The following is a 72,089-nucleotide window of genomic DNA, read 5'->3' as shown; positions in this document are numbered from 1 at the left end:
TCCATAATAACAGGGTCTGTACCACAGGACTGGCGTATAGCAAATGTGGTGCCAATATTCAAAAAGTGGACAAAAACTGAACTTGGAAATTATAGGCCAGTAAGCTTAACCTCCACTGTGGGTGAAATCCTGGAGGGTTTCCTAAGAGATGCTATACTAGAGTATCTGAAGAAGAATAACCTCATGATCCAATATCAACATGGGTTTACGAGGGACCGTTCCTGTCAAACTAATCAGATCAGCTTTTATGAGGAGGCAAGTTCCGGACTGGACAAAAGGAAATGCAGTGGATGTTGTGTATATGGACTTTTCAAAAGCTTTTAATTCCACACAAAAGGTTGATACAATAAATGAGAACAATGGGGATAGGGGAAAATATATGTATGTGGGTCAAGAACTGGCCCAGTGATAGGAAACAAAGGGTGGTTATTAATGGAACACACTCAGACTGGGTCTCAGTTTACAGTGGGGTACCACAGGGGTCAGTATTGGGGCTGCTTCTTTTTAACATATTTATTAATGACCTTGTAGGTGGCATACAAAGTAGTATTTCAATATTTGCAGATGACACTAAACTCTGCAGGGTAATCAATATAAAGGAGGACAATTTTATATTACATCTATGTAAACTAGAAACTTGGGCTGATAAATGGCAAATGAATAAATGATAAATGATAAATGATAAATTTAAGGTAATGCACTTGGGCAGAGGAAATAAAATGTATAATTATATGCTTAATTGTAAAACACTGGGCAAAGCTGTAACTGAAAAAGACCTGGGTGCATTGGTGGACGACAAGCTCACGCTTGGTGGCCAGTGTCAGGCAGCTGCTGCAAAGGCAAATAAAATAATTGGATGCATTAAAAGAGGCATAGATGCTCACGAGGAGAACATAATTTTACCTCTATACAAGTCACTAGTGCGACCACACTTAGAATACTGTGTACAGTTCTGGTCTCCGGTGTATAAGAAAGACATAGCTGAACTAGAGCGGGTGCAGAGAAGAGCGACCAATTATTATTGGTTATTAGAGGACTGGGGGGTCTACAATACCAAGACAGGTTATTACACTTGGGGTTATTTTGGAAAAACGAAGGCTTAGGGGTGATCTTATAACTATGTATAAATATATGAGGGAACAGTACAAAGAGCTTTCTACTGATCTTTTTTACTCTGAGGCCTGAGACGGGGACAAGGGGGCATCTTCTACGTCTGGAGGAAAGAAGGTTTAATCATAATCACAGACGCAGATTCTTTACTGTAGGAGCAGTGAGACTATGGAACTCCTTGAAGCATGATGTTGTAATGAGTGAATCACTACTAAAATTTAAGAAGGGCATAGATGCCTTTCTTGAAAAGTATAATATTACAGGTTATATATACTAGATTCCTTGATAGGGCGTTGATCCAGGGAACTAGTCTGATTGTCGTATGGAGTCAGGAAGGAATTTTTTTCCCCAATGTGGAGCTTAGTGTTTTCCACATGTGTTTTTTTTGCCTTCCTCTGGATCAACATCTATGGGTTGAACTAGATGGACTTAGTCTTCCTTCAACCTTAAAAACTATGTTAATGTGTTACTTTCCTTACCCACTGTATCTATTATCTATCTATCTATCCATATTTCTATTTATTATCTATTGACATACAGTGTCTTTCAGCATGACAATGATCCCAAGCACACTGCCAGGGCAACGAAGGAGTGGCTTTGTAAGAAGCATTTCAAGGTCCTGTATGTGGCCTAGCCAGTCTCCAGATCTAAACCCTCTAGAAAACATTTGGAGGGAGTTGAAAGTCCGTGTTGTCCAGAGACAGCCCCAAAACATCACCGCTGTAAAGGAGATCTGCATGGAGGAATGGGCCAACATACCAGCAACAGTGTTTGCCAACCTTGTGAAGAATTATAGAAAACGTTTGACCTCTGTCATTGCCAACAAAGGATATATAACAAAGTATTGAGATGAACTTTTGTATATGACCAAATATTTATTTTCCACCAAAATTTGAAAAAGATTTCTTTACAAATCGGACAATGTGATTTTCAGGATTTGTTTTCTCATTTTGTCTCTCATAGTTGAGGTCTACCTATGATGTCAATTGTAGCCTCTCTCATCTTTTTAAGTGGGAGAACTTGCAAATTGGTGGCTGACTAAATACTTTTTTCCCCACTGTATCTAATTATCTATATATCATTCTATCTATCCATATATCTATCATCTATCTATCCATATATCTATCAATCAATCTATTTTCTATTTATATATCTATCTATCCATATAGATAGATAGATAATAGACCGATAGATAGATGAATAAATAGATTTATAGATAGACAGATAATAGTTAGATATATGGATAGATAGATATATAGATAATAGATAAATAATAGATTGATATGCAGATAGATATAAATATGTGATATATAGTGATGAGCGAGCACTAAAATGCTTGGGTACTCGTTGCTCGGGTCGAGCACATTGGAATACTCGGGTGCTCGACCCGAGCAACGAGCCCAATGTAAGTATATGGGAAACTCGAGCATTTTTCAGGCTGCTCCTCCCGGCGGTCTGCAGATGGCCTAAAAATTGCCCAAATCGATGGGAACAGTGCTCAAATGACATGGGAAAAGCATGGGGAAGACCCCTGGAAGAATCTCTGACTCCCAGATCACTGCTGTCAACAACGTTGTCAGAGTATTACGCCACTTTTTCAGACTCACAATAAAACACACAAAAACGAAATCAAAATGGATTTTCCTGGGAAATATGTTAAGGAACATCCTTTCCAGGGTAATGACTTGTATATAAGGCAAAATAACTAACCAAAAACAAAAATACTCCTCCACTCCGTGGGCTATGTTCACACGTTACGTTTTTGATGCATTTTTGTACTTTTGCATTGCTTTAAACCAAGACAAATGTATTCACCATGAAATATAATTTTAGCATTTTACAACCTTATCTGGCCATGTGGTGTGTGACACATCATCAGACACATGCATACAGTGCTGAAAAGACATGGGAACAGCATGGGGAAGACCTTTGGAAGCATCTCTGACTTCCAGGTCACTGCCTAAAAGTTTTGCCCATCATAAGTGATCCTTGGCGCATGCGGAGATGCCTCCCGCCATGCACCTGTAGTTGCAGACTTGCAAAAATCACCGTCCACGTCCTTGTCCCAGTGCAGCGTTCAGTTTTGCCTACCCCATTCTTTGGAATACAAGCGCAAGTATGCAGCCAGCCACCCACCAACCCACAGGCTGCAATACTATACTGCCAAATTTTTGACAGCTACTTGCACTTGAAATGTGGCCTTTTAGGCTCATGGAGGCGGAAGCTGTCCACAATCTTATGGCGGTAGCGACCGGGTATCCATACTCTGTCCCCATGCGCCACTATTTGTCCTGGTATCGTCTCCGCCTTCCACAAGCACGGGCCCCACAACATTACTCGTGGCCTCCCCAGTGCACTTACTGGGAAGGACTGCCTTACCACAAACTCGTGGACAGGTGAATGTGACCAGGGACAGTATGAAGCCAGTCCACAGCTTTTTTTGCTGAGTTGTATTTCACCACAGCCATATTCTTTAGCTTGGTGAAAGGACTTGGGAAACCATATCAACCCAGCTGTCATTTCTCCCAGGAAGTCCTCTAAAGCTGCTTTCACTTGAAATGTGGCCTTTTAGGCTGGTGGAGGCAGAAGCTTTTCATAACCTCATGCCTGCGGTGGCCGGGTGTCCATACTCGGTCCCCAGCCACCACTGTTTCTCCCAGTGTTGTCTCCGCCTTCCACAAACACGGGTCCCAAAACATTACCCGTGCCCTCCCCAGTGCACTTACTGGGAAGGACCGCCTAAACACAAACACATGGACAAGTGAATGTGGCCAGGGACAGTACGGAGCCAGTCTACAGCTTTTTTTGCTGAGTATTTCACCACAGCCATATTCTTTAGCTTGGTGAAAGTACTGGCATAGAGGGAAACAGTATCTACTCTGGGTGTCATTTCTCCCAGGAAGTCCTCTAAAGCAGCTTTTGCAGAAGCAATGGCAGCCCATCCAACATCAACTCACACTTCTCGGTGGTGCTTTGACAAACAAACATCTTTTGCGCATTTAAATTCATGACTACAGAGTTGGGCAATGGCCTGATCTGCAATCCAGTTTGAGAAATAACATACATAAGCACGTCCGATCCACATTAAAAAAACAGCCACAGAGTATCCGGGAACCTTCCCCCACACTTTTCTTAGCCAGAGCTGCTTCTCGGCAGGGTTGTACGGACCCACCAGAAAACCAGAGACTTCTCTGGTGGGCCCTGGCTTCTCCTTCAGGAGAGTTCATAGTGTCGAAGTGAGGCCATGATGATGATAGAGGCCACCATCTGCTTAGTTTTCTGTTACTTGGAATGCAAGCGCAAGTATGCAGCCAGCCACCCACCGACAGGCTGCAATACTAAACTGCCAGATTTCTAGGCAGTTGCTTGCACTTGAAATGTGGCCTTTTAGGCTCGTGGAGGCGAAAGCTTTTCACAACCTCATGCCTCATGCCTTGTGTCCATACTCGGTCCCCAGCCGTCACTATTTCTCCTGGTGTTGTCTCCGCCTTCTACAAGCGTGTGTCGCTGAACATTACTGCTGGTACTTCTCTGTGGGAATTTGCTTGCCTCCTACCAGCCTGGAATATTTCCAGTAAACTATGGTACGACGTCATGGTATTAGCACTGCCCCCCCTGTAACAGTAGTGAAGCCATCCCCAAATTCCTTCTCAGGAATTTTATTTGGTAGACTGAGTGGCTGCCCAAATACATTATTTTCTCACAAAGGATCTGAAGATAGAGTGGAAGTAGGTGCAAGTTTCTCCAGCCTGTTAACACTGAAGTCTTGCAGCGCTGGGGTCCTGGGTTCAAATCCCAGCAAGGACAACATCTGCAAGGACTTTGTATGTTCTCCCCATGTTAGCGTGGGTTTCCTCCTCAGTAAAAAAGCAGCCATAGAGGGTCCAGGAACCTTCCCACTCACTTTTGTTAGCGAGGACTGCTTCTCGGCAGGGTTGGATGGTCCCACCAGAGAATCCTCTGGTGTGCCCTGGCTTCTACATCAGGAGAGCTCATGATAGCGCTAGCTTTGCAACTGCTATGGGGCTCTAGAGCGGGGGAGAAAGGTGAGCCCTCAGAATCAAATCCTCTGGTGGGCACAATGTTTTTCAATCTCAAACAGCTTCTCAGTGGGAGTTGTATTTCACCACAGACATATTCTTTAGCCTTTTGAAAGGACTTGCATAGACGGAAATTGTATCTACTCCGGCTGTCATTTCTCCATCACCATGTTCCACCCATTGTCACACACGACCATGCCTGGCTGTATGTTCATCGGTGAGAGCCACAGATCAAGCTGCTGTGTTACAGCTTTCAACAACTGTGCAGCGCTGGGTGGTTTGTCATTTAAGCATTAAGCATGTTATCTTCAGCACAGCCTGTTGCCGCTTGGCCAAGGCAGTGCTGCAGTGCTTTCAGCTTGTGACTGATGTGGTCATTTTGAAGATGGAAGAGGAGGTGCAGGAGCTGAACAATGTGATTACATTGAAGTTACATTGGCGACTCTGTTTTTATACTAAATAAAGATCCTACTGTTTTTTTTTTTACGTTATTTTTTAAGGCAAATGTATTCACCGGTAAATGTCATTTTAACATTTTACAACATTATCTGGCAATGTGGTGTGTGACACATCATCAGGCACATACTGTTTCATTGATGATGGAGGTACTCTGAAAGACATATACAGCAGGGCCACAGTAATGACAAATTCCCATTAGAAAAGAGAGAGTCTGTTATACAGTTATAGTGAATGCAGTGAGTACAATGGCTGACTAAATTTTGGAAAAACCCCACTAACAATTTAAAGACGCATAGAACAGGGCCACAGTAACAAGTACGACATGTTCCCATTAGAAAGGAGAGGGTCTGCTATACAGTTATAGGGTATGCAGTGAGTCTAACGACTGACCAATTTTATGAAAAACCCCACTAAGAATTTAAAGACACATAGAGCAGGGCCACAGTAACGACAAATTCCCATTAGAAAGGAGAGAGTCTCCCATAGTGTTGGCCTATCCAGTGAATGCAAGGGCTGCCAAAAATTTGGAGACACTTCATTACTTCATTTCCCCTTGGAAGAGATGTGGAGGAGGGCCTCATAAAAAAATGTTCCCATTAGAAAGGAGCCGGCCTCCTATACTTGTAATGCCCATGCACTAAGTGTATGGGCTGACAAACATTTCCCCCTGGGGGGTATACATGAACATACTGTATAATTTTATTTTTTTACGTGCATCATAAACACCCTTTAAAAAGTTACGTGGGTGTTGCATCACGAACCATGGTCACCCTGGTGATATGGTGGTGGAGGATGAGGAGAAGGAGGAGGATAAGAGCAAATAGCCAAAATCAGGAAGCGTGTACCCATGTCTGGGTGTGAAAAGGTGTATGGAAATACATCTCCCAAAAAAAGACACTGGATTTGAGTTTATGTTACGCTGCGATCATTCGGTGGTGTTGAGAAGTCTGGCCCAATCCAGCCCTTGTTCATTTTAATAAGAGTCAGCCTGTCAGCATTTTCAGTTGACAGGCGGATGCGCTTTTCAGTTATAATTCCACCAGCGGCACTAAAAACCCGCTCTGATAAAACGCTGGCGGCAGGACATGCCAGGACCTCCAAGTCATAGAGAACCAGTTCATTCCACGTATCCAGTTTGTATACCCAATAATTATAAGGCACAGAGGAATCACGGAGGACCTTGGTATGGTCGGCAAGGTACTCCCTCAGCATCTTCCCAAAGATTGCACTTCTTGTGAGAGTACCCCACGCCTCAGGGCCTGTGCGATGGGAGGGGCTAAGAAAACTCTCCCAGAACTTCCCCTGCCTGTGCTAGATTAAAGTTGTGTCTCTCTCGCCTGTACTCCTTGGTTGTCCCACGAAGTATGCCCTCTGCCGCCAGCGTTTTCAGATGGGAATTTTTTCAATAGTTCCGCAACAAGGTCCTTCTGGTACAGCCCCATTTTTGTAGACCTGTCCGCCTCAGGAATAAGAGATATAAAGTTCTCCTTGTAGCGTGGGTCTAGAAGTGTCACAAACCAGTAATGACTGTCATCCAAAATTTTGAGAACGTGAGGGTCATGGGAAAGGCAGTGTAACATAAACTCAGCCATGCATGCCAGACTTCTAACAGGCAAGACTTCCATGTCCTCATCAAGAGGATCTCTGACCATGTTCTCTTCCTCCTCCTCCTCCTCTCTGTCCTCTGGCCATCCACGCTAAACAGACGGTATGACAGCTGTGCATGAAACTAGTTCCTGTCCTTCCTCCTCCTCCTCTTCCTCATCGTCACCCAATCCATGTTGGGATGAGATGAGACTGGGCTGTGTGTAATCACCCTGTATGGTTCCTTGCTCCATCTCATCATGCTCCGCCTGCATTGCATCCTCTTTGCGTGTCTATGTCCACTCCTGAGGTCTTATGTGTGGAGTCTGAACTGAATACCGACGGCCTTGTTGAAGCTGGTACTCAACAACTGCCCTCTTCTGCTCACAAATCCTTCCCAACATCTACAGTGTAGAGTTCCAATGCGTGGGGACATCACACACCAGTCTGTGAGCCAGAAGCTGCAAACGCTGCTGAAACACGGCAAGGGCGGTGGAAGCTGTAGCTGATTTTCTAAAATGGGCACACAGGCGGCGTACTTTAAAAAGCAGATCGGGCAGCTCCGGGTAGGATTTGAAAAACCGCTGAACCATGAGGTTAAGCACATGGGCCAGGCATGGTACGTGTGTGAGCTCGCCTCGCCTCACAGCCGCCACCAGGTTCCGGCCATTGTCACACACGACCATGCCTGGCTGTAGATTCAGCGGTGTTAGCCACAGATCTGACTGCTCTTTCAGAGCTGTCCACAACTCTTCAGAATTTTGCGATTTGTCATCTAAGCATATTAGCTTCAGCACAGCCTGTTGCCGATTGGCCGAGGCAGTGCTGCAGTGCTTCCAGCTTGTGACTGATGTGGTCATTTCGGAGATGGAGGCTGAAGAGGAGGAGGAGGAGGCTGAGGAGGATGAGGTGCAGGAGCTGTAGACCGTGGGGGCAACCCTGATTGACCTAGGGCCCGCAATCCTTGGCGTCGGGAGGACGTGTTCTGTCCCAAGGTCCAACTGGGTCCCGGCTTCCACTATGTTAACCCAGTGTGCCGTCAGCGAGATGTACCGTCCCTGCCCACAAGCACTAGTCCACGTGTCCGTGGTTAGGTGGACTTTTCCGGTAACTGCGTTGTTGAGTCCACGGCTAATGTTTTGGGACACGTGCTTGTGTAATGCGGGGACGGCACACCGGGGACCGAGTAGCGAGGGACGGCCGCATCCATCAGGTTGCAGAATGCTTCCGTCTCCACAAGCCTAAAAGGCAACATTTCGAGCGCAAGCAGTCGTGAAATGTGAGAATTTAGTAGTGAGGCCTGTGGGGCATTGGCTGCATATTTGCGCTTGCATTCCAAATACTGGGGTATGGACAATGGAACGGACAAGGACATGGATGTGCTTCCTGATGCTGCTACTTGAGAGTGCGCAACGACAGGTGCAAGGCAGGAGGCATCTACGCATGCAACATGGACAGGGGATTGGCTTGCATGCACAACAACGGAAGAAGCAATGGTGCCACCTGCTGACACTGTTCCTGGATCCTGGGGTTTGGCCCACAAAGTCGGTGCTTTGCTGCCATGTGCCTGATCATGCTGGTGGTGGTCAGGCTGGTCGTTTTGCCACCCCTGCTGATGCTGGCATTGCAGGTGGTGCAAATTGCCTTTTTGGGGTTATCGGCAGAGTCTTTAAAAAACAGCCAGACTCGGGAAGACCTAACAGTTGTACTGGCAACTTCCTTCGTGTTGGTGTTACAGGGAACAGTTGCTTGCCTTCTGTCTGCGGCCACCACACTGCTTCTTCCTGCCTGTTGGGGTGCTCTGCCTCCCTCCCCCTGTGTGCTGCTGTCCTTTCTCTGAATGTCCTCCTGCCAGGTTGGGTCAGTTTCTATATCATCCACCACCTCGTCTTCCACTTCGGCACCCTGGTCCACCTCCTGACTTTCTGTCGATTGTGTCTCATCATCGTCCATCTCTTATGACACTTTTCCACCGTTGCCTTCATGTGACCATGGCTGCTCAAATATTTGGGCATCGCTACACGCGATCTCCTCTTGCCCCGCTTCAAGTGGACCGGGATAGAGGCCCGAATCTATAAATGGAAAAGTGAACAGCTCTTCTGAGTGTCCAAGTGTGGGATCAGTTGTCTCTGGGCACTCGGCATGGTGGGAGGAAGGAGAATCAGGGTGAGGAATATGCGATCCAGACTCATGGCTGCTGAGACTTGACCGTGGTGGTGGTGGTGGCTAAGTGACTGGAAGCATTATCCGCTATCCAACCAACAACCTTTTGACACTGCTTTGGGTTCAATAGTGGTGTGCTGCGGTCCCCTTGTAATTGGGACCGGAAGGTCGGGCGAGAATATGTGGGTGTTTGTTGTGGCACAATTTTGGCTTGCCCACGGCCTTGTCTTTGGCCTCTGCATGCACCATCACCATCACATTCAGTTCCCCGTCCCTTGCCATGTGCCTTTCACATTTTAAATGGAGGACAGTATCTTCCACGCTCACTACGAATGACAGAGTTTGGAGCGAACTTATATGTGATCCGTGCGACGGAGAAAACAGAGTTTTAAATACCTGGCCTGTAGGTAAGTAGTTTGAGCAGTAAACTGCTGTGAATTGCTTCATTGACTCTCTGAAGGAAATTTTTAATGCAGGCCAGAAATGGCAGTATTTTCTGACAACGTATATGTGATCCGTGTGACGGAGAAAACAGAGTTTTAAATACCTGGCCTGTAGGTAAGTCGTTTGAACAGAAAACCGGTGTCAAAAATGTCGCTGACACAGTGAAAAACCTTTGGAATGGAGGCCAAAAATCTCAGTATTTTCTGAAAACGTATATGTGATCCGTGTGACGGAGAAAACACAGTTTTAAATAGCTGGATTTCTAGCGCTCTAATATGGAAAGCACCTGGCTGTATTCTGCAGTGCCAACAATCAAATGACGCAGAAAAACGGTTTTCTCTGTATTGCTTTTTAAGCAAATAATGAGGATTAAGATCCAAAAAAAAGTTTTCCTTGCCCCTGAGACCTGGGCCTTTGTATAGAAATATCTAACAGCAGCAGAAGGCAGAATTGGAATGGAGCCTCTTGTGCTATATGCACTGCAGTCTACCCTGCCTGCCTGCCTATATACACTGCCTGCCTGATATCTCTGCAGATAGATTAGTTAGTCCTCAAAAGGACTGTTTGTTAAGATGGATATGTGTAATGTACAGTTTTTCTCCCTACACTACTTAATACACAAGCAAATCTCTCTGACGCAGCAGCTCTCCCTACACTGTCTGATTCCGGAGTGACTGTGATGAGCACAGCGGCGCCAGGTCTGATATATATTTGATGATGCTGTGCGGCCATCCAATCACTTTAGTGCCACAACCACCATGGCTGCGGCATTACAATGAGTGGCAGGCAATCCCTGCATGTTGATTGGCACTCTAAAGAGCACCAAACATGCAGGGAGGGGACCCGAGCTCCCGCTGAGCAACCCCGGAAATACTTGGCAAGAATACTCGGGCGAGCACCGAGCAGTAGCGAGCATGCTCGCTCATCACTAGTGATATTTATAATTCGTGCTTTGGGTGTGTACCTTACTGTTCATGTAATTTATTAATAAATTACTACATTTATGGAAAAAAAATGGCGTGGGGTCCCCCGTAATTTTATTAACCAGCAGAGTGAAAGCGGACAGCTGGGGCAAATGTTTTTAGCCTGAGAAGGGGGTTAATACCCATGGAGCTTTCCAGGCTACTAATATCAACCCCCAGCTGTATACATAGCCTTTATTGGCTATGAATATGGGGGACCCCCCAAAAAACCACATGGGGTCCCCTTATTTTAACAGCTAGCAAAGGCTGTGTAGACAGCTGGAGGATGATATTAATAGCCTTCGAAGGGGCCATGTCCTGTAGCAATGGCAGTGGGGTTATAGGGTTGGGGTTGATGTCAGCTTATAATGCTAACTGACATCAAGCCCAGGTTAGTAATGGAGAGGCGTCTGTACGTGTCACGCCAGGGGTGGGAAGACTTAGTACAATTCAGAGGGAAGACGGAAAGGGAGCCCATACATTAGGGAAAGGGGGAAGTGGAGACCTCCTAGTCTGGTTTAGTGTCCCCCTGTCTCAACTACTGTCCCTGTATTGCCTCTTCAGCAATTGCCACACGTGTGCCTCGCCCTGTCTTTCCCTGGCATATGGCTAAGGCTAGGGATGAGAAGAGATGAGCACTAGTCAATCTCCACTAAACTCTATAGACAACAAAGGTAGAAAAACAGAGGGAGAATGCTTAGCTTTAGACGACTCTGGACAAATGCGAACTCGGCCTCAAGCTCCAAATAGGACGAAGTACTGCTCTTGCTAAACCTTCACAAGTAGAAATGAATATAGCCGGCACCTCCCTCTCACACACACCATGTATATATACACCCAGGCCAGGTAGCCGCTAGGTCCTAGAGACAGCCTTTCATCAAAGAAGATGTCTTTAATGCCAAACGTAGAGATCTCCTGCAACCAACTGCAGGGCGAGTGTCTGTCTCCTCTGATACACCCGTGACAATAAAATGCCCCCATTACTAACCCCATAGTGTAAGTAAAATGTAAAATAAAAACACCCACACAGTGTATAAAATATTTTATTTGCAATAAAGACAGTATTCTTTTAATATTCTAAATTAAACCATACTTACCGTCACGCCCATTCCTGCTGAAGCCATCACCAGTAATAAAAATATATATTAAACCAACCTCATCCTTACCTTTCTGCAGTCCAGAAAACGAGTGTCCCGCGAAGATCCCATGAACACAGCAGCTACATTGTATGTGACTGCTCCGTTCATTTGCCGGCAATACACTGACTCAGTGTATTGCCGGCAAACCAGGTCACCACATGCACATTGAGTATTTTCCCACGCATGGAATGAGTTGAATGTTGAATGTTGAATGGAGCTTCCCAGGCTACTAATATCAACCCCCTGCTGTATATATAGCCTTTACTGGCTATTAAAATGGGGGACCCCCAAAACTCATTGCAAGTTCAACTCATTGCAAGTGTGGGAAAATACAGACTGCGCATGCGCAGATCTCATCTGCCGGGAATACACTGAGTCAGTGTATTGCCGGCAAATGAACAGAGCGGTTATATACAGTGTGGCCGCTCTGTTCATGCAATCTTCGTTGCACACTCGTTATTTGGACTGCGTCGGAAAGGTAAGGATGAGGTTGGTTTATTATTTTACTTTTATTACAGCTGATCGTGGGCTTCAGGGATTAAGTGTAAGGTTAGTAAATGGTGTTTTTTTCTTTTTTCTTTTTTGCAGGGGCGGCGAACATCGGGGACAAGGTGTAGGTGACTTTAATGTGAGTTTTTTTTTATTAATTGTAACTTTTTTTTTTTTTACATTCAGCAGAGCACAGGCGCCGGTGGATGGGAGACTACTGCTCCCATCCAGCGGTGGCTGTGCTCGCTGTTTCCAATGGCAGGAGGCGCCGGCTGATGGTGGTAGTAGTACCATCAGCCGGCGCCTATGACCTGCGTTAAGCTTTTTACCGTGGGTCACTGTCACATCTGTGGCATCATGCGGATACCTGTCAGCATGATGCCACAGCATTCTGATCGCGGTAATACAATTACCGCTGATCAGAGGCTGTATTTCCTGTGCTGTCACACAAGTGACAGCGAGTGAAGCGCCCAAACCCGAGCCCGAACAGTAGCACGCACTTCCTCTGGAAGTCTGTGTTCGGGGTCCGGGACCAAGCAGTAGATGTTTGGTACAGACGCCGAACTTTACTGTTCAGGTTCGCCCTTACACGACTCATCACTACTTTTTATATCTAATTGCTAAGGGGCTTTTCTATGCTGCATTTATAGCATTTATATATACTGATATAGATGTGGTGTGCTCGTTTAAGCAAAAACAGCAGGCATGTCCACTTCTGTTACAGCTGACGGGTTCTTACTCACCCTGACTGGAGCGGGTAAACAAGTAGAGGTTCTGCGGTTGGAGACCTACGTGAGAACACTTGGCACAGTAACGGAGGAGGAAGAAGCAGCAGATGCGGTTGATGGGGGTAAGGCCTGCTGGTCCGCCTTTTATCGCAGTGAGATTGCCAGAGAAATGAATGTTGATCACGCATGTGATGCTTCATACATGTAGTAGTCAAATTATTGCAATTTTTTCCTCTACTGAGTTTTTTTATAACCTGAGTTGGCTCATCCTTTGCAGTGTCAAAAAAGGCCCAGTCTAGGCAACCCTTGCCACTACTGCAAGCTGTAGACCTGTGACCGCTGCTGGCGACAACCACAGTTCTGGCTAAGGATGCAGTGCTTGTCATGGTTGTATCACTCCGTGTCTGTGACGTAGGGTGCAACGTAAACTCCTCATTTTCCTCCACCTCCTCAAATGAGCTACTCAGCTGTGTGCCTCTGGGTTCACACCAAATGGCATCTACAACCTCATCATCATCCTCTCGGTTCTCCCATTCCTCGCCCTGAGAGTCACTCTCCTTCTCTTCCTGCCCTGAGAGCAAAGTACAGTCCGCTTGAAACTAAGGTATTTACGTCTCATAAGGATCAACTCCTACCCCCCCAGGAGTTAACGTCTGGTGACAAGGGTCAGGATTCTGCTCGGACCCTACTTTGTCCTGCCCAGGATCCAACATAAAAAAATGTTGGGCATCGGTGCAGATGCTTTTCTCCTCTTGAGTCTGTGAATCTTTGGAGCAGACCTCTGATGCCCAGGGCACAGAATGTGTAAACAGCTCTGCAGGCTCATTCATCGGGAATTGGATGTGTCGCCCCCAGCAGTTCGCCCCCAGCAATTCGCCCCCGGGTACATTTCGCCCCCGCACATTTTGTCCCCAGCATTTGGCCCTCAGGATGTTTTGCCCCCGCACATTTCACCCCCGCACATATCGTCCCCAGTTCGCCCCGGTCTGGGGGCGAAAAGTGCGGGGGCGAAATGTGAGGGGCGAAATATACTTGGGGGCGAACTGCTGGGGGAAAATTGCTGGGGGCGAATTGCTAGAGGCGAAACTTCCTATAACCCACCCATTTGTGGTTTCCTACAGTCAGTTGGGCGGTTGCAGAGTCGTGACGCGGGCGGAAACAAGGGTAATTGGGGTGCCATCTCTAAGGACTGCATTGTGTGTGATGTTGAGGTGGAGAGGCCACTTGATGCAGCACTTGCCTTCCACTGGAACACATGATCTTTCTGGTGTTCATTTATAAGGAGTACCGCTATGCGACTGCCAAAGAAAGGGATTGGAATAGCCCATCCAGTAACAGAAGTTGTCAGTTGTCTTTGGACAGGATGTAGGAAAAGAAAATCCCGACACTCACGTGTTGATAATCAGTTGATTTATTCCACAACTCACACAAGACGTTTCAGCCTGTCCAAGGCTTTTTTCAATTGTGGTTAAATACATTCAGTCAAGATATTTATAAACAAATCCACGGAAATGACATAATTCTCATTAACATAAAAAAAGAGTAGACCAATAAAAGGAATTATATATAACAGAATTTACAACAACATACAAAAATTAAGCAATAATAAACTCAAGAACACGGGTTAATAAACATAAATCCACTATCAGGTGTGGAGATACTTCGCTTCCCCTTCCATTACATTTTAAGAAAAAAGGACATTCAATAGCCCAATTGAAATATCAGGTGTTAGAACAAATAGATACACCTAGAAGAGGAGGCAGTATCAAAAAAATCCTTTTACGTAGAGAAGCCTTTTGGATTTATACTTTGGGAACTTTATATCCGAATGGCCTGAATCGAGAATATGATGTTAGTGGTATTATGTGATTAGGATAATGAGTAATATATACATCCTATTTTTCTTTCTAGACATCTCAGATGCGATGAAATCCTGAAGTATCTGCATAGGAACAAATGGGATGCATATTATACTTGCCACATTTTGTCGGGTTAAATAAGATTGAATGCGGAGATAAGACATGATGTAGGCTGGACGACTTTACTATGTATTTCTAGGAATCACGGGTGGACAGTTAATTATACTGTCACCTTTAACAAAATAAATAAGGTCTAATTTAGGGAATAGAGGATAACAAAGGATAAATTTAAAAAGTCACTCTTATCTCAGACAACGATCTGGGGGAGGTGAGAATCACTTAGGACATAGATGTTCTCTATTCCCGTATGTCTGTGATTATTCCTTCAGCAGTAGCTTTATATGTAGTTACAATTTATAATGAGATATAAAGTGATATAGAAATAATATGATGAATTTTTTCTACTATGTGAATTGGGATTTATGGGAATATGGCAGTATACTGATCTCTTTATAAGGTATTTACTAATAGAATTATAAAGGGCAAGAGAATAAAAGATAGATTTAGTCACTTGTTGCAGGCTGTTCATGAGGAATTAGTTGTATATACAAATGTAATAAACAGTATTGTTCTAATAAAAATCTTTTTGAAAAAATCTAAAAATATCAAGGATTTTTTTCCAGAAAAATTATATAATGTTGAATATGTTTAATAAAAAGAACATTGAGAAATTTAGATGGGAATATTTTTGATACATTTATGAAATGGAATCCATGTTTTAGGATTTATATTCTCATATTTGGTTAGAGATTATTTATATATATGAATTTATTTGCCATTGATATATTTGATTCCATTGAAAATATTAAAAAATCTTAAAAACATTAAGGATTTTTTCTGGAAAAACTATGAAATGTTACATATTTTTAGCTAAAAGAATATGGAGAAATAAAGATATAATGTGGTATATGCATGCAATAAATTTTACAATCTACGATGTATATGGTCTTTGTGTAATTGGGGATTATTTAAATATATGAATTCACTTGTTCTTTTTCATTGTGCAACTTGAGTTTATTATTGCTTAATTTTTGTATGTTGTTGTAAATTCTGTTATATATAATTCCTTTTATTGGTCTACTCTTTTTTTATGTTAATGAGAATTATGTCATTTCCGTGGATTTGTTTATAAATATCTTGACTGAATGTATTTAACCACAATTGAAAAAAGCCTTGGACAGGCTGAAACGTCTTGTGTGAGTTGTGGAATAAATCAACTGATTATCAACACGTGAGTGCCGGGATTTTCTTTTCCTACAGACATTGTTTTCCACATGCACCACTCTAGCTATACGGAGTGCCGACTATTCCTTTTTGATTTTGGACAGAATGTGACTGTGTTGGTTCACTATAGCTTTCATTAACATTACCACCTACCCCACATACACCTTGAACACCAAGCCTATTCCCCCTTCCACCATGACCTTGCTTTTTCCCATTCATGTTGCTCAGCTAGTGTGGTTGGAGCACGCTATTAGCAACAAAAAATTAGTTTTTTTCCGTGAATGAGGTCTATATAAAATAGAACATATGCTCTAAAAATTTTCAAACTGAGATGTAGCCTGCTGTATCTCCTCAGTAGCAGAAGAAATTGGATTTTTTACTGTGGACGAGGCCTGTATAAAATAGAATATATGCTCCAATAATTTCAAACTGAGATGTAGCCTGCTGTAGCACCTTAGTAACAGAATAAATTAGATATTTTGCTGTGGATGAGGCCTGTATAAAGTAGAATATATGCTCCAAAAAATTTCAAGCTGAGATGTGGCCTTCTGTATCACATTAGTAACAGAAATAATTAGATTTTTTTTTACTATGAACGAACTCTGCTTATAGCTGAATTTCACCGCCAGAAAATTACAAGCTGAGATGTGACCTGCTGTATCATGTTAGTAACAGAAAAAATTAGATTTTTTTTACTGTGAATGAGCTTTGCATAATGTAGAATATATGCGGCAAAAAAAAACCGTGACCTGCTGTGTGTATCATGGTAGTAACAGAAACAATTAGAGTTTCAAAGGTGTACTCCTGCATGCAGCACAATATAAGCAGTGCACAACAGAGTTCTATGCAGAAATGTGCCCTGCTGTCTCTGTCTGGACCTCAGTAATAGCAAAAAATATTGATCTACTGGAAGGTAGATTCACAGCCACACAGGACCCTATCTATCTAAACTATCTGACTTAGAAGCAACCGCCTAGTTAATTATCTAAAATCTCTCAGCATCCAGGAGCAGCAACAGGAGCATCCTCTCTGAGCTGTTATACTAACAAAATGGCGCTAAAACAGCATGACCGCTCTTTAATTGGTGAGGGACTTGTGATTTTAGCAGCCAATGGCACAAGCCCTTGTGTCTGGACATTGTAGATAGTTCCTGTTCCCTGATTTGCTTGCCGGAATCTGCACGGCCTCCAGCCCTTGAACCTTCCACAGTCCCACCGCCCACTCTTGGAAAAACTCCACTTCTGCACCACATCACACATTATTAGTTCCCATCGAACACCAGATCACATACATAGCCAGTAGCTTTTATTTTGGCCAAAAAATTTAAGCCACCACCACGATGAGGAAGACTCTTCTTGCCGGACCCTACTCTACTCTAATCTAATAAACATTTCTTAGAAATATCCAATACTCTTTTTTTAGGTATATTTTATTTATTATTCTTTAAGGGAATGTGTCACATACATTTTTGTTAAACTAATTGTAACCAGATTGTGATTTTTTTATTTTTAGAATCTGTATTTCTGATTGCAGATTCCATCAATCATTCCCTCCCCAACCAAAATGTATAAGCTCCTGGAGAATTCTGAGTGCAGCCGCCTGATGTTGTAATTCGGCATTTGGTTTTGCAGCAGCGCTCATGATCATCCAGTAGCTTATACATTTTGGTTGGGGATTGGAAGGGGGGAGGGGAGGAAATGATTGCATCACACAATCACGTACTGAAATGGTGGATAAATTAATATATAGACTTAAAGGGAATCTGTCACCCCCTGGGAAATATCAGACTGCTACTATGGGCATACAGGATATAGAAAAGTAAATATACACATACCTGTATGGCCCATGGTAGAGGTCTCATTGCAGAGAAATGTAGTTTTATCTTTTTAGTTTTCAACAGTCTTGACGTCCAGTGGACGCCAAGCAATGCCCGCCTATCTGATTATTATTCCCCTAAATCGCCACCTATCAGCCTAGCTACAATTTTCCCGCCCTCCTCCACACGTCACAGGTCCCTGTGACGTGCGCTTTCCTTCCTCACTTCCCGGGGCATGCGCAAAGCGCAGCTCTTATAGACCATGCTTTGTTTCCTCCCGGCCGGGTTTCTATGAGCACAGTGCCGCAGAAAACCTTCTTGTTATGCGCCGGGAGTCACTGGAGCGGTAGTCACAGTGACTCCCCGGCGCCTGCGGCATATATTATTGCATATACTAATATGGGATTTAGGATGTCAGATGCATAATATTATGTTGTAGAACCAAATTATTCCTCCAGAGACTTGAATAGCATAAAATATGAGATATTTTCTCCCACCGGAATGAAATCACCCCATGAAGCCCATATACAGTACAGACCAAAAGTTTGGACACACCTTCTCATTTAAAGATTTTTCTGTATTTTCATGACTTTGAAAATTGTACATTCACACTGAAGGCATCAAAACTATGAATTAACACATGTGAAATTATATACTTAACAAAAAAGTGTGAAACAACTGAAAATATGTCTTATATTCTAGGTTCTTCAAAGTAGTCACCTTTTGCTTTGATGACTGCTTTGCACACTCTTGGCATTCTCTTGATGAGCTTCAAGAGGTAGTCACGGGAAATAGTTTTCACTTCACAGGTGTGCCCTGTCAGGTTTAATAAGTGGGATTTCTTGCCTTATAAATGGGGTTGGGACCATCAGTTGTGTTGTGCAGAAGTCTGGTGGATACACAGCTGATAGTCCTACTGAATAGATTGTTAGAATTTGTATTATGGCAAGAAAAAAGCAGCTAAGTAAAGAAAAACGAGTGGCCATGATTACTTTAAGAAATGAAGGTCAGTCAGTCCGAAAAATTGGGCAAACTTTGAATGCGTCCCCAAGTGCAGTTGCAAAAACCATTAAGCGCTACAAAGAAACTGGCTCACATGAGGACTGCCCCAGGAAAGGAAGACCAAGAGTCACCTCTGCTTCTGAGGATAAGTTTATCCGAGTCACCAGCCTCAGAAATTGCAGGTTAACAGCAGCTCAGATTAGAGACCAGGTCAATGCCACACAGAGTTCTAGCAGCAGACACATCTATACAACAACTGTTAAGAGGAGACTTTGTGCAGCAGGCCTTCATGGTAAAATAGCTGCTAGGAAGCCACTGCTAAGGACAGGCAACAAGCAGAAGAGACTTGTTTGGGCTAAATAACACAAGGAATGGACATTAGACGAGTGGAAATCTGTGCTTTGGTCTGATGAGTCCAAATTTGAGATCTTTGGTTCCAACCACCGTGTCTTTGTGCGATGCAGAAAAGGTGAACGGATGGACTCTACATGCCTGGTTCCCACCGTGAAGCATGGAGGAGGAGGTGTGATGGTGTGGGAGTGCTTTGCTGGTGATACTGTTGGAGATTTATTCAAAATTGAAGGCATACTGAACCTTCATCATTTATTTTTCAACAGGACAATGACCCCAAACACACCTCCAGGCTGTATAGGGGCTATTTGACCAAGAAGGAGAGTGATTGGGTGCTACACCAGATGACCTGGCCTCCACAGTCACCAGACCTGAACCCAATCGAGATGGTTTGGGGTGAGCTGGACTGCAGAGTGAAGGCAAAAGGGCCAACAAGTGCTAAGCATCTCTGGGAACTCCTTCAAGATTATTGGAAGACCATTTCCGGTGACTACCTCTTGAAACTCATCAAGAGAATGCCAAGAGTGTGCAAAGCAGTCATCAAAGCAAAAGGTGGCTACTTTGAAGAACCTAGAATATAAGACATATTTTCAGTTGTTTCACACTTTTCTGTTAAGTATATAATTCCACATGTGTTAATTCATAGTTTTGATGCCTTCAGTGTGAATGTACAATTTTCAAAGTCATGAAAATACAGAAAAATCTTTAAATGAGAAGGTGTGTCCAAAAGTTTGGTCTGTATTGTATATCTCTGATTTAAGGGCATAACAATTCAAATTTTGAAAATTGCTACATTTTCAAAATTTTCGCCATATTTCCGTTTCTTTCACAAATAAACGCAAGTGATATCGAAGAAATTTTACCACTATCATGAAGTACAATATGTCATGAAAAAACTTTCTCAGAATCAGCGGGATCTGTTGAAGCGTTCCAAAGTAATTAACTCATAAAATGACAGTGGTCAGAATTTTAAAAATTAGCCTGGTCATTAACGTGCAAACCACCCTCGGAGGTAAAGGGGTTAAAATGTAGTTCAACTGACTATACTTGTTCAATAGGAATAAAATTAGAAGACTACAATTTCTAGCAAACTTTCTATCATGTGCTACTTATAACATGGTTTATTTCTGATACTATAGGTAACTTAGCAAGCAATAGCATATGCATCTATATTATATGTTACTATATGTACCTTTATAGTGCATAGAGTGAGAATAGTATCATTGGAAAACGTTAAAAATGGAAGAACTTATGAATGGGTTAAGTACGGAGGGCAAACCTGGTCTTCTTTTCCCTCCCTTCACTGCTTCTTGGATAAATATTCCTCGTCTAGAGACGTGTTCAAGCTTCTCAAAGGAGCATGTTAATCGTCTAATAAACGGATTAATTAGGACCGCGTTCAACAAACATTGCAGTGTAATGTGTTTAGGATTAACACTGTGTGATTATAGAGTAATGGCTGTGAGAGCCTCAGATCAGTGTGTGATTATTGTATGCATTTATATGCATGTACAAAAATTAACAAATGTTCAAGGTCTTCAATTCATGCATGCAATTCTATATAAATATATAATCACACAGAAACAATCTTTCTTAAATATGTTCAGAACCTCATGTAAAGGTCATTAGTTCTCAATTAATTTGGGAAAAGTTATGCATTATATTAATCAAGAACTAGAATTTTAAAGAGGAAATGTTCTCAAATTCATATACTGTATGTCATAGCTATGTGAAAATTTGGGATCTTAGATCATTAATGACACAAAAGTGTGCTATATAGAATTAAGGGAAGTCTGTGAAATGGTTGATGCCTACTGAACCATTTATAGCTTTGGCAGGATATACAGTGGGTACGGAAAGTATTTAACTAAACACAGCTGGACTCCAATGAAGGAGTAGAACCATCTCAAGGAGGATCACAAAGAAATGGACCATGTGATATTTCAGTTTTCTTTTACAATAGATTTGCAAAAATGTCTACATTTCTGTTTTTTTTCAGTCAAGATGGGGTGCAGAGTGTACTTTAATGAAAGAAAAAAATGAGCTACTTAAAATTTATCAAATGGCTGCAATTAAACAAAGAGGGAAAAATTTAAAGGGGTCTAAATACTTTCTGTACCCACTTTATAATACATTTTCAAACACACGTGTGTGTCTGTAGATTGATTTATAATGTAGAGAAAATCAAGTGATTTACAGAAATCTTGCCCATGCACCATGGGTTTCTTGCGTGGCACATGTGCTGTACATTCCTTGCTTTGAGCTACAACTTCAGCAATATGATGCATGTGCGCGGCCAGTGTTAGGGCAGTGGTGGAGGAAACTGGGCACTAGACCCAAGCTCCATCCACAAAATAGGCCCCATATTTCTGCAACCCCTTCATGAAGTGAACAGAGGATGCACAGCATTACTTACAGTTTATGCTATGCATTCTCCAAAGTCTCCCAAGGTCACTCTCAGCTACCTGATAGCTTTGGGTCGGAAGCTGAGAGTCAGTGGAAGGGTCTGTGAGGAGTGACAGTTCTAAAAAGGTTAATTGTACATGCAGTCATGGCTAAAAGTGTTGGCACTCTTTAAATTGTTCCAGAAAATTAAGTATTTCTCACAGAAAATGATTGCAATTACGCATGTCTTGTTATACACATGTTTATTTCCTTTGTGTGTATTGGAACAATGTGGCACCTTGCTGTTCACAGGTACCACAGGACACAAAAGGGTGCATGGATGGATTTCTCCACAAGAGGCCCTCATTACAAACAAACACCTCCACCCTTCCACCTCATACCACCAGAGGGAGCCGTGTTAAGGATATATATATGGAGGGTGGAGCCAGGCAGTCAGTTATAGTGTTGAGCCACCCCCGTAGTGTTCGGGTTCGGTTCGGTTCGTCGAACACCGGGATGTTCGAGGAACTGTTCGTCGAACTGTTCGTCGAACACCTTAGAACACCGTCGAACACCGTTAAAACCAATGGCAGGCAAACAAAAACACATAGAAACACATAGAAAACACCTTCAAAGGTGTCCAAAAGCTGACAAACTGCTCAGAAGACGCTTTCTTTAAAAAAGCCGGCCGGCAATTCAGCAGCGGCATACACCGGTACCCGACAATTTAGACAAGAAGGAATAGAGCCTCACACATAGATTAGATAGATAGAAACATGTCAGTCACATATATATGAAGTACAGTGACAGTGTTGCTTACTGTACTTGTCATTTAGTGTAAAGGATTTATTAAAAAATATAATAGTGTTTTCATGCACTGTCTCTTTAAAAAAGCCGGCCGGCAATTCAGCATCTGTACCCGACAATTTATAACAGACAGAATAGAGCTTCACACATAGATTAGATAGATAGAAACATGTCAGTCACATATATATGAAGTACAGTGACAATGTTGCTTACTGTACTTGTCATTTAGTGTAAAGGATTTATTAAAAAAAATAATAGTGTTTTCATGCACCGTCTCTTTAAAAAAGCCGGCCGGCAATTCAGCATCTGTACCCGACAATTTATAACAGACAGAATAGAGCTTCACACATAGATTAGATAGATAGAAACATGTCAGTCACATATATATGAAGTACAGTGATAGTGTTGGTTACTGTACTTGTCATTTAGTATTAAAATAAAGGATTTATTATTAAAAAAAATTGGCGTGGGGTTCCCCTTAATTTTAGTCTCTAGCGGAGGTTAAGCAGACAGCTGGGGCAGATGTTTGAAGCCTGGGAAGGGGGTAATACCCACGGAGCTTCCCAGGCTACTAATATGAGCCCCCAGCTGAATACATAGCCTTTACTAGCTATTAAAATGGGGGACCCCCCCAAAAAAATGACGTGGGGTCCCCCCTAATTTAATAGCTAGCAAAGGCTAGGCAGACAGCTGGGGGCTGATATTAATAGCCCAGGAAGGGAGCCATTAATATTGGCCCCCTCCCAGGCTAGAAACACCAGCCGTCAGCCACCCCAGAAATGGCGCATTCATAGGATGCGCCAATTCTGGCACTTAGCCTCTCTCTTCCACGCTGCCCTGTAGCGGTGGCAGGGGGTAATAGGGCTGGGGTTGATGTCAGCTTATAATGCCAGCTGACATCAAGCCCAGGTTAGTAATGGAGAGGCGTCTATATGACACCCCCATTACTAACCCCATAGTCAAAGTTAAAAGAAAACACAAACACCCAGAATAAAGTCCTTTAATTGAAATAAAGACACAATCCTTTATTGTTCTAAATTAAACCATACTTACCATCACGCCCATTCCAGCTGAAGCCAACGATCTCCTGCAATAAAAGAAAAATAATAAAGCAACATCATCCTTACCTTTCCATGGTTCCCACGACAGCTTCAGCTCTGCTACATCGAGATGACAGGCTTGACCGCAGCAGAACGCTGCCATCCAGCCTGTCATCCCGCAGACACTGAGAAGCACAGGCATACTTGCGCTCTGCAGTGTCTGGCTGTGACGGCATAAAGATGAGACGAGTTCATGTCCAATGAACTCGGCGCACCTCATGCACGTCACTGACAGCGTGGGAAAATTCTCACGCTGAAGCGCTGAGTGCAGGAGAATTCTCCCACGCTGTCAGTGACGTGCATAAGGTGAGCTCATGTCCAATGAACTCAGCTCACCTCCTGCACGTCACTGACAGCGTGGGAGAATTCTCCTGCACTCAGCGCTTCAGCGTGAGAATTCTCCCACGCTGAAGCGCTGAGTGCAGGAGAATTTTCCCACGCTGTCAGTGACGTGCATGATGTGAGCCGAGTTCATTGGACATTAACTCGGCTCATCTGGATGCCCTCACAGAGAGACACTGTGGAGCGCAAGCAAGCCTGCGCTTCTCAGTGTCTGCGGGATGACAGGCTGGATGGCAGCGTTCTGCTGCGGTCCAGCCTGTCATCTCGATGTAGCAGAGCTGAAGCTGTCATGGGAACCATGGAAAGGTAAGGATGATGTTGCTTTATTATTTTTCTTTTATTTCAAGAGATCGTTGGCTTCAGCTGGAATGGGCATGATGGTAAGTATGGTTTAATTTAGAACAATAAAGAATTGTGTGTTTATTTCAATTAAAGGACTTTTTTCTGGGTGTTGTGTTTTTTTTAAATACTTTACTAGAAATTCATGGTGGTCATGTCTAATATTGGCGTGACCCCATGAATTTTGGGCTTAGGGCCAGCTGATAATGCCAAGCTGGCCCTAACCCCTTTATTATCCAGTGAGCCACCGCATCAGGGCCCTGGATGAGTTGGGTACAGCGCCAGAAGATGGCGCTTCTATGAACGCGCCATTTTCCGGGGTGGCTGTGGACTGCAATTTGCAGCGGGGGTGGCCCAGAAAGCTTGGGCCTCCCTGCGCTGCAGATTCCAGCCCCCAGCTGCATAGTTGTACCTGGCTGGACACAAAAACAGGGCGAAGCCCCACGTCAATTTTCTTTAAACTATTTCATGAAATAATTAAGAAAAAAAGGGCTTCCCTATATTGTTGTGTCCGGCCAGGTACAAATAGGCAGCTGGTGGTTGGGGGCAGTCCGTTCCTGCCTGCTGCACCTGACTGGACACAAATATAGTGCGAAGCCCCACGTCAATTTTTTTTTAATTATTTCATGAATTTCCTGAAATAATTAAAAAAAATTGAAGTGGGGCTTCGCACTATATTTGTGTCCAGCCAGGTACAGCAGGCAGGAACGGGCTGCCCTCAACCACCAGCTGACTATTTGTACCTGGCCGGACACAACAATATAGGGAAGGCCTTTTTTTCTTAATTATTTCATGAATTTCATGAAATAATTAAAAAAAAAATACGTGGGGCTTCGCCCTATTTTTGTGTCCAGCCAGGTACAACTAGGCAGCTGGGGGCTGGAATCTGCAGCGCAGGGAGGCCCAAGCTTTCTGGGCCCCCCCCGCTGCAAATTGCAGTCCGCAGCCACCCCGGAAAATGGCGCGTTCATAGAAGCGCCATCTTCTGGCGCTGTACCCAACTCATCCAGGGCCCTGGTGCGGTGGCTCACTGGGTAATAAAGGGGTTAGGGCCAGCTTGGTATTATCAGCTGGCCCCAAGCCCAAAATTCATGGGGTCACGCCAGTATTAGACATGACCGCCATGAATTTCTAGTAAAGTATTTAAAAAAAACACAACACCCAGAATAAAGTCCTTTAATTGAAATAAACACACAATTCTTTATTGTTCTAAATTAAACTATACTTACCGTCATGCCCATTCCAGCTGAAGCCAACGATCTCCTGAAATAAAAGAAAAATAATAAACCAACCTCATCCTTACCTTTCCATGGTTCCAACGACAGCTTCAGCTCTGCTACATCGAGATGACAGGCTGGACCGCAGCAGAACGCTGCCATCCAGCCTGTCATGCCGCAGACACTGAGAAGAGCAGGCATGCTTGCGCTCCTCAATGTCTCTCTGTGACGGCATCCAGATGAGTCGAGGTCATGTCCAATGAACTCGGCTCACCTCATGCACGTCACTGACAGCGTGGGAAAATTCTCACGCTGAAGTGCTGAGTGCAGGAGAATTCTCCCACGCTGTCAGTGACGTGCATGAGGTGAGCTCATGTCCAATGAACTCAGCTCACCTCATGCACCTCACTGACAGCGTGGGAAAATTCTCCTGCACTCAGCGCTTCAGCGTGAGAATTCTCCCACGCTGTAAGTGACGTGCATGAGGTGAGCCGAGTTCATTGGACATGACCTCGGCTCATCTTTATGCCTTCACAGAGAGACAATGTGGAGCGCAAGCAAGCCTGCTCTTCTCAGTGTCTGCGGGATGACAGGCTGGATGGCGTCGTTCTGCTGCGGTCCAGCCTGTCATCTCGATGTAGCAGAGCTGAAGCTGTCGTGGGAACCATGGAAAGGTAAGGATGAGGTTGCTTTATTATTTTATTTTTATTACAGGAGATCGTTGGCTTCAGATGGAATGGGCGTGACGGTAAGTATGGTTTAATTTAGAACAATAAAGAAATGTGTCTTTATTTCAATTAAAGGACTTTATTCTGGGTGTTTGTGTTTTTTTTAACTTTGACTATGGGGTTAGTAATGGGGGTGTCTTATAGACGCCTCTCCATTACTAACCTGGGCTTGATGTCAGCTGGCATTATAAGCTGACATCAACCCCAGCCCTATTACCCCCTGCCACCGCACCAGGGCAGCGTGGAAGAGCGAGGCTAAGTGCCAGAATTGGCGCATCCTATGAATGCGCCATTTCTGGGGCGACTGACGGCTGGTGTTTCTAGCCTGGGAGGGGGCCAATATTCATGGCTCCCTTCCTGGGCTATTAATATCAGCCCCCAGCTGTCTGCCTAGCCTTTGCTAGCTATTAAATTAGGGGGGACCCCACGTCATTTTTTTGGGGGGGGTCCCCCATTTTAATAGCTAGTAAAGGCTATGTATTCAGCTGGGGGCTGATATTAGTAGCCTGGGAAGCTCCGTGGGTATTACCCCCTTCCCAGGCTTCAAACATCTGCCCCAGCTGTCTGCTTAACCTCCGCTAGAGCCTAAAATTAAGGGGAACCCCACGCCAATTTTTTTAATAATAAATCCTTTATTTTAATACTAAATGACAAGTACAGTAACCAACACTATCACTGTACTTCATATATATGTGACTGACATGTTTCTATCTATCTAATCTATGTGTGAAGCTCTATTCTGTCTGTTATAAATTGTCGGGTACAGATGTTGAATTGCCGGCCGGCTTTCTTAAAGAGACGGTGCATGAAAACACTATTATTTTTTTTAATAAATCCTTTACACTAAATGACAAGTACAGTAAGCAACACTGTCACTGTACTTCATATATATGTGACTGACATGTTTCTATCTATCTAATCTATGTGTGATTCTCTATTCCTTCTATTCTAAATTGTTGGGTACAGATGCTGAATTGCCGGCCGGCTTTTTTAAAGAGACGGTGCATGAAAACACTATTATTTTTTTTGATAAATCCTTTACACTAAATGACAAGTACAGTAATCAACACTGTCACTGTACTTCATATATATGTGACTGACATGTTTCTATCTATCTAATCTATGTGTGATTCTCTATTCCTTCTATTCTAAATTGTCGGGTACCGCTGCTGAATTGCCGGCCGGCTTTTTTAAAGAGACGGTGCATGAAAACACTATTATTTTTTTTGATAAATCCTTTACGCTAAATGACAAGTACAGTAAGCAACACTTTCACTGTACTTCGTATATATGTGGCTGACATGTTTATATCTATCTAATCTATGTGTGAAGCTCTATTCTTTCGGTTCTAAATTGTCGGGTACCGGTGTATGCCGCTGCTGAATTGCCGGCTTTTCGTGTTTCACTGTGAGCACAGTTCCCATCGATTTGGGCAATCACTGTAATGCCACAACCACCATGGCTGTGGCATTACAGTGAGTGGCAGACAATCCCTGCATGATTGGTGCTCTAAATAGCACCAGACATGCAGGACACGCTTTTGGTGCACGAACAGTTATCGAACATAACCTCGAACAGCCGAATTTTTTGCAAATCATTCGGGTTCGTCGAACAACTCGAACACCGCCCAAAACAGCTCGAATTTGAGATTGGCGAACAGTTCTAGTCGAACACCGCTCATCTCTAGTCAGTTAGTTGTTTAGAGAGCGTGCTGACGCTGAGAACAGCGAAGACGCAGCACGTCTGCTGCTGTATTGAGGGCCCCGAGTGTGGCCGGAGGCAAAGAGAAGAGGAGAGAGGAATTGAGGGGGCAGAGGAGCATCATAGGCTCACCCCAAGACACAAACCACGCCTACAGGGTCCTCTATACCCAGTAGGGACTACCGGCATACCAGGAGGAGTACAAGTTCCTGGTCGACCTGAAGCTAAACCCTTGACAGGACTAGGAACCACGAAGGCCCCAGCATCCAGGGATAGTGGTTGCCAGAGAAAGGTCCTACTACCAAGCGACAGGTGAAGGAACAACACGACACAGAAGCTAGGCCCTGTTGCAGGCTGGCCAGGAGCTTAGAGAGAGGGAGAAACGGACCAGGAGGCCTTATACCAGCTCACTGGGGAGAAGTCCTGAAGTCCACCCTTCCTACCGAGTACCCTGGACCGTACCTGACATCCGCACCAGTAAAGGTACTGAAGTGAAACCCCTGTCTCTGTCAGTTACTCCTGCTGCCCCATCTCTCTTGCACTACAAGCCCCAGCATCACCACCATCTGCACCTACACTGCTCCGGGGGCTCGCTCCGCCTGTGGGGAGCGGAAACATCCTAGCTGCCATCCCATCACCCCCGGAGGTCTGCAGCAGCACCGGTAACCATTACCGGAAACCACTGGTGGCGTCACGAGACAAACTGTACACTAAAACCCCCCTTTTAAAAGAGAGACCCAGAGTAGGGGCCTGGAAACCGACTTCTGTGACCTCCTAAACAAGGTAAAAGGCTCGGGTACCGAGTCCCCTATATTCCCCCTGGGTGACACATCTCTTTCCTGGCGTCACGAACAGGATTTCGTGCCCATTGCCACCGGGTACTGTGTGCCGTATTGAACTGTGTTTTAGCTGTAGTGAACATCGCCGCCATTACCGCGTCGTCGCGTGGGAAGAAGAGGGGCGTAACCGCGGGAACCAGAGAGGTGTGACTGTTGGAAGCACGCGAAGCTCAAGCCCCGCCTTGCGCTCTGACGCAGCACCAGGAAGAGTCAGGTCCTGGAAGGAGACTGTCGTATGCGGACCTGCGGCCTACCCGAAAAAGTAAAGGAGGTAGGCTACGGTTCACTAGGGGGCGCAACCATGGCCGACGACCAGCAAAACGCCGGAGCACCGGTTAATGCTCCTGATGCTCAACTCGCGCCCAGCGCTGCTCAGGCCGGAGCAGCCGCCCCACCAGCAGGGGTCGCACATGCCAATGGCCCTGCCGTACATCCCCAGAGCAAAATGGCTACCCCAGTATAATGTCAAACCAGACACCCTGTCTGGATTCAAGAGAAAGCTATGCGGTGTACTGGACATGTATTCAATGACTGGTAAACAGAGAGCCGCTGTTGTGCTGGGACAATTGACTGGTGCCGCAGAGGGGGAAGTTTAAACCTGGCCAGCCGCAGACCAGGAATCAGTATCCATCATATTTAAGAGACTGCAAACTGTCTTTGAAAACCGTACTGAGACAGATCTCCGTATGAGGTTCTACCACTGTACCAGGAAACCTGAGGACAGTATCCGGGACTATGCCTGGCGTCTACAAGAGGCACTGCGGGCCCTGAAACAGGTTAGTCCAGCCAGCATACAAGATGAGAACAAAATGCTGACAGAACAATTCATCCGGGGGTTGAGGTCCCAGGAGGAGAGCAGAACTGTACGGTGGTGGGTCCTAGATCGTCCAAATGCCCCCTTTGACACCCTGAAGGACATGGCTATTAAGGGTCTGCAGCCCCTGGAACCATCAGATACGGCTATCCAGCGTTACCAGGGTGGGGCCATCCCAGTGCCTGCAGCACCCACTGCTCCTTCATTAACGGCTGAAACAGAAATGCAAACAGTGCCCCCTAGCAAGCTGGACAGACTGTGCTCTGAAGTGCGTCAGCTAAGTAAAACCCTGCCCACTGTCCTGAGCACCCTGCAGCTTCAGACGGAGCCCGAGCCGGAAGGAAGGATCCTACTCGCCGACAGTCCTGAAGATGTCCACTGGATGCGGAGAAGAAGGAGGACAACGCCACCCCGTAGGAGGACAACGCCACCCCGTGGGAGGACCAATGACCAACGTTGCCCTCCAGGAGACTTCATCTGCTACCGTTGCCACAAGGCAGGCCACACCGTGCGGAACTGTCCTTTAAACGGGCAAACCCTGGGGCCGGGGGCCAACACCCAGGAGTAGACCAACCAGGCCCATCAAGCTGGTACCACCGGTTTGTAGGAGGAAGGCCTTTCCTGTCCATCGTACTGGACGGTATAGCAACACCTGCACTACTGGACACCGGGTCGCAGGTAACCATCATACCTGACATCCTCTACAAAAGGTACTGGTCCCTAGATGAACTCCATCTGCCAGCCCCAAATCTCTCTGTGTATGCATCCAATGGCCTTCCTCTTAACCTAGTAGGGGTTAAGGACGTGACAGTGAAGGTGGGGAGAGCGGAACTAAAGGACCAAGGACTGATTGTAATGGAGTCTAACCCTGGTGATACAGACTTGTTTATGATACTTGGTACAAATGTAGTTGGTAACTGTTTGGGAGAAGTGTTGTTCTTACTCCAACAGATGGCTGATACTGCCAAACCGGGGCAGAGGAAGGTGCTCCAGAAGGAAATTCGCGCCCTCCTGTACCAGCAACAGGTAAACCTAACAGGTGGTGAGATGGGTAATGTACGGGTGACAGACCCGATACCCATTGTGATTCCCCCAATGAGTGAAATGCTGATTTGGTGTAGGGCAGCAATAGGTCTCAAGGGACAGAACTACCAGGCGGTAGTGGAGCCCATCAGTTCAGAACACAGACCTACACTCCTAACTGCTAGGGGGTTAGTTGATGTACGCAATGGAAGGGTACCTGTACGTCTCCTAAATTGTGGGGAGGAGGAAGTTAAATTGCCACGATACGCAACTGTTGCCAGATTGTATACTGTGAATAATGATGCCATACACACAGTGGAATCCTTGACCCCACCAGATACAGTGGAGGACAATGACTCCGAAGCTCAGCTGGAGGATTGGTGTCAACAGCTCCATGTTGGAACTGACGCCACTCCTGTCCATCAAAAACACGGTGTCTACAGAGTGGTTCAGGAATATGAACAAGTGTTTAGTAAACACCCACTTGATTTTGGAAGAGTTAAAGGGGTACAACACCACATACCCACTGGTAACCATCCACCCATTAAGGAGCGTTATAGACCCATACCACCAGCACATTACCAAAAAGCCAAAGAAATGTTGCATGACATGAAAAAGGTAGGGGTAGTAAGGGATAGCTGTAGCCCCTGGGCAGCTCCCCTGGTCTTGGTCAGGAAAAAGGACGGTAGCATGAGGATGTGTGTAGATTATAGACAAATTAATCGAATAACACATAAAGATGCATACCCTTTGCCCCGTATAGAGGAATCCCTGGCTGCACTAAAATCTGCCAATTACTTATCTACATTGCATCTCACCAGCGGGTACTGGCAAGTCTCTGTTGCTGAGGAAGACCGGGAGAAGACAGCCTTCACCACCCCGATGGGATTATGCGAGTTCAACAGTATGCCGTTTGGGCTCTGCAAAGCCCCCGGAACGTTCCAGAGGCTGATGGAGTGTTGCTTAGGACATTGGAACTTTGAGACAGTGCTGCTGTACCTGGAAGACGTTATCGTGCACTCGAGGACGTATGAAGACCATCTGAAGCACCTGGCGGAGGTATTTGAAGCATTGTCCTGGTATGGGATGAAACTAAAACCTTCTTAGTGCCACCTGCTCAAACAGAAGGTTCAGTACCTGGGAACATAGTCAGCTCAGAGGGAGTAGCACCAGACCCAGAGAAGGTCACTGCCATCCAGAAGTGGCCTGAACCGAGAAACATCAAGGAAGTACGTCAGTTTCTGGGACTGGTCGGGTACTACAGGAGGTTCATAAAGGATTATACCAAAAAGGTAGCACCACTACAAGATCTCCTGGTAGGACAGTCAAAAAGAGGAAAAAGTCCCCCATTCCAGTGGGGCAAAGAGCAGACTGAGTCCTTTGCATCAATGAAGGAAGTCCTAACTGGTGAAGAAATCCTGGCTTACCCTGACTACAGCCAGCCTTTCCTGTTGTATACAAACGCCAGCAACGAGGCACTGGGAGCTGTGTTGTCCCAGAAGCAAAACGGCAGAGAAAAGGTAATTGCTTATGCCAGTCGGAAGCTTCGCCCTACTGAAAGGAACCCAGAGAATTACAGTTCCTTCAAGCTGGAGTTCCTGACCTTGGTCTGGGCTATCACTGAAAGATTCCAGCATTACCTAGCCTCAACTAAATTCACAGCCTTTACTGACAATAATCCCTTGACACACCTGGAGACAGCCAGGTTGGGAGCCATGGAACAGCGTTGGGTGGCCAGACTGTCGAATTATCAGTTCACAATCAAGTACCGGGCAGGTCACAAGAATACTAATGCTGATGCCTTGTCAAGAATGCCCCACCAGTCGGACTCCTAGGATGAAGTGGATGATCTCAAAGAAATTGAACTACCTGCTTTCCACAGAAATGGAATGGTCCATTGTGATGAAAGCCGGCCGGTGGGTGCAGCTCTCTGGCGCCCCCTTACCTCTCAGGTCAGTCAAGGTACTGCACCTAGAGAAAGTAGTGCCAGGAAGCTGCAACCAGCGCAGGGAACACGGTAGTGTGTTATCCCTTCAACGTCACTAAACCGTAACGTCACTACACAGCACAACTCGCTAGCGCCCTCTTAGCCTCAGGTCAGTCAAGGAACTGCACCTAGGATAAGCGGTCGCCAGGGAGACTGTCCTGTAACCTACTGGGTATCGGGGCCCTCTGTAGTGAGGGCGGTATATATATCTTCCTTGGCCGCGCCAGGAATATATATATCTGAACCTCCGACCGTCACTACCAGCCTTCCCCAATCCCCAGTTGGTATGCTGCCACCAGTCCCTATTTTAGATATACGCCCAGTCCGTGAATGGGCCTATATCGGGTCAGGAACCAACCCTGGGTAGCGTTTTTGGCTTGAGCCGAGCTCACACGGACGTGCGTTCGTTATGCAGAATAAAAGGCAGGCCCACAATTACTTGAGGTAATTGATTATAATAATACACTAGATACACGATATACAACTAAATATACACAGGTATAAGGTCAGGCTAAACTATACAACAATGGAATACAACACACAGAATCACCACAGCATATCAGTTACCGGTTTCTTGATTTTCTTGTGACGCAGGGAGAGGATTCTGCGGTCGCAGGCACGGTTCTTTGTTACAGGCTGAGGCCTACCACCGCATGGTCAAACTGCTCCTCCCCTTGGTGGCCTCAGCTGGTGCTCAGATGTTCAGCACACCACTCTTGGGTCAAAAACTGACTTGTCTCTTGTCTGTCCTGCTATCTTACCTGCCCCGTCCCGCCCACTGCTGGTGAGGTCAGCTGGCTCAGTCTCCACCCTCAGGTCTAACTTCGATCAGAAGCCCAAATTCTATGGAACCCAATAACTTCTTCTGGGATGGTCTCATGATACCCCCAGGGGTTCCCATGGATTCGGGCCGCCGTAACCGACCTTTTGATATCAATTATGATACCATACGGTCCTCAGGAATGGCTCCGCGCTATATCTTGGCTTCCAGAGCACGTACAAACGTCTACCGCGGAGGCTTGTGTGCGCAATGGCTCCGGGACGCCGTGATATTTTTTTATTGGCCCATCCCACGCAACATGCGTGTACTATTCATGTTTCTATATCTTATGCCTCCATGCTTGTGACAGACAAAGAAACTAGTCCTATGGGACAAATGGTCAGGTACAGATAGACGAAGCACCCCCCCCTGCTGGCTGTGTTTCCTCTCGAAGTCTTTGAAGCTCCTAGCATTCAAGTGTTAAGTAGGCTTCTTATCTTACAGGAGCCTGGATGGGGGGAAACTATCTAGTTGACGTTTTAACAGAAGGTCCCAAGGGTGGGGGCTGCTGAAGTGTGGCCATCCCTGGATATGATTTATCATTACCAAGATGGCGGCTACAGGTTCATCACATCCATGAACAGCACGCCTCCAGAAGATGTCATGGTAGGATGCCAAACCCTCTACCTTATCACAGCTGGAAGGAGACCCAGGACAGTAACCCGATTGTCAGCCTCATCAAAAGACTGATAACCCAAGAAGGTTATCAGCCGGAAAGAATGCTCCCCCACAAGCTAAACACCTGTTGAATCAGAGAAGCCGGCTGTTCATCTACAGAGAGAAGCTGTGCAGAAGGTATGTCAACCCCAAGACCCATGAAATGGTGTGGCAGATTGTTGTACCTAGGACAGATATCCAGATGGTGTTAGAGGCCTACCACGACCAAGCAGGTCACTTTGGCTGGAAGAAGCTGGAAACCCTGCTGGAGGACCGGTTCTATTGGGTTGGAATGCGGAGTTCCATAGAAAGGTGGTGCCAGAAATGTGGGCCCTGTAGCCTTAGAAGAAAAGACTGCGGCAGCCAGAAAGCACCGTTGCAGTCCATCATGACAACCCAACCCCTGGAGATTGTCGCTCTGGATCACGTCAAACTGTCACCCAGCAGATCAGGCCTCCTGACCATGGTGGATCACAATTCTCAGTTCCTGGTGGTAGCCCCTGTCAAGGACCTGACAGTAGAAACTGCAGCAAGAATATTCCAAGCCTACTTCTGCAGACCCCATGGGTATCCGGACAAGGTGCTAACTGTTATGATCTGCTACAAGCACTAAGGAAAGACAGGAGATCTGTCCCTACAATAGAACTAAACTGGATCCCTACGATGTAACGGGGAACCTGATCCTGCGATCAGACCCGCTAAAGTCCTCAGCTAGTCTGTACGAAGACCTATAGATGCAAGGGAGGGATTCCTACAAGAACTAGGGACTGGGATAAAGTTGGACAACTCCTAGCAGAAATTGTAGCAGTAAAAGACAAACACACAACATAGAACATAGAGGTCAGAAGACCTAGCAAAACTAACAGAGAAAGGTAACAGAGCACCAAGCTAGCTCAAGAGTAGTAATTACAATGAAGTCCAGCAAGGCCAGGAGGGCGGAGCCGGATTAAATAGGCAAAAAAGGTCATGTGACCAGCAAACAAGAAAAAAAACAACAGGAGAGTTCTAATAGTACCCCCTCTTCTAAGAGGATCCTCCGGATCCCCTAGGCCCGGGCTTATCAGGAAACCTCCTGTGAAACGCTCTGACAAGTCTGGAAGCAGAAACATCATCCGCCCTCACCCATGAGTTATCCTCGGGTCCGGAACCCTTCCAAGCGACGAGATACTGCAAACTCCCTCTATACCGTCTAGAATTTAGGATGCAGGAAATTTCATATTCCCCGTCCTCCACCACCGGAGGAGCAGTGGCAGAGGCGTCACCAACCGACACATCAGCTCTTTTCAACAGAGAAACATGAAACACCGGATTAATCTTCCAGGAGGTAGGAACCTCCAACCTAACAGCAGATTGGTTAATTATCTGAAGCACCTTAAAGGGCCCTACAAACTTGGGACCCAATTTTTTAGAAGGAATCCTCAATCGCAGATTCTTAGAGGACAACCAAACCATGTCACCAATAGCAAACGAAACCTCTTGCCGTTTCCTATCAAAGTACCTCTTAGATTTTTTGTTAGCCTCCTGAAGATTATCACGCACATCCGTCCAAACTCTCTCCAAATCACCGGAAAAACTCTCCTCCTCAGGCACAGCCGATACCAATTTGGAGAATGACCCAAAAGATGGATGTCTCCCAGAACAACAAAAAAACGGCGAACACCCAGCACAAGAGGATGTATGGTTGTTAAGAGCAAATTCAGCAAGTGGCAGAAACTCAGACCACCCCTCTTGGTTGTCTGCCACAAAGCAACGCAAGAACTGCTCAACATCCTGGTTCTTTCTTTCTGTCTGGCCATTAGACTCAGGATGATATCCGGATGAAAACGACAAATGAACTCCCAACCTGTCACAAAAGGCACGCCAAAAACGAGCTACGAACTGAGGTCCCCTATCAGAAACAATGTCAGTAGGAACGCCATGTAGTCTGACAATTTCCTTGACAAAGGCCTTAGCGAGTGTCTTAGCGCAAGGCAGTTTGATGAAGGGAACCAAGTGACACATCTTGCTAAAACGGTCCAATTACCAATATTGTAATTAAGTTCAGTCTCAGAAAAATTTTTTGAAAAAAAGGCACAGGGATGTACTCCATCCTTGCTTTCCTGAGACAACACCGCACCGACCCCCACAGAAGAAGCATCAACCTCAACCAAAAACGGTTTAGTCACATCAGGCTGCATAAGGATGGGAGCAGAGGTGAACCTCTCCTTTAGAAACACAAAAGCTTCAATGGCCTCAGAAGTCCACTGAACCGCATTAGCACCTTTCCTGGTGAGATCGGTCAGCGATTTGACAATAATAGAAAACATTTTTATGAATTTTCTGTAATAATTGGCGAAACCCAAAAACCTCTCTATCGATTTCAAACCAATAGGCCTAGGCCATTCCTGCACAGCTTGAACTTTAACCGGATCCATCTCAAAACCTTCACTGGAGATAATGTAACCCAAAAAACTAATTCTCTGTACAGCGAACTCACATTTCTCTAGCTTAGCAAAAAGCGAATTGTCCATTAATAACTGTAAAACCTCACGTACGCTCCGCCAATGAGACTCCAGATCAGGCGAATAAATCAGAATGTCATCCAAATACACAACCACATTTTTGCCGATCAAAGGTCTAAGGATGTCATTAATAAGATTCTGAAAAAATGCTGGAGCATTGGTAAGACCAAAAGGCATAACCAGGTTCTCAAAATGACCCACAGGAGTGTTAAAAGCAGTCTTCCATTCATCACCCTCCTTCATGCGCAACAAATTGTATGCCCCCCGGAGGTCAATTTTAGAGAACCACTTGGCCCCCACTAACTGGTTAAACAAATCACGGAATCAATGGCAGTGGGTAAGGATTGCGTACAGTAATTTTATTAATCTCACGAAAGTCCAGACAAGGACGTAAACCGCCATCTTTTTTTTTTACATAAAAAAATCCAACAGCCACAGGAGACTTGGAAGGCCTAATGTGACCGGCGGCCAAGCTTGTCTGTATGTATTCCTGCAAAGCCTTTCTCTCAGGAATAGTAAGATTAAATAAACGACTTTTAGGAAGAGTCGCTCCAGGGACAAATTCAATGGTACAATCATAGTCTCTATGGGGAGGCAAAATTTGTGACTCCTCCTCAGAAAAAACTCTCCAAGAATCCTGAATAGGTACAGGTAATTCCCCTTTTTCCACCGCAGCAATACGTCCGTTACAACACTTGTCATAACATTTAGGGCTCCAGGACTTAATTTCATTGGTAGACCAATCCAGTACAGGATTGTGCAATTTTAACCAGGGCAACCCCAAAATTACTGGAGAAGGCAAATTATTTAATACTACCAAATCCAAATTCTCTTGATGAATACCATTAATAGCGAGGGGAAATTCACAGACCTTGTGAGTAACACTCTTCAAGGGAGAGCCATCAACAGAAACCACAGCAATAGGGGATGACAAAGGTTTAGGTTTTAATTTAAGTTTTTCCAAGAATCCCCCATCAATCACATTCAGAGTAGAACCACAATCCACAAATACCCGAAATTCAATTAATTCTTCCTGAGCAGCGGTAGTAGCAGATAGGAATACTCCCTTAGTATTTAAACAGGCTATACGTGCATGACTGACCATTTTTTTTCTTTGTTCATACGAAGCACACAGTTCTTAATGAAATGACCAGAATTTCCGCAATAGAAGCACAAACCTCCAGAAAGCCTGCGGTCTTTTTCCTGAGAGCGGGGTGCCATCGCCCCAATCTCCATCGGCTCTCCTTTGTCAGCACAGAACCTCTCAAGACTCGAAGCTGACATGGCAGAGGATTTACTCTCATTAACCCTTGCACGCCGTCTCCTTTCCACCCGTATAGCTAATTGCATTGCCTCCTGCAAGTTTCCAGGTGTGGGATAAGCAATCAGCAAATCCTTAATCCTTTCACCTAGCCCTGCAAGAAACAAACTTTTCAAAGCTGAATCGTTCCACCCCACCTGGGCAGACCACCGACGGAAGTGAGAACAATATTTTTCCACATTACCTGATCCCTGCCTCAGATGTCTCAATTCAGACTCAGCAGATGAGACCCGATCAGGATCATTGTACAACAAACCCAAAGCAGAAAAAAACTATCCACTGATCTAAAGCACGGATCACTAGGTTGGAGAGAAAAGGCCCCTCCCTGAGGATCTTTGCGCAAAAGTGACATTATGAACCCTATGTGCTGTGATTCATCACCAGAGGATCTGGGTCATAAACAAAAATACAATAAACAAGCATTTTTAAAAGAAAAAAAATCTTGTTGTTCACCAAAAAATAGATCAGGCAGACGTACCTTTGGCTCCACAAAATGTGCTCCAGAACAGCTACTCACGTGTTGTTGGAGCTCGGCCACCTCCAGAGAGAGTCCCTGCAAGCGTTGAGCCAAATCTTGAACCGAGACCATGATGGAAACTGGAGGTCTTTCCTTAGAGAAATTTTTTATATTTTTTTTTTGGGCTGGACTTACTGTTATGATCTGCTACAAGCACTAAGGATTAAATATACAACATAGAACATAGAGGTCAGAAGACCTAGCAAAACTAACAGAGAAAGGTAACAGAGCACCAAGCTAGCTCAAGAGTAGTAATTACAATGAAGTCCAGCAAGGCCAGGAGGGCGGAGCCGGATTAAATAGGCAAAAAAGGTCATGTGACCAGCAAACAAGAAAAAAACAACAGGAGAGTTCTAACACTAACAGATCAAGGCCCTGCTTTTGAAGCTGAGCTATTCAAGGAATTTTGTCACCTGTATGGATGCAAGAAGATCTGGACTACGCCATATCATCCGCAAACCAACGGTATGTGCGAGAAAATGAACAACATCATTATAGATCTGTTAAAAATGCTGCCTTTGGAAGAGAGGAACCAGTGGCCAGAAAAACTACCTGACCTAGTTGACCTGTAGAACCACATACCCGTGAGTTCTACAAATTGTACCCCAGCGTACCTTATGAGAGCAAGACCTGGAAAATTGCCCATGGACCTGGAGCTCAGAGTGGTAGAACCTGCTGCAGATACGTCCACTGAAGATTGGGACACAAGTCGGCAAGAGCAGTACAGGAAGGCACAGGCCTGTGTCGAGGACAGTCTAAACAAGGTGAGAGAAACTCAGGAAGAGCAGTATAACAAACATGCAGCAGCAGAACCCTTGGCACCTGGAGAGATAGTGCTAAAGCGGAAAAGAAGAGGTCACAAGCTCGATGACCAGTGGGAAAGAGAGCCCTACACCGTGCTAAACTCCAGATTTGACAACAGTAAAACCTGCCTGATCAGTAAGGATGGAGGTAAGACGACCGCAACAATCTCAAGAGACCACTTGAAAGTATGCCCAGGTCTACTGAAGACAACGGAGGAAGAAGTACCTCCTATAGCACCGGAAGAACCCAAGGAAGATGTGCTTCACACAGTTCTAGGAGATTTCCCTGCAGACTGGCCTCAACTTGATGGAGCAGTTATTATACCAGTAATATACTTCTATCAACCACAAGAAGAACCTGTGAGTGCCCTAGAAAAACCCGCTCAGGAACAGGAAGAGTCCCCAGTCAGAGGAGGATCACCTGCTGAAACAGAGCCTGAAGGCCCAGTAATCAGTGCACTTGCCAGTCCCATAGAGAGATTGAGGCAGTTTTATAATCTACCAGCACGTACACCTGATAAGTTAACAGAGAGTGCATGCACAGACACCAGTAACACCCCAGTGCTACGAAGGTCCACACGCAGCACATAAGGCCAAATCCCTGCCAGGTTTAGGGATTAAAATACAAAATGCCTAAAGTATAAATAGTTACCCAGTTGGGTATTGCCTATTGTTTATTGTGTAAACTAAAAATAATGTGTGCATTTAGTTACCCGTAAGGGTATAGAGACTTGTAGACTGTGAGCAGCCAAAAACTGTCCTTGCAAATAGTTGCACTCATAAAAAGTGCCCCCTTATTTGACAACTGAAAAAAAACCCGTTTGGCGTGGCCGAAGATGTGGTCCAACACCTGGATCACTTATGCCCTGTACGTTGAGGGCCTACGTTGAGGGTTTTCAGGCGGGTCCCTCATGTTACTCATTTTACACTTTCTTCGGTGAAATGGACACTGGGTTACGGGACTTACTGTAACTTTATTATTGTTATTATTATTGTTGTAACCTGTTACAAAATGCTTCAGTCCAAGAGTACTGAATTGTACTAGGGGGGAATGTGGCACCCTGCTGTTCACAGGTACCACAGGACCCAAAAGGGTGCATGGATGGACTTCTCCACAAGAGTCCCTCATTACAAACAAACACCTCCACCCTTCCACCTCATACCACCAGAGGGAGCCGTGTTAGGGATATATATGGAGGGTGGAGCCAGGCAGTCAGTTAGTTGTTTAGAAAGCGTGCTGTCGCTGAGAGCAGCGAAGACGCAGCACGTATGCTGCTGTATTGAGGGCCCCGAGTGTGGCCGGAGGCAAAGAGGAGAGGAGAGAGGAATTGAGGGTGCAGAGGAGCATCATAGGCTCACCCCCAGACACAAACCAGACACCGGGTCCGCGTCTACAGGGTCCTCTATACCCAGTAGGGACTACCAGCATACCAGGAGGACTACAAGTCCCTAGTCAACCTGAAGCTAAACCCTTGACAGGACTAGGAACCACAAAGGCCCCGGCATCCAGGGATAGTGGTTGCCAGAGAAAGGTCCTACTACCAAGCGACAGGTGAAGGAACAGCACGACACAGAAGCTAGGCCCAGTTGCAGGCTGGCCAGGAGCTTTGAGAGAGGCAGACATGGACCAGAAGGCCTTATACCCGCTCACTGGGGAGAAGTCCTGAAGTGCACTCTTCCTACCGTGTACCCTGGACCGTACATGACATCCGCACCAGTAAAGGTACTGAAGTGAATCCCCTGTCTCTGTCAGTTACTCCTGCTGCGCCATCTCTCTTGCACTACAAGCCCCAGCATCACCACCATCTGCACCTACACTGCTCCGGGGGCTCGCTTCACCTGTGGGGAGCGGAAACATCCCAGCTGCCATCCCATCACCCCCGGAGGTCTGCAGCAGCGCCGGTAACCATTACCGGAAACCACAGGTGGCGTCACGAGACAAACTGTACACAAAAAAACCCTTTTAAAAGAGAGACCCAAGTACGAGCCCGGGAGGTGACTGCCGTGACCTCCTAAACAAGGTAAAAGGCCCGGGTACTGAGTCCCCTATATTCCCCCTGGGTGACACAACAACACAACACAAAAAAGCAGAAGAAAAGGCTAGTTGGACATAATTTCACATTATATATATATATATATATTTATATTGTAAGGTGGCTAATGGTCGCATAGTCGATGGGAGGTCTGTGTCACAGAGATGGCTGGTGTTAGAATCTATTTTTTTTTACTATCGGCCATCTTGTTGTGGTTTGCTGGCTTCTAGTCTTTTCCTTTGGTGCTGTGTTTCTTGTTCACGTGATCTCTGCACTCTTTATTACCCAGCACCTGGCCCCCATTCCCTGCTGGACATCAGTGTTGTAACGCTCATGCTCTGGCTAAGTAGCCTGGTTTAGTTCTTCTTGCTTTGGACTATTGTGATCCTGGGACTTCTTGTTCCACCAGTTTTGTTTCCTTTAATCTTCGTTTCTGCAACTAACTGTTCTGTTAGGAGGTCTCCTGCTTTTGCTACCAGGCCTTAGATCTGGAGTGTTATTATTTATCTGGATGACATTTTGATTTAATCATCGGATCTTAAGTCTCATTGGCAGAGAGTCTGCGAAGTTCTTCAGATTCTGAGAGATAGCACACTCTTTGCTAAATTGGAGAAGTGTCAGTTTTTTGGGTTACTTTGTCTCTTGTGATGGTTTTGAGATGGACCCAGTAAAACTTCAGGCTGTGCTGGAGTGGCCGAGACCTGAGGGTTTGAAGTCCGTACAGAGGTTTTTGGGGTTTTCCAATTATTACAGGAAATTCATAAAGAATTTCTCTGTCATCGCTAAACCCATTACTGATCTCACCAAGAAGGATGCTAATACAGTCCAATGGTCCACTCAGGCTATTGAAGATTTTGAGTATCTCAAGGAGAGGTTCAGCTCTGCTCCTGTTCTTATCCAGATGGATGAGACCAAGCCATTTTTGGTTGAGGTGGATGCCTCATCTATAGGCGTAGGGGCAGTTCTGTCTCAGGAGGGTGAGGATGGGGTGCATCCCTATGCTTTCTTTTCAAAAAAATGTTCTGAGACAGAGCTCAACTATGATGTTGGGAATGGTGAGTTGTTGGCTATTAAACTCGAACATTGGCGACATTTTTTGGAGGGGGCTCGACATCCTATACAGGTTTTCACTGATCTTAAGAATTTGATTTATCTGGACGCAGCTAAACGTTTGAATGCCCGTCAGGCTAGGTGGGCACTTTTTTTTGTCCGGTTCAATTTGGATTTTATCACCGATCTGCCTTTATCAGAGGGTTTTTCTGTCATCTGGGTTGTTGTGGACCGGTTTAGTAAAATGTGTCATTTGGTTCCATTCAACAAGTTACCTTTCGCCAACACTCTTGCTAAGGCTTTTGTGAAGGAGATTGTCAGGCTCCATGGTTTTCCAACGGACATTGTTTCCGATAGAGGACCACAGTTTGTAGCTCTCTTTTGGTGTGCTTTTTGTGACAGATTGAAAATTCATTTGTCGTTCTCGTCGGGGTATCATCCAGAGTCCAATGGACAGACTAAAAGGAAGAACCAGGATGTCGAGCAGTTTTTGAGATGTTTTGTGGCAGACAATCAGGAAATATGGTCAGAATTTCTACCACTTGCGGAGTTTGCCCTTAATAATCATACTTCTTCCTCGAATGGTTGTTCTCCTTTTTTTGTTGTACTGGCAGGTATCCATCTTTTGGTCCATTTTCCAAAGTTGGGTCTGCTATACCGGAGGAGGACAATTTTTCTGGTGATTTGGAGAGGGTTTGGACCAATGTACGCCTGAACCTTAAAGAGGCTAACAGGAGATGAAAAAGGTATTTTGACAAAAAAAAGAAAGGAGTCCTTATTTGCCATTGGGGATATGGTTTGTTGGCCTCTAGGAATCTTCATTTGAAAATTCCTTCTAAACAACTGGGGCCTTAATTTGTGGGTCCTTTCAAAGTGGTTCAGACTGTCAACTCAGCAGCTGTGAGGTTGGGCATTCCCTCGTCCTGGAGGATTAATTCTGTGTTTCATGTGTCGTTACTTAAGAAGGCGCACACAACTGATAAGCAGACAAAGCCCTACTGTTCCTCCTGTTGATGAGGATGGTGAATTTGAGATTTCTAGCATTTTGGATTCCAGGTGGAATAGAGGAAGATTACAGTATGTTGTGTCCTGGAGAGGTTTCGGCCCCGAGGATAATTCCTGGGTGAAGGCTGAGGACGTCTCGGCCTCAAGGCTAATTAAGGCTTTTCACATGAGATTTCCTGGTAAGGCTTGGTCTAGAGCAGTGTTTGTCAATCCCCATCCTCAAGGACCCCCACAGGTCATGTTTTCAGGATCTCCTTAGTATTACATAGGTGACTGGAGTATCATCAAGGCATCAGGAATTCTCTCACCTGTGCAATACTAAGGAGATTCTGAAAACATGACCTGTGGGGGGCCGTGAGGATGGGGTTTGGGAAACACTGGCCTAGAGGATCCGGAGGATCCTCGTAAAAGGGGAGGTACTGTTAGAATCTATGTTGTTTTACTATCGGCCATCTTTTTGTGGTTTGCTGGCTTCTAGTCTTTTCCTCTGGTGCTGGCTTTCTTGGTCACGTGATCTCTGTACTCTTTATTACCCAGCACCTGGCCCCCATTCCCTGCTGGATATCAGTGTCATAGCGCTCGTTCTCTGGCTAAGTAGCCTGGTTTAGTTCTTCTTGCTTTGGACTATTGTTATCCTGGGACTTCTTGTTCCACCAGTTTTGTTTCCTTTAATTTTCATTTCTGCAACTAACTTTTCTGTTAGGAGGTCTCCTGCTTTTGCTCCCAGGCCTTAGATCTTTTAGGGATCCCTTTCCCTCTCCTACAGGTCTTCGTTTGAGTTCAGTGCAGGAGTTTCGTTGGGGCTATTCATAAGGAATAGGGCACCCACCCCAGCGTAGGGTAAAGCTGAGTCTCAGTGCAGGGACAGCTTTTCCCTCCTATTCCTTAGTTCTAAGTTGCAGAACATAACAGCTGGTCTCTGTGATGTAGCCCGGAGTGTTTCTCTAGTGCACATAAGCACTAAGAGGATCATTTGGTGCACCTGGGACCGGGTTACGGGTTGCTAGGAGAGAATGCGCAGGTCCAGCAACCCACATACCTCACCCCTGGGTGTGGTTAACAGTCTATAAAATGGAGGCTGTTGTTTGGCACATGGTCTGTGTGTCTGGAGTGAGAAGGCCTCCTGTGTATGTTCTGTCTCCAGACTGAGCCAGGACACTGGACGCTACACCAGCCTGTGTGAACACAGCACTGGCCATCCAGAGACTTTGCTAAAAGGACTGTTTTTCTTTGTTTTTGCCCTGCACTAAAGGCTGTTTGTTTGTATTTTCCTTTTGAACGGTTTATGAAGCCAATAAACCATTATGGACATTTAAAGGAACATGCCTCCTGTTTGCCTCAAACCGCACCTGAGTGAGTACCATCCTTACAATTGGTGTTAGACGTGCAGGTAGCGTTCCCAGCAGAGATGTGTGACTGCTACAGGAAGGCCTGCATGTCCTGGGTCAAGTCTGTCGCAAGGCAGCAAGCATCGCCAGAAAAAATGGAGGACCTGCTGAAACACTTGGTCCAATCACAGCAGCAGCAGCAGGAGGCCAACAGGCTGCTGTTAGAGCAGATCCAGCAGGAACAACGGCAGAGATGCAGCTTCTGGCAACTGCCATCCAGGGCAGGACGAGCGCCCCTACCTCAAGTCCGGCTGATGACACCCATGTTCGGAAGGCGGTAATACGGGTTTTGCAGAAAATGACCCCGGAGGATGACGTTGAGGCCTTCCTGACCGTGTTTGAAAGGGTCGCCAAGAAGGAGAAACTTCTGCCAGAGTAGTGGGCAGAGGTACTGGCGCCATACTTGAAGGGAGAGCCCCAGAAGGCATACTATGATTTATCTTTGCAGGACGTCAAAGAGTATTGCAAGCTAAAAACTGAGATTCTCACATGTTTGGGGGTGACAATGACTACCAGAGCGCAGGGCGTATCACTGAGACAAACCACCTTGCTCCCAAATGTTTGACCTGTTGCACCTGGTCCAGAAGTGGCTGCAGCCAGAGCCCTCTATGCCTGTGCAAATGGTAGAGCGGGTGGTGATGGACCAGTTTGTGCACTCCCTACCGAGGCCCATACAGATTTGGGTTGCCCAGGGTGATCCCCGGAATGCGGATGAACTGATCGGACTGGTCGAGAGATACCAGGGGGTTGAAGGTTCTTTGGGAAGGCAGCCCACTCCATACTGGGTGTCAGGAAAATATTAATATCAGGAAAATGTTCTTTCATATCTGCCTGACATAGATGTTCACCCCCCTCCCTTATTCCCCTTCTGCTCAGCAAAAAAGTCCCAATTAGCACACGCCTGAGAAATAGCTTATGCAAACAAGGCCAGCCAAGGAGTGTTATAACTTCGTTAGGAAGCAAGCACCTTGTCTCTGAAAGACGCAGGAGGTAATTAAAACGCAGGCTTGCACTAATCTGCTTCCCGAGCCTCAAAGGGAAATTTGCAGACGAACTGACTCCGATATGAACTATGAAATATTATGAGTTCCATATGTCCAACAGTAACGGGACCCATCATATGTTTAGTGACCAAATCAGCCCAGGAATGTATAGGTAGTTTTACAGGGCTGTAGGCAAAATCAGGGTGCTGTAGCACAAAAACACCAGAATAGCAGACTGCAGCTGTGCGATATGTGGTCTCTAAATAAAGATAAAATCATAAGGGAGAAAATGGCGGAGTTTGCAAGTTTCTGCGATCAACAAGCGGTGAGTTATCGCAGAAGTTAGCGTTTTTAATAAAAATGTACGGGCTGGAGACCCGCTCACTTGATTTCACCACCAGGGGCGTGTGGCCAGATCTCCCCTTAGGTATAAGAGAACTCATGGACAGTACAGACTCACTTATTGCCTGGAGGGAATAAGAATTATAAGCAACGGGTCCTGTTCAATAACTGGGGAGCCCCTCCTCCACCTATATTGAATCGTCTCCGCGATCATATAGTTTAAGTAAGTTATATGCTTTCATCTTGTTTATTTTATGCAACTGCGTATGTATTTTAATGTCTCCTTTGTAACATCCTTGTATATATTTTTCCTAAACACTGCCTCCCTTTTGGATTAAATATAAAATTTAATGTTAAAGGGGTTGTCATTAAGTTGGTCCATGAATTGCTCCAGCTCAGAGGCGGTGCCTTGCCAAATAATGAGAAGATCATCAATATATCTCAGCCAGCACTGCACATGGTTGGCGGCCCGCGTTCCCGCATCACCAAACAAACACCTCTCCCAGTAACCAAGGAAAAGGTTTGCGTACGCGGGCGCACAGGCCTCCCCCATGGCAGTGCCGCGTCTCTGCAAGTAAAAAGTGTCTTTAAAAACAAAAAAATTGTGTGTTACCACAAACCGGAGCAACTCAAGGACCAAATCACCCAATTGGCTGTCCCAGTTTGAACTCCCCAGGAAGAAGCGGACCGCTCTAATGCCATCTTCATGGTCAATGCAGGTGTAAAGGGATTCAATATCCGCAGTAAACAACAACATATCTGATTCCAAAAAGATCCCGTCCACCCTTCCCAGCACGTCCGTCGTGTCCCTAACAAATGACGGTAAGGTTTCCACCATAGCCTTGAAGACTACATCATCAAGTGCCTGCAGCTCCTTCAAGGCTTGTCTTTGTCTGTAGCTAAGATTACTATGTCTTGGTTGTGTAGAGATTTTCTTGAAATCATCCAAAACTAATTTAGTGAAGATTTCAACAGCTGGACATAGGGACAAGGGGGGAAACCTCGTTGATCTGGGTATAACATCCTGAGGAAACATACCTTGTTTCTCAATACTCTGCTCTTGTAATAATTCCTCCAAAATGGAGAGGGCCTCCCGCTCAGCTGTACTATCCAGGCCAAAATCCAATGTACCACGATTATGTAGTTTTTTCATGATCAATTTACGGGAAAAGATATAAAGATCTTTCATGGCTGTAAACAGATGAAATGGGTTAGTTGGTGCAAAGGACAGACCTCTACTCAGTACTTCGCATTGTGCTGAACTGAGATTATGTGATGATAAATTAATTACCTGTAGGCTTGTCTTAGTTTTTTATCCTGTTGATTGTTTGTCAAATTCTTACGTTTAGCAGCCAATCTAGTTTTGTTATATCTAAAAATATGTCCCATGTCTGTATATGTTTAATAAAATATTTGCCTTTTTACTATTGCCAACAAAACTCCTGTGGTTTGTGGTAGCATGCATATTTATCGTATGGAGTGGCATATACTTCCACTTTCTCATATTTTGGGACCCAAATTTGGGTAGAGTGGTTTATTACTATGCACCTGATGAATATATGGTTAACTGTCTATCTTTCTGTGTCCTTCACAGCAGATTCAAAGGGTAATATGGACTTTAGGGCCCGTGATCAGGCGTGGCTCCTTAAATTAAATGAAGTGTTCAAGGATGACTCTGGCTTTATGATTGATACCAGTGACAAGGGTTTACAAGAAACGGTGGTGAGACTTAAGAGCCTTTTAAATAAAAGGATCAAAACATGGTGGAACCGTGCCTTCCTCGAGAAGTATATTCAAAGAGGATTAATTCCCCGTGGATTGAGGGTGCAGGTGTTCCCGTCCTTCCCTCTGGAAGATGATGTCTTCAAGTCCAAATGGGAGGACTTGGCAGACTCATGTGCAAAAGGTTTTATGGAACTACTATGTAACTTTAATCAAACTACATTGAACAGTCTCGAAAACGAAATAGAGGAATTACAGGAGATCTTAAAAAAGGAATTATCAGCTGACGCATTGAAAAAACTCAGTGAAGAGTTAGATCATGATCTCCAATTATGGGAGAAAGATATTGTATCTACTAAAACTAAGAAGTTCCAGAGAGACTTAAATGACAAAGCGACCAGTCGGGTTTATAGGTGGAAGATGAATACTAGTCGATCACGTACTACGTATTATACTAGACCTGGATCTCGCTCCAGATCAGGATCGAGTGTATCCCTTACATCTGTGGATGAAAGTCAAACAAAGACAAATATGGAGGGGAATGATGGCCAAACCCCTATTTTTAGATATAACAAAACTAGATTGGCTGCTAAACGTAAGAATTTGACAAACAATCAACAGGATAAAAAAACTAAGACAAGCCTACAGGTAATTAATTTATCATCACATAATCTCAGTTCAGCACAATGCGAAGTACTGAGTAGAGGTCTGTCCTTTGCACCAACTAACCCATTTCATCTGTTTACAGCCATGAAAGATCTTTATATCTTTTCCCGTAAATTGATCATGAAAAAACTACATAATCGTGGTACATTGGATTTTGGCCTGGATAGTACAGCTGAGCGGGAGGCCCTCTCCATTTTGGAGGAATTATTACAAGAGCAGAGTATTGAGAAACAAGGTATGTTTCCTCAGGATGTTATACCCAGATCAACGAGGTTTCCCCCCTTGTCCCTATGTCCAGCTGTTGAAATCTTCACTAAATTAGTTTTGGATGATTTCAAGAAAATCTCTACACAACCAAGACATAGTAATCTTAGCTACAGACAAAGACAAGCCTTGAAGGAGCTGCAGGCACTTGATGATGTAGTCTTCAAGGCTGCGGACAAGGGGGGAAATATCGTTATCTGGCCTATAAACAAATATGAGAAAGAGGCTCTCAGACAACTGAGAGATAGAAACACTTATGAAAAACTAGCTTTCTCACCCCTCGCTTCTTTTTCGGCTCAGCTGCACTCCATACTCTGCGAAGCCTTTGATCAAGGGATTATCACAAAATAAATTTTTGAGGGACTAATGGTTAAATACCCAAAAATTCCAACCTTTTACCTCCTTCCAAAAGTCCATAAGGATCCCGTTGACCCTCCCGGCCGTCCGATCGTGTCAGGAATAGATGGGTTATGTGAACCAGTATGTAAGTTTATAGATTACTATTTAAAACCTATGGTGGAAACCTTACCGTCATTTGTTAGGGACACGACGGACGTGCTGGGAAGGGTGGACGGGATCTTTTTGGAATCAGATATGTTGTTGGTTACTGCGGATATTGAATCCCTTTACACCTGCATTGACCATGAAGATGGCATTAGAGCGGTCTGCTTCTTCCTGGGGAGTTCAAACTGGGACAGCCAATTGGGTGATTTGGTCCTTGAGTTGCTCCGGTTTGTGGTAACACACAATTTTTTTGATTTTAAAGACACTTTTTACTTGCAGAGACGTGGCACTGCCATGGGGGAGGCCTGTGCGCCCGCGTACGCAAACCTTTTCCTTGGTTACTGGGAGAGGTGTTTGTTTGGTGATGCGGGAGCGCGGGCCGCCAACCATGTGCAGTGCTGGCTGAGATATATTGATGATCTTCTCATTATTTGGCAAGGCACCGCCTCTGAGCTGGAGCAATTCATGGACCAACTTAATGACAACCCCTTTAACATTAAACTGACCTTCCAATACAGTGTTAAAAAAATTGATTTTTTGGATATCTCCCTTGAGGTAGACGAACAAGGATATATCCAAACTGATGTCTATCGTAAATCCACATCAGTGAATGCATTATTACATGCCGATTCAGCACATAATGTTTCCACAGTCAGGGCTGTCCCAGTTGGTCAATTTCTCAGGATGAAGCGGATATGCTGTTCTGAGGCTAAATTTGAGGAACAGGCTATGGACCTTTCCCAACGGTTTGCGGAGAGAGGCTACAGCAAACGTTGTGTTAAACAAGGGTATAGGAGAGCGAGGGCTACCCCACGTAATAAACTGTTAGGCCCCATTATTAAATCAAAGGAAAATTTTGGACCACCTAGATTTATCTCCACATATAATCAAGACTGGTCGCTTATGAGAACAATTATGCAACGACATTGGTCGATCTTATTGACTGAACCTTCACTGGCTCCATATATTTCAGCATCTCCTCTTATGACTTCCAGGAGATGCAGAAATATTAAAGATATTCTGGTTAAAAGTCACTATATTGCGCCCAAACTTAATCCTTTTGGGTCAAGGGGACCAAGAAAGGGATGCGTGCCATGTGGTCACTGTCTGGCATGCACCAATGTCTCTCGCAGTACTGAGTTCTCTAATTCCTCGGGAAGCCGCAATTATAAAATTAATGAATATATCTCATGTGGGACCTCTAATGTTGTATACCATGCAACCTGTGGGTGTGGAAAAATATACATCGGACTCACATCTAGAGAAATGCGGGTGAGGATTAGGGAACATGTGAGAGACATTGGTGCAGCAAGGACGGTGACAGACATCCCTTCTTCAAAAACTATCCCACGCCATTTTAGGCAACATCATGATAGTAACCCCAAAACCTTCATGGTACGGGGAATTGAGGCCATCCATGGTGGCATTCGAGGAGGCAATATAAAAAAACTTCTAGCTCAGAGAGAGGCCAAATGGATAATAGAACTGGGAACTATGTTTCCCAATGGCCTTAATGAAACGTTAAGCTTCGCCCCGTTTTTGTGAACAACAGTAACCCTTTGGTACATTTATTTTTATTATTTTATGTTTTCACATTTTTAATGTTTGATTATGCTTCTTGTCCTGTGTATATTTACTTTTTTCTTTTTCTTCCATAGCTTGATTTATTATCCTGCATCATGAATTGGCATCACCCTTCAATTTATGAATTTATTCCACTCTGACTGGATTTACAATTGTCATTTGGTGCCTTCTCTTATAAATATATGTATTAGTTGTTGCCATTAATCTGTGTTGAATGGTGTGCGCGTGTGTGCTGCGCTGTCTGTTGTCCCCGCTCCGCCCCCGGCATCTTTATGGAGCCTGTTTGTTGTCTGGGAGCTATGGTTACTTACCCTGCTCTTCCGGACACGTGCAGTCTGCCTTGATGGCCGTGGGCGGTGCGGCTGACGCACACGGCTCAGTGCGCATGCGCCGATATACCATTACGTGATTGGTCCACTGTGACCATGTGATCGCAGGTCCTGAACATACTTAAATCGGCATGGAAGGTCCTTTTCTGCATTCCCCCCGAGGAAGCGATCAAATACACAAAGCGAAACGTGCGTTGGGGATTTTTTTCTTGTGTGGCTGCTATTTAACAATGGGTAAGCGTGCAATATTATGATCTGAATTTTGATTATAGGAGTCTATGTGCTGATACGATTTGTTATACTAAATATACAAAATTTTCTTTAGACTTCTACCGTATACAGCACTCAGACAACTATCCCACGAAGGGTTTAACATTGTGGCACTTGTTTTTATCCATTGTTACTTTTACTCTTTATGATTGGTTTATCTACATATATGTATTTAGGCAGCCCCACTTCTCATGCCGGGTTGTTCCTTCTTGTATGTCCCATGTCTGTATATGTTTAATAAAATATTTGCCTTTTTACTATTGCCAACAAAACTCCTGTGGTTTGTGGTAGCATGCATATTTATCGTATGGAGTGGCATATACTTCCACTTTCTCATATTTTGGGACCCAAATTTGGGTAGAGTGGTTTATTACTATGCACCTGATGAATATATGGTTAACTACGTAGACAGTAGTCTGGATCGCGTGCTCGCGACTACAGACGAAATACAGACACTGTGACGGCACGGTGAGATATTGCGTGATCTCCCCGGTGTCGTCTCACCTGAGTGTTGGAAATCCTGAAACTGGGGGTCCCAGCAGGGGGCGGAGGCTCAAAAGGGGGTGGGGCGTCCAAGGTCCAAAGCGGCGGGGGAGCTGGTGCCCAAAGTCCCTACGAGTGAGGTTGTTTGCTGCAGGTGCCCCAGGCCATATAGCTGCCCATTGTCCCCTGACCTCCAAGCTAATGGATTGAAGCATCAGACGCCGTTGTTCTTATTATGCGTATCCGGCCTGCAGTGTGAACTGTCCATCCAGTGAGGGGCCACAAGTGTGTCCCGTGAAGGTGAACAGGCGGCAGATAACGGCACTTCTAGACTCTGGGAGTCTGGTGACTACTGTGAGGGCCACCCTTCCTCTCCAACTGATCCCAGGGAAAAAAGTCGGCAGACGGTGCATCCATGGTGATGCTAATGACTACCCTATGGCCAGAGTGGACATTGAAACTGCCCACGGTACTGAGTCCCACGAAGTCGGCATCATTCAGGACTTGTTGCACCTTATAATCATAGGACGGGACTTTTGTTTATTTTTGGATCTGTCGGGAAGGGTTCCGGGTTTGCTGGTTCAGATAGGAAACCAGTTAACCCTGATGAGGTATCACCTCACCCAGAGTCAGACAAGTATCCCTTTTGAGTCCTTGTGGGGGATGAGGAGGTAATGTCCCCTAAGTCTGATATTCCAAAGTTAGGGGTCACCAGTAGTGTTGAGCCACCCACGTAGTGTTCGGGTTCGGTTCGGTTCGTCGAACACCGGGATGTTCGAGGAACTGTTCGTCGAACTGTTCGTCGAACACCTTAGAACACCGTCGAACACCGTTAAAACCAATGGCAGGCAAACAAAAACACATAGAAACACATAGAAAACACCTGCAAAGGTGTCCAAAAGCTGACAAACTGCTCAGAAGACACTCTCTTTAAAAAAGCCGGCCGGCAAATTCAGCAGCGGCATACACCGGTACCCGACAATTTAGACAAGAAGGAATAGAGCATCACACATAGATTAGATAGATAGAAACATGTCAGTCACACATATAAGAAGCACAGTGACAGTGTTGGTTACTGCACTTGTCATTTAGTGTAAAGGATTTATTAAAAAAAATATTAGTGTTTTCATGCACCGTCTCTTTAAAAAAGCCGGCCGGCAATTCAGCATCTGTACCCGACAATTTAGAACAGAAAGAATAGAGCTTCACACATAGATTAGATAGATAGAAACATGTCAGTCACATATATAATAAGTACAGTGATAGTGTTGCTTACTGTACTTGTCATTTAGTGTAAAGGATTTATTTAAAAAAATAATAGTGTTTTCATGCACTGTCTCTTTAAAAAAGCCGGCCGGCAATTCAGCAGCGGTACCCGACAATTTAGAACAGAAAGATAGAGCATCACACATAGATTAGATAGATAGAAACATGTCAGTCACATATATATGAAGTACAGTGATAGTGTTGGTTACTGTACTTGTCATTTAGTATTAAAATAAAGGATTTATTATTAAAAAAATTGGCGTGGGGTTCCCCTTAATTTTAGGCTCTAGCGGAGGTTAAGCAGACGGCTGGGGCAGATGTTTGAAGCCTGGGAAGGGGGTAATACCCACGGAGCTTCCCAGGCTACTAATATCAGCCCCCAGCTGAATACATAGCCTTTACTAGCTATTAAAATGGGGGACCCCCCAAAAAAAATGACGTGGGGTCCCCCCTAATTTAATAGCTAGCAAAGGCTAGGCAGACAGCTGGGGGCTGATATTAATAGCCCAGGAAGGGAGCCATGAATATTGGCCCCCTCCCAGGCTAGAAACACCAGCCGTCAGCCGCCCCAGAAATGGCGCATTCATAGGATGCGCCAATTCTGGCACTTAGCCTCGCTCTTCCACACTGCTCTGGTGCGGTGGCAGGGGGTAATAGGGTTGGGGTTGATGTCAGCTTATAATGCCAGCTGACATCAAGCCCAGGTTAGTAATGGAGAGGCGTCTATAAGACACCCCCATTACTAACCCCATAGTCAAAGTTAAAAAAAACACAAACACCCAGAATAAAGTCCTTTAATTGAAATAAAGACACAGTCCTTTATTGTTCTAAATTAAACCATACTTACCATCACGCCCATTCCAGCTGAAGCCAACGATCTCCTGCAATAAAAGAAAAATAATAAAGCAACCTCATCCTTACCTTTCCATGGTTCCCACGACAGCTTCAGCTCTGCTACATCGAGATGACAGGCTGGACCGCAGCAGAACGCTGCCATCCAGCCTCTCATCCCACAGACACTGAGAAGCGCAGGCTTGCTTGCGCTGCTCAGCGTCTCTCTGTGACGACATCCAGATGAGCCGAGTTCATGTCCAATGAACTCGGCTCACCTCATGCACGTCACTGACAGCGTGGGAAAATTCTCACGCTGAAGCGGTGAGTGCAGGAGAATTCTCCCACGCTGTCAGTGACGTGCATAAGGTGAGCTCATGTCCAATGAACTCAGCTCACCTCCTGCACGTCACTGACAGCGTGGGAGAATTCTCCTGCACTCAGCGCTTCAGCGTGAGAATTCTCCCACGCTGAAGCGCTGAGTGCAGGAGAATTTTCCCACGCTGTCAGTGACGTGCAGGAGGTGAGCTGAGTTCATTGGACATGAGCTCACCTCATGCACATCACTGACAGCGTGGGAGAATTCTCCTGCACTCAGCACTTCAGCGTGAGAATTTTCCCACGCTGTCAGTGACGTGCATGAGGTGAGCCGAGTTCATTGGACATGACCTCGGCTCATCTGGATGCCGTCACAGCGAGACAGTGAGGAGTGCAAGCATGCCTGCGCTTCTCAGTGTCTGTGGGATGACAGACTGGATGGCAGCGTTCTGCTGCGGTCCAGCCAGTCATCTCGATGTAGCAGAGCTGAAGCTGTCGTGGGAACCATGGAAAGGTAAGGATGAGGTTGGTTTATTATTTTTCTTTTATTGCAGGAGATCGTTGGCTTCAGCTGGAATGGGTGTGATGGTAAGTATGGTTTAATTTAGAACAATAAAGAATTGTGTCTTTATTTCAATTAAAGGACTTTATTCTGGGTGTTGTGTTTTTTTTAAATACTTTACTAGAAATTCATGGCGGTCATGTCTAATACTGGCGTGACCCCATGAATTTTGGGCTTGGGGCCAGCTGATAATACCAAGCTGGCCCTAACCCCTTTATTACCCAGTGAGCCACCGCACCAGGGCCCTGGATGAGTTGGGTACAGCGCCAGAAGATGGCGCTTCTATGAACGCGCCATTTTCCGGGGTGGCTGCGGACTGCAATTTGTAGCGGGGGGGGGGCCAGAAAGCTTGGGCCTCCCTGCGCTGCAGATTCCAGCCCCCAGCTGCCTAGTTGTACCTGGCTGGACACAAAAATAGGGCGAAGCCCCACGTACTTTTTTTTTAATTATTTCATGAAATTCATGAAATAATTAAGAAAAAAAGGCCTTCCCTATATTGTTGTGTCCGGCCAGGTACAAATAGGCAGCTGGTGGTTGGGGGCAGCCCGTTCCTGCCTGCTGTACCTGGCTGGACACAAATATAGTGCGAAGCCCCACTTCAATTTTTTTTAATTATTTCATGAAATTCATGAAATAATTAAGAAAAAAAGGGCTTCCCTATATTGTTGTGTCCGGCCAGGTACAAATAGGCAGCTGGTGGATGGGGGCAGCCCGTTCCTGCCTGCTGTACCTGGCTGGACACTAATATAGTGCGAAGCCCCACTTCAATTTTTTTAAATTATTTCAGGAAATTCATGAAATAATTTAAAAAAAATTGACGTGAGGAGGTGAGCTGAGTTCATTGGACATGAGCTCACCTTATGCACGTCACTGACAGCGTGGGAGAATTCTCCTGCACTCACCGCTTCAGCGTGAGAATTTTCCCACGCTGTCAGTGACGTGCATGAGGTGAGCCGAGTTCATTGGACATGAACTCGGCTCATCTGGATGTCGTCACAGAGAGACGCTGAGCAGCGCAAGCAAGCCTGCGCTTCTCAGTGTCTGCGGGATGAGAGGCTGGATGGCAGCGTTCTGCTGCGGTCCAGCCTGTCATCTCGATGTAGCAGAGCTGAAGCTGTCGTGGGAACCATGGAAAGGTAAGGATGAGGTTGCTTTATTATTTTTCTTTTATTGCAGGAGATCGTTGGCTTCAGCTGGAATGGGCGTGACGGTAAGTATGGTTTAATTTAGAACAATAAAGGATTGTGTCTTTATTTCAATTAAAGGACTTTATTCTGGGTGTTTGTGTTTTTTTTAACTTTGACTATGGGGTTAGTAATGGGGGTGTCTTATAGACGCCTCTCCATTACGAACCTGGGCTTGATGTCAGCTGGCATTATAAGCTGACATCAACCCCAACCCTATTACCCCCTGCCACCGCACCAGGGCAGCGTGGAAGAGCGAGGCTAAGTGCCAGAATTGGCGCATCCTATGAATGCGCCATTTCTGGGGCGGCTGACGGCTGGTGTTTCTAGCCTGGGAGGGGGCCAATATTCATGGCTCCCTTCCTGGGCTATTAATATCAGCCCCCAGCTGTCTGCCTAGCCTTTGCTAGCTATTAAATTAGGGGGGACCCCACGTCATTTTTTTGGGGGGGTCCCCCATTTTAATAGCTAGTAAAGGCTATGTATTCAGCTGGGGGCTGATATTAGTAGCCTGGGAAGCTCCGTGGGTATTACCCCCTTCCCAGGCTTCAAACATCTGCCCCAGCCGTCTGCTTAACCTCCGCTAGAGCCTAAAATTAAGGGGAACCCCACGCCAATTTTTTTAATAATAAATCCTTTATTTTAATACTAAATGACAAGTACAGTAACCAACACTATCACTGTACTTCATATATATGTGACTGACATGTTTCTATCTATCTAATCTATGTGTGAAGCTCTATTCTGTCTGTTATAAATTGTCGGGTACCGCTGCTGAATTGCCGGCCGGCTTTTTTAAAGAGACGGTGCATGAAAACACTATTATTTTTTTTTGATAAATCCTTTACGCTAAATGACAAGTACAGTAAGCAGCACTGTCACTGTACTTCATATATATGTGACTGACATGTTTCTATCTATCTAATCTATGTGTGATTCTCTATTCTTTCTATTCTAAATTGTCGGGTACCGCTGCTGAATTGCCAGCCGGCTTTTTTAAAGAGACGGTGCATGAAAACACTATTATTTTTTTTGATAAATCCTTTACGCTAAATGACAAGTACAGTAAGCAGCACTTTCACTGTACTTCGTATATATGTGGCTGACATGTTTATATCTATCTAATCTATGTGTGAAGCTCTATTCTTTCGGTTCTAAATTGTCGCGTACAGGTGTATGCCGCTGCTGAATTGCCGGCTTTTCATGTTTCACTGTTGGCACTGTTCCCATCGATTTGGGCAATCACTGTAATGCCACAACCACCATGGCTGTGGCATTACAGTGAGTGGCAGACAATCCCTGCATGATTGGTGCTCTAAATAGCGCCAGACATGCAGGACACGCTTTTGGTGCACGAACAGTTATCGAACATAACCTCGAACAGCCGAATTTTTTGCAAATCGTTCGGGTTCGTCGAACAACTCGAACACCGCCCAAAACAGCTCGAATTTGAGATTGGCGAACAGTTCTAGTCGAACACCGCTCATCTCTAGTCACCAGTGAGAATTTTGGGACTGCCCAACATAGGGACCTAAATCTGAAGGAAGCCTTCAATAATGTCACCGTCATAAATGGGGTTGCACAGGAGTCGGGAGCTGACACAAGGTTTCTCTATTTTATGATGAGTGGTTAGTTGTTGTACCGGTGTAACAGGCCATATTAACCCCCCTGCCTGGAATGTACCTGAGGTTAAAGTGTCCTAGGCCAGATTATACCCCTAGTATATTCTGGCCTAGGCCATACTATCCCCCGGGGTATAAATTGGCCTAGGCCAGATTATATCCCTCCGGGTCAGAAAATACCCCAGCTACTGTAGATCAGATTTTTCACGCTTTTGAGAACCATTGAGTGATATACTTAATAACGGGCCCCCAGTCAGTGCACCGGGGCCCCAGGCAGCGCACAGGGGCCCCAGGCAGCGCACAGGGGCCCCAGGCAGCGCACAGGGGGCAGAGACAGCACGCAAGGGGGGGAAGAGACAGCGTGCATGGACCCTGTGAGCTTTCTCTGCCCCCCTGTGTGATGTCTCTGCCCCCCTGTGCACTGTCTGGGACCCCCTGTGCGCTGTCTGGAACCCCCTGTGCGATGTATGGGGCCCCGTTCTTGAGTATATCACTCAATCCTGTGCGATGTCTGGGGCCCCTGTATGATGTCTGGGGCCCCTGTTCAACGTCTGGGGCCCCGTTCTTGCGTATATCACTCAATGGTTCTCATAAACATGAAAAATCTGATCTACAGCAGCAGGGGTATATTCCGGCCCGGAGGATTATAATCTGGCCTAAGCCAATTTATACCCCGGGGTATAGTTTGGCCTAGGCTATAATATACCCATAGTCTATACTCCTCTAGGGCAGAATATTAGTGTGATTTTGCTGCTGTAGTGCTACAGTATATATAGATGCACATACACAAACCATATACCATTTCATGCGACTTTCGTCAGATTTTGATGCTGTCTGCAGCAGATTTTCCTCTTCCACATGACACGGAGAAATCTACTGTGTTTCTGCACAAAAAATCCACATCATTGGGATGCGGATTTTGATGCAGATTGCCTGCTGATTTTTTCCCTGTGGAAAATCAGCAGCAAATCTAGTGCATGGGAATGGGTGGACTAGACTTACAGCATGTGTTGGAGGCATTACATTGAACTGACAGTAGATGGTGCAGTTCCATCAGTGCATAGTTAATGTTATGTGTTGTAACTTGTTATGTATGTTTCTCCCTGCTCTCTATGATATGTACTTTAAGTTCTCCAGTGTGAGTTCCTATTATATCCTGATAAGGTATATAAAGTGAACTTGGAACACCTCCAACAAAAAAATAAGTTTTCCAATTTTGACAACAATGGAAGAGCAACTGTATGATCAGCTTTTGAGATTCTACACTGCAACAGAACAAAAGTACCCCTAGTCGATCTACGATCTACCTCCAGAGAAACGTTCAAATGCCAAGTCCCAGTTTAGACAAACATCTAAGTCATATCGAGCAGAGAAAGGGATTATTTACTATGGAAAAAAGGAGGTTCTAAATAAAAGCCGACTACCAAATATCATTAAGGCCTGTCACGACAACCCAACTTCTATTGGACATTTTGACAGAGATAAAACATTTGCCAAAATTTCAGGCCATTATTACTGGAAGGGAATGAAGAAAGATGTTCACCAACATGTCAAAGCCTGTCAAAAATGTTTTGTCACAATCAGCAAAGAAGCTCCACCACTCAACACTATACCAGTGCCTGGAAAAGTATGGAGCTTAGTTGGGATTGATATGTGACGGCAACAAATATATAGTTGCTGTCACTGATCATTTCTCCAAGTGGACTGAAGCAACAGCTGTTCCAGACAAGAGTGCCATGTCTGTAGCAAAATTTTTGTACACCATTATTTGCCGCTTAGGCTGTATGGACACTTTGATTAGCGACCAGGGAAGAGAGTATGTGAACTTGATCATCGACAACCTGATGGATCATTTTCAAACAGATCACCGCATTTCATCCTATTGACATGAATCCATCAGAAAATGACACTGTGGATGTCATGTCACTTTCAGATGATGCCAACCCTAATGTGCTAAATACACTCACAACCATTCATAACAGGATCCACTCAACTGTAAGTACCAACATCCATTCTGCTCAGGAACACCAAAAGTGTGCCTTTGATTACCGCCACAACAGCAACAAAGAAATCACTGCTGGCACCATTGTTTATATCAACAATCAATGTCGTATTCATCACATGGGTTCAAAGATGGAAACACGCTGGGTTGGACCCTACTTAGTTGTGGAATCCTTAACCAAGGGACGAGTAAAACTTAAGGATAAAAAGACTGGCAAGATACTAAGCAACACCTACCATGCCAGCAACCTTAAGATTTACCAGGAAGAAGAGACTTCTCTACCACCCCAGTCCCCTGATGACTGTCCCAGTGACTCTGGCACACAAAAACACAAGCAAAGCGAGACTTTCAACCCACTACCAAGTTCAGGAAGGAAGTATCTTACCACTGGCGCGCCCCCTGGGCCGTGGGGTACTCGGTGCCGGGCCGGTCGTTGCTAGGGGAGATGTCACTGTGGCGGTGACCCGGTCTGTGACCCAAGGTGGTCAATCCAAAGGGGGAATATTTACAGGGGATTTATAGTTTTTATATACATTTCGTGATGCCACCTGTGGTATGTGGCTAAAGGGAGCCGCCGCTGCGGAGTAGGTCCTCTGGAGCTGGTGTGAATGCAGCAGTGTTGGTTCAGCTCTCCACAGGTAGAGCTTAGCTCCAGGGCAGTGTAGATGTTAAAGATGTTGCTGTGTAGTGCTGGGGGTGATGACGCAGCAATAACTTCACTGAGACAGTGGGGTTCAGTCCTCAGAGTTTACTCACAGTTGTCAAGTTCCTCAGGTTGCACTGTCCGGATTACAGCCTCCCACGTGGCGCTGCGTTCACCAAACACGGGGTTCAGCAAACTCCCAGGTGTTTCAAGAGTGCCTGACAGGACCCTGTTCTATATGCCCTTCTCACGTACCCCTGGTATCCCTTTCACGTTCCTGGAGCCTTTCTCCTGCTCCTCTCTCTCCTTCTCAGTCTTGGGCCTCTCTGGCTAGGCCCTCCTCCTGAGCAGAGCTCCTACAGAGCTCCTGCTCCTAACTGTTCCTCTCACTGAAGAACCCCTTCTAGATTGTTCCACCCTCTTTTTATATCACTTCTTACTGAGCTCCCCTGATTTACTTCCTCCACCCACACCCACTGCATGGTTTCCCCTACTTTGGTTCCCCCCACTCCAGCCAGGGACAGGGCTCATCTGGGAAGCGACGCATCTTGCCCCTCCTGCTGGTCTGGAGTAGTGTAGTGTTGGATGCAGTTTTTAGGGTCCCGGTATCACTCTATCCTTACCTGAGAGTGAGATACCACACCTCTGGGTGAGATGCAGTACCTCTGTGGTGACTGAACCCGCAGGGGCGCCACACCACCACTCTTGACCTTACGTTTAGTAGGGTTGTGTACTTTGGATGCACAAGAGATCTTGGACAACCACGGCGTACATATAAAACCAAAGGTGATGGGAACTGCTATTTTCGGGCCATCAGCTATATCCAGACAAGAACAGAGGACAACTACTCCCTTCTCAGAGCTAATGTCATCCACCACATGAAAACTGACTTGTCCAAAAAATTACAGGGCTACTCTACTTTAATCAAGATGTGAATGAATATATGAATATGTACACCTCTGGCTTCTCTGATGCAGTCTGGGCAACTGATACAGAAATCATGGCCAGAGCAAATCTGTTGAGGTGTGACATCGTCATCCACACAAAAGCCGGTGACACCATGGATTGGTAGACCTATCCCGCAAGCTTCAATCTGAAGTCAACAACAGAACATGCACTTTATCTTGAAAACAAGCATGATCATTTTAATGTTATCAGTGTTTACTAATCATTTTAATGTTGTTATCAGTGTTTACCTTTGAACGTTTATATTGTAGTGTCCTGTCACCAGCCATGTGTACGATTATCGGCCGAAAACCTGTCTGGAACCAATAATCGCCCCATTTAAAGGTACCTTTATAAGTTGAAGTTTCAGAATGTTATAACTTTTATTATATCCTGAACAGTCAAGTTTTTTATGAACCATCAAGGTTTTCTGGTTGAAGTAAAAAAAGTCTTTGTGTTTAGAGTTTGAACCAATAAAATGTTGAAAAATTGGTTTCTGGTTGAAGTAATAAGTCTGTGTGTTTAGAGTTTTAAACAATAAAATGCTGAAAAATTATGTAATTCTTGAATATATCACTCAATGGTGCTCATAAAAGTGAAAAATCTGATCTTTAATATACTTTAATATACTTTAATCTTTAATATACTCAAGAAAGGGGCCCCAAACATCGCACAGGGGCCCCAGACATCACACATCGCACAGGGGCCCCAGACATCGCACAGGATTGAGTGATATACTCAAGAACGGGGCCCCAGACATCGCACAGGGGGTCCCAAACAGCACACAGGGGCCCCAAACATCACACAGGGGCCAAAGACATCACACAGGCGCCCCAGACATCACCCATCACACAGGGGCCCCAGACATCGCACAAGGGCCCCAGACATCATACAGGATTGAGTGATATACTCAAGAACAAGGCCCCAGACATCACACGGGGGGGTCCAAAACAGCGCACAGGGCACTGTCTCTTCCCCCCTTGCGCGCTGTCCCTGCCCCCCTGTGCGCTGTCTGGGGTCCCGTGCGCTGTCTCTGCCCCCCTGTGTGCTGCCTGAGGCCCGGTTCACTGCCCAGGGCCCCGTTATTGAGTATATCACTCAATGGTTCTCAAAAGCCTGAAAAATCTGATCTACAGCAGTTGGGGTATATTCTGGCCCAGAGGGGTATAATCTGGCCTAGGCCAATTTATACCCCAGGGTATAGTTTGGCCTAGGCCAGAATATATCTGGGGTATAATCTGTCTTAGGCCACTTTAACCCCGGGTATATTCTGGGCGGGGGGTTAATCTGGCCTGTTACACCGGGTCACGGAAGTGAGGGAAAAGCTGGTGGAACAGTTAATAGTGCCGGGTCCCTATAAATGCAAGGTATTGAACATAGTCCATTCGCATATCTTGGGGGGACATCTAGGAGTGGAAAAAATGCAGGAAAGGATTATGCATAGGTTCTGTCGGCCCCGATGTCACCGGGAAATATTAAAGTATTGCACCTCTCACTTTCAAAGTCCCCTCGTGACATTGCCCATTATCGAAGTGCCGTTCAATAGAATTGCCATGGACTTGTTCGGTCCCCTGGTTAAATCTGCTCGCGGGCATCAATATATCTTGGTCATCCTGGACTATGTCACACGTTATTAGGAAGCAATTCCCCTGAGAAACTCCTCCGCAAAGAGTATAGCCCGTGAATTGGTCCACGTTTTCTCCCGGACAAGTTTACCCAAAGGAGATCCTGACCAGCCAGGGAACACTTTTTATAAGTAAGGTGATGAGGGAGTTATGCAAGGTCCTGCAAATCTTTCAACTGAGAACTTCAGTGTACCATCCTCAGACACATGGCCTGGTGGAAAGGTTTAATAAAACGCTAAAGAGTATGTGTTATGTTCTGCTACCAAAGCTAAGGAAAGAGAGGAGATCTGTCCCTACTATAAGACTCAGCTGAATCCCTACGATGTAACAGGGAACCTGATCCTGCGATCAGACCTGCTAAAGTCCTAATCTAGTCTGTACGGAGACCTATAGATGTGAGGAGGGAATCCCTACAAGTACTAAGGACTGGGAGGAATATGGGACACCTCCTAACAGAAATAGTAGCAGACAGACGAACAAACAAAATAGATAGAACATAGAGGTCCGTAGACCAAGCAAACTAACAGAGTAAGATACAGAGCACAAGCTAGCTAGAAAGTAGATATACAATGAAGTCCAGCAAAGCCAGAAGGGCGGAGCAGGATTAAATAGGCCAACAAGGTCATGTGACCAGCAAAGGAAAAAAAACCTAACAGCAAGGTTCTAACAGTACCCCCCCTTCTAAGAGGATACTCCGGATCCCCTAGGACCAGGCTTATCAGGAAATCTCCTGTGAAACGCTCTGATAAGTCTGGACGCGGAAACATCATCTGACCTCACCCAAGAGTTATCCTCGGGTCCGAAACCTTTCCAGGCCACAAGATACTGCAAACTACCTCTATACCGTCTAGAGTCAAGGATGCGAGAAATTTCATATTCCCCGTCCTCCACCACCGGAGGAACAGAGGCAGAGGCGTCACCATCCGACACAACAGCTTTTTTTAACAGAGAGACATGAAAGACCGGATTAATTCTCCAGGAGGTAGGAACCTCCAACCTAACAGCAGATTGGTTGACAACCTGAAGCACCTTAAAGGGCCCTACAAACTTGGGACCCAATTTCTTAGAAGGAATCCTCAACCGCAGATTCCTAGAGGACAACCAAACCATGTCACCAACAGCGAACAAAACCTCCTGTCGTTTCCTATCAAAGTAGTCTTTAGATTTTCTGTTGGCCTCCTGAAGATTACCACGCACATCCGTCCAAACTCTTTCCAAATCACCGGAAAAATTCTCCTCCTCAGGCACGGCAGATCCCAACTTGGAGAACGACCCAAACGACGGATGTCTCCCAGAACAACAAAAAAAAGGCGAACAACCAGCAGAAGAAGATGTATGATTGTTCAGAGCAAATTCGGCAAGTGGCAGAAACTCAGACCACCCCTCTTGATTGTCTGCCACAAAACAACGCAAGAACTGCTCAACATCCTGGTTTTTCCTTTCTGTCTGGCCATTAGATTCAGGATGATATCCGGACGAAAACGACAAATGAATTCTCAACCTGTCACAAAAGGCACGCCAAAAACGAGCCACGAACTGAGGACCCCTATCAGAAACAATGTCAGTAGGAACGCCATGAAGTCTGACAATTTCCTTGACAAAGGCCTTAGCGAGAGTTTTAGCGCAGGGCAGTTTGACGAAGGGAACCAAGTGACACATCTTGCTAAAACGGTCCACGACCACCCAGATGACAGTAAAACCCTCAGAGGAGGGAAGGTCAGTTATAAAGTCCATAGCCAAATGTGTCCAAGGAGCACTGGGGACCTCCAAAGGACAAAGCAACCCCGCAGCAGGAGTATGTGAGGACTTAGATCTAGCACATATAGTACATTGGCGCACCCACTTAATGACTTCCTTCTGCCATCCAGGCCACCAAAAACTGCGACCCACCAGTCTCTTGGTCTCAGAGATTCCGGGATGACCTGCCAACCGAGATTCGTGACACTCAACAAACAAATCTCTCCTAAAGGTCCCAGGCACAAACAACCTCCCATGAGGAGTGTTAGATGGGGCATTCTCCTGAGCTTTAAGAATCTCATCTTCCAAAACGGAGTCTAAAGCAGCTATCACAACACCTTCTTGTAAAATGTTTTCCTCTTTCTCAGCACCGACTATGGGAGAAAAACTGCGAGACAAGGCATCCGCCTTAACATTCTTAGTACCAGGGATGTAAGTAACGGAGAAATTAAACCGCGAGAAAAACAGTGCCCACCTAGCCTGACGGGCATTCAGGCGCTTGGCAGCATCAAGATATATCAGATTTTTATGATCCGTAAGAACCTGAACGGGAAATTCCGCACCTTCCAAGAAGTGGCGCCAGTGTTCAAATGCGAGTTTAATAGCCAATAATTCCCGATTACCAATATCGTAATTCAGTTCAGTCTCCGAAAATTTTTTTGAAAAAAAGGCACAGGGATGTAATCCATCCCCGTTATCCTGAGACAATACTGCGCCAACCCCCACAGAGGAAGCATCAACCTCAACCAAAAATGGCCTAGTAACATCAGGCTGCATAAGGATGGGAGCAGAGGTGAACCTCTCCTTGAGATACACAAAAGCTTCAATGGCCTCAGAAGACCACTGAACCGCATCAGCACCTTTCCTGGTGAGATCAGTCAGAGGTTTGACAATACTAGAAAAATTTTTTATGAATTTTCTGTAGTAATTGGCGAAACCCAAAAACCTCTGTATCGATTTCAAACCAATAGGCCTAGGCCATTCCTGCACAGCCTGAACCTTAACCGGATCCATCTCAAAACCTTTGCTGGAGATAATGTAGCCCAAAAAACTAATTCTCTGTACAGCGAACTCACATTTCTCCAGCTTAGCAAAAAGCGAATTGTCCATTAATAACTGTAATACCTCACGCACGCTCCGCCAATGAGACTCCAGATCTGGCGAATAAATCAAAATGTCATCCAAATACACAACCACATTTTTACCGATCAAAGGTCTAAGGATGTCATTAATCAGATTCTGAAAAAATGCAGGAGCATTAGTAAGACCAAAAGGCATAACCAGATTCTCAAAATGACCCACAGGAGTGTTAAAAGCAGTCTTCCATTCATCACCCTCCTTCATGCGCAACAGATTGTATGCCCCCTTAAGGTCAATTTTAGAGAACCACTTGGCCCCCAATAACTGGTTAAACAGATCAGGAATCAATGGCAGTGGGTAAGGATTGCGTACCGTAATTTTGTTAATCTCACGAAAATCCAGACAAGGACGTAAACCGCCGTCCTTTTTTTTTACAAAAAAAAAATCCAACCGCCACAGGAGACTTAGAGGGCCTAATGTGACCGGCGGCCAAACTTGTCTGTATGTATTCCTCCAAAGCCTTCCTCTCAGGAATAGTAAGGTTAAATAAACGACTTTTAGGAAGAGTCGCTCCAGGGACAAATTCAATAGAACAATCATAGTCTCTATGGGGAGGCAAAACCTGCGATTCCTTCTCAGAAAAAACTCTCCAAAAATCCTGAATAGGAACAGGCAATTCTCCCCTATCCAAAGCTGCAATACGCCCGTTACAACACTTGTCATAACATTTATGGCTCCAGGATTTAATTTCACTGGTAGACCAATCCAGTACAGGATTGTGAAATTTTAACCAGGGCAAACCCAATATTACTGGAGAAGGCAAGTTATTCAACACTACCAAATCCAATTTCTCATGGTGAACACCATTAATAGTGAGAGGAAATTCACTGACCTTGAGAGTAATATTCTTCAAAGGGGAACCATCCACAGAAACCACAGCAATGGGGGATGATAAAGGTTCAGGTTTTAAATTGAGTTTTTCCACGAATCCCCCATCAATTACATTCAGTGTAGACCCGCAATCAACAAACACCCGAAATTCCATTAATTTTTCCTGAGCAATCGTGGAAGCAGCTAAAAATATACCCTTGGAATTTAAACAGGCAATACGGGCGTGACTGACCATTTTTTTTTCTTTCTTCATACGAAGCTCACAGCCTTTAATCAAATGACCAGATTTTCCGCAATAGAAACACAAGCCTTCTGAAAAACGACGGTCTTTTTCTTGAGAGCGAGGTGCCACCGATCCAATCTCCATCGGTTCACCACTGTTAGTACACACATTATCATAACCAGAAACTGACATAGCAGAGGATTTGCTCTCATTAACCCTAGCACGCAGTCTTCTATCCACCCGTATAGCTAATTGCATAGCCTGTTGCAAATCCTCAGGTGTAGGATAAGCAATTAGCAGGTCTTTAACCCTTTCACTGAGCCCAGCAAGAAATAGACTTTTCAGAGCAGAATCGTTCCACCCTGTTTGAGTGGACCAACGACGAAAATGAGTACAATATTTTTCGACATTACCTGATCCTTGTTTTAAACGTCTCAACTCAGTCTCAGCTGATGCGACACGGTCAGGATCATCATATAATAGTCCTAAAGCAGAAAAAAAACTATCCACTGATCTGAAGCATGTATCACTAGGTTGCAAAGAAAAGGCCCACTCCTGAGGCTCTTTGCGCAAAAGTGACATTATGAACCCTACGCGCTGGGATTCATCCCCAGAGGACTTGGGTCTCAAACGAAAATACAATAAGCAAGCATTTTTAAATGAAAAAAATTCTCGATGTTCACCAAAAAATAAATCCGGCAAACATACCTTAGGCTCCAAGAAATATGCTCCAGGACAGTTACTCACGTGCTGACGGAGCTCGGCCACTTCCAGAGAGAGTCCCTGCAGGTGTTTAGCCAAATCCTGAACCGACACCATGATGGAACAAAAAAAAAAAAAAAAAAATCTTTCCTTAGAGAATTTGCAGGCTGGACTTACTGTTATGTTCTGCTACCAAAGCTAAGGAAAGAGAGGAGATCTGTCCCTACTATAAGACTCAGCTGAATCCCTACGATGTAACAGGGAACCTGATCCTGCGATCAGACCTGCTAAAGTCCTAATCTAGTCTGTACGGAGACCTATAGATGTGAGGAGGGAATCCCTACAAGTACTAAGGACTGGGAGGAATATGGGACACCTCCTAACAGAAATAGTAGCAGACAGACGAACAAACAAAATAGATAGAACATAGAGGTCCGTAGACCAAGCAAACTAACAGAGTAAGATACAGAGCACAAGCTAGCTAGAAAGTAGATATACAATGAAGTCCAGCAAAGCCAGAAGGGCGGAGCAGGATTAAATAGGCCAACAAGGTCATGTGACCAGCAAAGGAAAAAAAACCTAACAGCAAGGTTCTAACAGTATGCTGAGGAAGGCCATAGAAAGGGACGGTAGAGACTGGGACTGCCTCCTACCGTATCTGTTGTTTTCCATCCGAGAGGTTCCACAGTCATCTATGGGGTTCTCGCCATTCGAACTTCTGTATGGCCGACATCCGCGAGGTCTCCTGGATATAGCCAAGGAAACCTGGGATGCCGAGGTCACGCCACACAGAAGCTTCATCGATCACGTGGCACTGATGCAGCAGAGGATTGTGAAAGTGATGCCCATAGTAAAAGGACATCTCCTCCAGGCACAATAAGCTCAGGCCAGGGTCTACAACCGGTCAGCCAGAGTGAGGCAATTCAGTCTGGGAGACCGAGTCATCGTGCTAATTCCTACGGTGGAGAGTAAGTTCTTGGCCAGATGGCAAGGGCCGTATGAGGTGGTGGAGAAGCTTGATGATGTGAACTACAAGGTTCATCAACCGGGGCGACGTTAGCTGTACCAGATATACCACGTCAACCTCATCAAGCCGTGGCAAGGCAGGGAGGCTGTGGAAGCTCCATGCTTGCTGGGCAAGCCAGAAGGTGACGTTGGAGGAGTCGCAATAGTGGAAACGCTAATGTGACGCCCTGCGGCTGCAGGCTGTCACAGAACTCCTGGGTGTTGCACAGACGGATTCTCCCCAGTGGCCTCAATACATGCAGACACCTCCACCCAAGTTCACTAGATGGAGCCCTGTCAGGTATATATATACTGGGGGGTGGAGTTCAGGAAGTCAGTCAGTGGGAAGCAGTGAGTGTGACACGATGCTGCAGCACCAGACAAGCTGCAGTCTGTGTGGCTGAAGGCCAGGCTAGGCCCCAGGCTGTGGGCTAGTCTGGCCAGTGAGGGCCTAGAGTGGGCCTGAAGGCACAGTAGAGGAGAAGAGCCATCTGGGAGAGAGGGACCATAGAAGGTTCGTCCCAGACGCAAGCCGGGCACCGGGCCCGTGCCTATTGGGATCTCTATGCCCTGTAAGGAATCCGGCATACCGAGGAGGATTTTATAGCCCTCGGTCCACCCGTGAATACCGCACATTCAGAGGACTAGGTACCACGAAGGCCCCAGCATCCAGGGATAGTGGTAACCGTGGGAAAGCCCTCGCCGCTAAGCAGACGGGTGAGAGAATCATCAAGGAAGCTAGACCCTGTTCTAGGCAGGTCAGAAGCTCAAGGGAGAGAGACAGGAAGATACAGGCAAGGAGGCCTTACACCCGCTCACTGGGGAGCAAGTCCAGAAGTGCACACCACCTACAAGTACCCCGGACCGTACCTGACTACCATCATCAGTAAAGGTACTGAAGCGAACCCCTGTGTGTGTGTCTGTTCTTCCTCTGACCCGGCTGGGTCTCCTCTCTCCTGCATCCCTTCATACCATCCCTGCCCCGGGGGCCCGCTCCACCTGTGGGTAGCAGAAACACCTCAGCTGCCATCCCGACACCCCCCGGAGGTCTGAAGCAGCGCTGGTAATCATTACCAGGTACCACAGGTGGCGTCACAAACTGTTATTTATTTTATCCAAGTTCCAATCCCCTTTTTCAAAAGTGACCCCAGGGTACGGGCCCGGGAGCCGACCACCGCGACATCCCCCAAAAAAGGTAAAGGCCCGGGTACCGAGTCATCCCCATCCCCTGGGCGCGTCACTAACAAAGGCCTAGAAACAGCAGTGTCGGGAGTTACTGCAGAAGAACCGGGATTTGGAATTGCTGGGCTGCGCAAGGGTCATAGAACACGAGGTTCTGACGGAGCCACATGTGCGAGGGAACTTGAAGCCCTATCGGATACCTGAGGCCCAACGAGGGTTGATCTCCAAAGAGGTGGCTCGTATGATGAAAGTCAGTGTCATTGAAGAATCCAAAAGCGGTTGGTCGAGCCCGATAGTCTTGGTCCCAAAGCCCGATGGTGAGTGGAGATTTTGCAATGACTATCGGAAGTTGAATGAAGTCTCCAAATTCGACGCATATCCCATGCCAATCATCGATGAGCTGATCGAGAGGCTTGGGCCAACAAGGTACATAACCACCTTGGATTTGACGAAGGATATTAGCAGATCCCCATGGCACAGGGAGCAAAGGCGAGGACTGTGTTTTCTATGCGGGATGGATGCTTCCAGTAAGTCCGAATGCCGTTTGGACTGCAGGGGACCCCTGCAACCTTCCAGAGAGCTATGGATTGAATTCTTGCACCCCATAAGCAATAAGCTGCAGCATACCTGGATAATATTGTTATCTTCAGCCCGGACTGGGAGAGTCATCTCTAAAAGGCCTATGCAGTGTTTAATGCTCTCAGGAAGGCGAGGTTTTCAATAAACCGAAGAAATGTGCCATGGGTAAAAAGAAGCCAAATACCTGGGTTATGTGGTTGATAGGTGTGAGATCAAACCTCAAATCAGTAAAGTGGAGGCAATCCAAACCTGGCCGAGACCGCGGGTTATAGCCTTCCTGGGGATTGTGGGATACTCGAGAAGGTTCATCCAAAACTTCGCCATGATGACCGTACCCCTGATTAACCTTCTAAAAGGGACAAAATCAGCCATGGCCAAGTGGACTGCAGAGGCGGAGATGGCGTTTCAAGAGATGAAAGTGGCTATGTGGAGGCAAGCGGTCCTGGTTGCTCCCGACTTCAAGAAAGAATTTATACTCCAGACAGATGCCTCGGATGTCGGTTTGGGAGCAGTCCTTTCCCAGGAGATACATGGGGAGGAGCACCCTGTCCTCTACCTGAGTAGGAAGCTGTCCTCCTGTGAGAAAAATTATGCGGTCATAGAGAAGGAGTACTTGGCCATAAACTGGGAGGTGGACACGTTGCGGTATTATCTGCTTGGTCAAAAATTTAGATTGGTATCCGACCATGCCCCACTCAAATGGATGAGGGAAACAAAGAGCAGGGAAGCTACATGGTAATGCTGATGCCCTCTTGAGAGTCCCCTCTCTAGTTGTAGGAGGTGCTAAACCCCACGGCTTTCGGCAGGGGGGTATGTAAGGTGGCTAATGGTCGCATAGTCGATGGGAGGTATGTGTCACAGAGATGGCTGGTCTCTGTGATGTAGCCCAGAGTGTTTCTCTAGTGCACATAAGTACTAAGAGGATCATTTGGTGCAAATGGGAGCCGGGTTACGGGTTGCTAGGAGAGAATGGGCGGGTCCAGCAACCCACATACCTCATCTCTGGGTGTGGTTAACTGCCTATAAAATGGAGGCTGTTTGGCACATGGTCTATGTGTTTGGAGGGAGAAGGCCTCCTGTGTATGTTTTGTCTCCAGACCAAGCCAGGACACTGGACACTACACCAGCCTGTGTGAGCACAGTGCTGGCCATCCAGAGACTTTGTTAAAAGGACTGTTTTTCTTTATTTTTGGCCTGCACTAAAGGCTGTTTGTTTGCATTCTCCTTTTGAACGGTTTATGAAGTCAGTAAACCGTTACGGACATTTAAAGGAACATGCATCCTGTTTGCCTCAAACCACACCAGAGTGAGTACCATCCCTACAATATATATAGTTAGTATATACAGTGGTGTGAAAAAGCATTTGCCCGCTTACTGATTTCTTATTCTTTTGCATGTTTGTCACGCTTAAATGTTTCAGATCACAAAACAAATGTAACTATTAGAGAAAGATAACACAAATAAACACAAAACGCAGTTTTTAAATGAAGGTCTTTATTATTAATCCAAGCCTACAGGGCCCTGTGTGAAAAAGTGATTGCCCCTTATATCTAATAACTGGTTGGGCCACCCTTAGCAGCAATAACTGCAATCGATTGTTTCCGATAACTTGCAATGAGTCTTTTACAATGCTCTGGAGGAATTTTGGTCTACTCATTTTTGCAATATTGTTGTAATTCAGGCACATTGGAGGGTTCCTGAGCATGAACCGTCTTTTTAAGGTCATGCCACAGCATCT

Source organism: Phyllobates terribilis, unplaced genomic scaffold (assembly GCF_046119375.1).
Source record: "Phyllobates terribilis strain yellow unplaced genomic scaffold, ASM4611937v1 Scaffold_2__4_contigs__length_985480577, whole genome shotgun sequence".
Taxonomy (NCBI): domain Eukaryota; kingdom Metazoa; phylum Chordata; class Amphibia; order Anura; family Dendrobatidae; genus Phyllobates; species Phyllobates terribilis.
The sequence above is the reverse complement of the archived record's forward strand: the minus strand, read 5'-3'. Positions refer to the sequence as shown.